General features: G+C 45.5%; 1 long non-coding RNA gene across 1 annotated transcript; it reads left to right on the forward strand.

The window, feature by feature from the left end:
* The first annotated feature begins 45,233 nt into the window (after positions 1–45,233).
* LOC147707303 (uncharacterized) lies at positions 45,234–46,247 on the forward strand. The gene is made up of 5 exons (XR_015296444.1): positions 45,234–45,290; positions 45,385–45,458; positions 45,543–45,595; positions 45,690–45,744; positions 45,835–46,247. It is a non-coding gene; the product is annotated as an uncharacterized LOC147707303 (long non-coding RNA).
* The last annotated feature ends 25,842 nt before the right edge of the window (positions 46,248–72,089 follow it).

A 72,089-nucleotide genomic window follows, 5' to 3' on the forward strand; every position in this document is an offset into this window, starting at 1 on the left:
GGCTGAGATATTACTCTCTTCCACAACGGATGATTTGTGTGTCATCAGCGTACGAGAATAAAGAGAGACCAGCCTTCTCCACAATGGTGGCCAGGGGTCTAACGTAGATATTAAAAAGTAAAGGACTCCATACGCTAAAGAACAGATTTTAGAAGAAGCTTTCGAGGAGAAAACCTGAAAAGTCGGCCATTAAGGAAGGAGGCAAGCCAGGCCAAAGCGGGACCCTCCACTCCCAAAGACCGAAGAGAGGCAAGGAGAATGGAATGCGACACGGTATCTCCCTCCTTTAATAGCAATGCAACAGGCATAAGAACACTAGTCCCAACTACATGAATGTCTTATCGTTGGATTGTGTGTGAGCACTTGTACACCCCGTTTCTGCGTGGTGGCCCCTCACCGGAGGAGTCCCGGGTGTCTGCATTGTCCACTCAGGGTGAGGATGGTGATGACCCCTTGGAGCTCTATGTGGTAAAGTCATTGTATCTTCTTGGTCGCGTCACTTTTCTACCTGTGCGGGTGTGTGTGTAGGAGGCCTGCTCCTCGTGTGATTCTCTTCCTTGGCAGTTGTCGTGTGGGGTGGACCTCCCTTGCCTTGTTCCTGGTGTATCTGCATTACCGGGTGTTTGGGGAGGTGTGTGTTGTGCTGGGGCGGCGTTGTTTCTTTCACCAGCCGATTCGGTGCTGCCCCATGTCCCCCCTTCCAGGCTATACAGATAACCGGTTGGTAGTGCCTGTCTAAGTTGTCTAGCGTGTGTTGAAATACCTCTTCATCTGTGGCTGTCCTTGGCTTCTTTATCATGTTATCATACACCCGTAGACCCTCCGGTCTGAGATTATGAAGGAGTATCTTCTTCCTGCGTTTGCTAGAGAACGCTTCTTCGCCTTCATCTTCTAGGGCCGATAGGTAGCTCAGAAAGTACCCCTTCCAGTCCGCCCACTTCATGGCAGGTTCACCAGGCTTAGGGCGGAACGGCAAAGCTTGGTCAATGAGAAGGTCTGGGCGCACATCTTGCAGGCTGGAAGTGTGTCCTCTTGGGAGGGTTGTCGGTGGGGTGCCCGACTGACGGCGATGGGTGAGGTGGTGCGACCTGTAGCTGCACCTGGTGGGGCTCACTCGGGCCGTCCTGGGCAGCTGTGTAGTAGTCCTGGGCGCTCTGGCAGTGTTGGGGCGTCTGGGCTGCATTCTCTTCAGTACGCAAATAGGTGAGAGGAAGCTGTGTGGTCCAATTGTGGAGGCACCGCGGTAATGGGATGCCTGGTACATGCTAAGGCAGGACGCCATTGCTGAGGCACACGTGCTGTGCGCAGACTTGTGAGTGCCGGTATTTTACTTTGTGACCCTTGCTGTGCTGTGGCAGGGCGGGCGTGTAGAAGGTGGCAGGCTCCTGACAGCATGGAGCCGCACTCGCGCTTTGCGCCTACCTTGAAGTAGGGATAGCGCTGCTTCAGGGCAGTTGACTTTTGAACGCCGCCCCCCCTCTGCGAATCTGGATGCCGCACCGCAGGCTGCGAAGGGTGCAGCGCTGGACACAGTGATGACGGCGGGGTCCTCCGCGGCTCGTCGCCAGTCTGTGGTGATTAAATACACGCACCCCGGAGAAAAGATGACAGGTACAGGGTATGCTGCATAAGTCCCTTTATTCGCAGAGGGAGGATAAACTGTGGCTGTCCTTGGCTTCTTTACCATGTTCTCATACACCCTCCAGTCTGAGATTGTGAAGGAGTATCCTCTTCCTGCGTTTGCTAGAGAACGCTTCTTCACCTTCATCTTCTAGGGCCGATAGGTAGTTCAAAAAGTACCCTTCCAGTCCGCCCACTTCATGGCAGGTTCACCAGGCTTAGGGTTGAACGGCACGGAGTTGGTCAATGAGAAGGTCTGGGCACACATCTTACTGGCTGGAAGTGTGTCCTCTTGGGAGGGTTGTCGGTGAGGTGCCCGGCTGACGGTGGTGGCTGAGGTGGTGGGACCTGCAGGTGCACCTGCTGGGGCTCATCCGGGCCATCCTGGGCAGCTGTGTGGAGGTCCTTGGTGCGCTGGCAGTGTTGAGGCGCCTGGGTTGCGTCCTCTTCAGTATACAAATAGGTGGGAGGAAGCTGCGTGGTCCAATTGTGGAGGCACCGCAGAAATGGGAGGCCTGGTACACGCTAAGGCAGGAGGGCAGTGCTGAGGCGCACGTGCTGTGTGCGGCCCTGTGAGTGCCGGTATTTCACTATGTGATCCTTGTTGTGCTGTGGCAGGGCGGGCGTTTAGAAGGTGGCAGGCTCCTGACAGAGTGGAGCCGCACTTGTGCTGTGCACCTACCTTGAAGTAGGGATAGCGCTGCTTCAGGGTGGGTGACTGTTGAACACCTCCCCCTCCCCACTCTGCGAATCTAGATGCCGCGCCGAAGGCTGCGAAGGGTGCAGCGCTAGACACATCAATGGCAGCGGGGTCCTCCACGGCTCGTCGCCAGCCTGTGGTGATTAAATGCACGTACCTCGGAGGAAAGATGACAGGTACAGGATATGCTGCATAAGTCCCTTTATTCGCACAGGGAGGATAAAATTCTACATACTATTCTCTGCCCCCAGGTACTGCATGGCCTCTCACGCTCCCATGAGGTACAGCGCAGATCACATGGGTACAGAGCACCAGACCGCAACACCACAGTATCCTAGGGGTTTAACAGGTTCACAGCCAATAATATCAAACAATATTTTTGCTGTCAAACATGCTTAGAACCTGAAAGAGCTATAAAGCGTACATTTCTCAGTTTTTACCCTAAATTTCATATCAAGAAGAGATTCCAGTGCAGAAGGGAACCCAGCAATGTGAGCGCATGGTAGCAGTCCTCTGCTTTGTGCCCCAGAGATGAGGTCCCCCTCAGCATTTTCTTTGGACGGGGATCCCTGGGCTCCAGGTATCTTAGTTGAGGGGGCGCACACATGCCCCCTCCCCATTATAAATTAATAATGCGGTTGCAGGGACTCTGTCTTCCCCATGGAAGTCTTTTGAGATTCCAGCAGAGCGCTATGCTCTTAGTGTTCTATTCAGTCCCGCTGGCGCTCTCGCCTCATTTTCTCAGACCCTGTAGGACTAATTTTCCTCTTAGTGGTCTGAATTTGCTCCTGGGGACCAGCTCTCGCCCCTAGAAAATATTTTCAGGGCTCTAATGTGTTTTTCCATGGGGAGCCTGTGATTTTTGTGCTCCCTCACCAGAGCAGTTCTCTGACTCCTGATGCTTTCTCCTGATTAGAGGGTATCTTCCACAGTCCTTCCACAGGCAACAAGTAGACCACCCTCCTTGATGCATTCTCCAAGTTCCACAGCCTCTTGGCTACTTGGAGGGCACCTGTGTGTCTAGGGAATCAAGGGTCAGCCCACAGAAGTCCCAGGGGAATGATCCAAGGTCCCACAGCAGGTCAGTTCTCCCACCTGTTCCTCAAGGGAAGCTAGGGTGCCAGTGGCCATGGGGAGTCCCATCTTAGTCCTAGATGACAGTTGGAGTTAAAGTCCTTCAGTCCATCTTCTCAGTAGGGTCAGGTGGCTTCTCCTTCCAGCTGGCCATTCTTTTGCCATTGTCCAAGGGTGTCAGATCATCACTCCAGCCAAGCCTTTGCCCTTCTGCACAGTATTCCGGGACATTTAACACCTTTGGTGTGGGTGTTGGCTGTTGGCTGACACTGGGGAGGGCTAAAAAGGATCCTCCAGTGCTTGCATCTGAGGATTCCTTTTTTTCTATTTTTTTTTAAGGAAAGGGCAGGGGCCTCACAGAATCCTCAGTCAGGAAAGCCACTAGGCCACACGTTACTATTAAGAGTTAGTCCCTCATGGTTTTCTCCTGGGTGGGGCGGGGAGGGGAGGGGTGGTGCAATAGCGCCCCCAGGGGAAGTGAACTAAAACATTTAAAAATAATAAATAACGAAATTGTCAGGGGGTTGGCCTTCCCAATAAACAGACAGACCCCCCCTTTGGGCCCTAATTTGTTTCCCCATTTAATATATGTGTCTTCTAGTTATGCAGCCACGGCCCACAAAGCACAAATAAAATACATGTATTGAAAAGTGTATCCACTTTAATAGTCTATTATATAATTGAATCCCCATATCCCTAGTGATGACAGGGTAATTCATGTATTGTACAACCTGCAAAAAAACTGGCATACCTTTAATTTAAATGTATTCTAATAAAGAAATAAGCATAGTACCTCATTGTTCCCTACATAATTCATCCATCTTTTCTTGCCACAAGAGGAACTGCAGAATAACAATATAATGTTAGTGTATATTCCACAAGTCCATTTGAAGATGCAAAATACCCTAGTTGCAGTGCTCAAATGACAGCCTGCTCCATATATTAGCATTCCAGTATATATGGGGCCGTATCCTAAATACAACGCATTTTCCTTGTTTGCACTGGGCGCAAACAAGTAAAATGTGCCGTGTTTGATGAAAGTGCTGCCCCAGGGCAGCTGCAAACCCGCACTGCCCTGGGGCAGCGCATTATTGTGAAAAATTTAGCGGCTGCTCTGAAGCCATTCCGTGTTTCACAGTGAAGATGGCAACTTGCCTGCACTTTAAAGGGACATTAGAGATCCGCTTGCAGGCGGGTGCCATGAGTGAATGCGCACACCTGCAAGGGGATTTCTGTGGGGTCCATGGGACCCCCTTCTACCCTCCAGAGGATTGCTATCAGGGAAAGCACTGACAGTGCGGCTCCTGGCAGCTTTTTTGCCTCTGCGTCCACGTCTTTAATACGGCGCAGAGGCAAAGAAATTCCCTCATTTGCATGGGGCCTGAAAAAGGCATTCCTTAATCCATCCACTGATCTCTGACTTGCCAGAAAAACAAGCCACAACTCCTCTTTAGGGTCTTCCAGGGTTGCCTCATCCCAGTCTGCAATGGCATTCTCACTGCCCCTTTGATAGAGATAAATCCCAAGAAGAGGATTCCCATGGGGATTAGAATGGACACCAGGTCCGCTAGACTGTGGCGGTATATCCCCAGAACCAGAAGCATCTACCCTACTATCCCACCTTACGTACACTTCCGATATGCTGGACTCCGACGAGTTGATGCATCCTCAAAGTGGCAACCTATGTCGCAGAATCGCTAAGAAAGCTGTTAGAAAAAGAGACCTGAGCCCATATGAAGGTGGAATGTCCCCGCCCTTCTCTGGGCAAAGTAGACTTAACACCAGATATAGACGCTTGCATGGCTACCTTCTAAGGCAAATATATCAGAGATCCTAAAAAGGGTATTATGTTAGGACAAATTGTTGGATGTGGGGGGCCCTATTACTAAGATCTTCACTATGGAAGAGGAAACAAAGCAGTCTGGGTCCCTCATTTCCCCTGACAGTCTCTCAGGATGGTCACAACATTCAATAATATTGTTAGGTAACGCTAACTAGCCCTGTCCATATGGCGGAGGTCTCTCTTATTAAAAGTTGATCCCAAGCTGGACGATCTTGCTTCCTCTGAAGCAGGCCCAGTTGCACAAGGAGGGCTCTTGTGCAAAGCCACATGACTTTGCCTAGTTCCTTCATGAAGGGGTCAGAGACCCCTTCATGAAGGAACTAGGCAAAGTCATGTGAACCTTTATGTCTCTGGAGAAGGCCCAAGTTTTACTGGAGCAAATTTCCCTCTTTTGTGTTTTCTCTGGGGCCAGTCGAGGTAGAGGAAGCTCTGCCAGCCACACATTCTCCACCCACCCGTACAGGGGTCAAGGCTCTCGATGTGGTCTATGGAAAGACCAGTCCAAGTATGGTGCTTTATACCCGTCCAGAGTACTTAGCCACAGGGGGCGGGGTAGAGGAGGATCTTGTGGCAACTTCACGGTAAGAGTTCTCCCTTCTTCCCAACTAAGAATGGGAGGGGGCTTGGCTCACTTCGCAGACAAATGGAAAACCCTTACATAAGAAGCATGGGTCCTACAAACCATTGTTGGTTTCCATATCGAGTTCTACGGCACCCCCTTACAGTGGCAGCTTACTCGGCCTCACGGGATGTCGCAGGATGTTCTGAAATCCCAGGAGGTGAATGAGCTGCTATCCATAAGGGCGATTACCAGCACCTTCCTTCATCCCAGGGGATTTGTGAGCTACATATTCCTAGCGGACAAGAGAGATGGGGGCACACAATTATTGATATGCGTTAATTCAATGAGTGTCTGGTTGACTGCCACTACAAAATGGAAATGTGGTATTTCCATTTCGTTGGTTATTGGAATGGTTACTACAATGTAGATGTAGAATGTACAAGGGATTCTAGGCTGGGATTCGAGGTCAGGCAGGTTTCCGGAGACCTCTAAAGCTGCCTGCTGTGTTATTCTTTGTTGTCTACTTTGACTAGTCACCATGCAAAACAACATAACATGTCCCTCGCATTTTTTGCCGGAGCCTGGTGTACCCTCGACAAAATGGAAGCAATGGTTGAAAGGTTTTTCCAGTTCTATAATAGCGGTAGATGGGTCTAAGTTTGAACCAGATAGAAAATTACAATGTATTTTTGACCATTTGCCTGTAGTTACTCAGCCTGATGAAACTGATTGGGATGTTTACAAAGAAGCAATTTCCAGACTATCTACCTATTTTAAAGATGACACCAGTGTTGTAGTTGAGAGACACAAGTTTTACACTAGGCGTCAATATGATTTTGAATCCATTGATACTTTTCTAGCAGAACTGAGAGTTTTAATTGCGACGTGTGAATTTGATGGTAACATTGATTCTTATTTAAGAGATCAATTAATTGTCAATAGTTTTAACAAGAAATTACAAGAAAGGTTCATTTGCTGTAGAAATCCTTCCTTGAATGAAACTCTTGAATTAGCCAAAGGCATCGAAAGATCGGTGGTATCACAACAAGAATTGAATAAAGCAAAATCAGATCCTGTTTCTGAACCTGTTATTACTATTGGTAGTAAACTTAAAATCACATTCAGCACAGTAAAGGACACCAAGAAACAGAGTGTTTGTTACAGATGTGGCTCATATACACATTTAGCCAATGCTAGAAATAGTCCTGCACTAGGTAAACCCTGTACGAATTGCAAGAAAAACAGTCATTTTTCTTGCATGTGTAAGATTCCTAATAAGGTTGCCACACTCGAAAATATTGAAGATTTTACAGATACCAATATTTGCACTGTTAAAAGTCCCAACAAAATTGTGCTTTCAATTGACTCTCATGTAAATGATGGTGGTCCTTTGTGTAATGTCACAATCAGTGATTTGGAAATGCAGGTGACTGTTGATTCTGGTCCCCCTGTTACCTTTGAGACTGATGAGCTATTTTACAAACATTGGAGCTCTCTCCAATTATCTCCACCAGATATTCATACCATTTCCTTTGGTGGTCACAACATAGACATTTTGTTTTTTTTCCTTAGTAATATTACATTTGAAGACAGACTGACTTTCACCAAAGTATATGTGGCGAAAAAAGGCTTCAACATACTAGGGTGGAAAGACCAAGGCATATTCGGAATGTTATTAAGACCTCGTACTTGTCATATTTCTTTAGTAGGTATACCTGAAATTAACCCTTCTTTACAACAATTACTTTTTAAATTTGATGCTTTGGTTAACGACAAATTAGGTCTGGTGCAAGGTTTTGAGCACAAAATCATTTTAAAATGAAGAATGCAGTACCGCTCATCCACAAAGTTAGGAATGTCCCTTTGTGCATCAGAGATCAATTGAAGCAACATCTGGAGAACTTATGCTCTCATAAGGTTATTGAGCTGATTGATTCATCAGAGTGGATTTCTCCGATCGTCGTCGCAAAGAAGAAAGGCACAAACGACATCAGACTTTGTATTGATTTAAGATCCTTGAACAAAAACATTTTAGTTGATTGCTTCCCCCTACTCAAGATTCAAGAGATGTTAGCTCAATTGGGAAGCGCCAAGGAGTTCTCCTGTCTTGACTTAAAATCTGCTTACCATCAAGTGGAGCTTACCGAAGATTTGCGCTCCCTCACTGCTTTCAACACCCCTTTTGGTGCTTTTAGATTTTTAGGAATGCCATTCGGCCAGGCATCCGCCGCTTCTGTTTTTCAGAAGTTAATGTACAAATTATTTGGGGATTGTAAAAATGTTCTCGCATATCAGGATGACATACTCATTATTTCTAAAAATACTGAAGAGCATCTAGAAATTTTGTTTAATGTTACAGATATTACTATCAAATGGTTTTACTGTTATAAAAGAAAAGTGTGAATTTCTAGTTAGCAACATTGACTATTTAGGTAATCACATTTCTGAATCTGGCATTAAACCTAAATCTGACCTTGTCAAGGCAATTGCTGACAGTTTTCCTCCTGAGACTAAAGATCAATTAATATCTTTTCTTGGGTTATGTGAATACTATTCTCGGTTCATTGACAATTGTGCCCTCCAAATGGAATCTTTAAGGAACCTCCTTAGGAAGGGTGAACAATTTGTTTGGGATGAGACTGAATCTGCAGCTTTTAGTAATTTAAAAAATCTCATTGTCAAAGCACCTGCCTTACACCCTTTCAGAGACAATGTCCAATCCATAGTTACAGTAGATGCCAGTGGAGTTGGTTTGGGTGCTGTTCTCACACAGCTAGTGGAGGGTGTAGAATGTATGGTGGGTTTTTCATCTAGATCTCTTTCCCAAATGGAGGGTCTTACAGCACCATTGAAAGGGAGGCGTTGACCTGTGTTTGGGCTTCCAAACATTTTGAAACATTTATTTGGGGCAGAAAATGTGTTTTAGTCACGGATCATAAGCCTCTTGTTTTTCTTTTATCAAGGAATTATCATGATAAGGTTAGTTCCAAAATGGTAATATTACTTTCAAGAATGTTTGAATTCAATTTTGTAATCCAGCACATTCCAGGAGGAAAAAACACTTGTGCTGATTTTATGTCTAGGTGTCCTCTACCTGAAGAGCAACTCAATACTTTTAATGATGATCTTAAACGTGTTTTTTGGTTTGGTTGTTTTGGAAGGAGCCATTGGCAACTCTGAATGGCTAGATTGTTCTAAAAGTGATCAATTACACAATTTAATTAAGGATTGCATCATCAAGGGTTTTCCTGAAGAATGGAAATTGAGTGATGGTCAATTTTATAAGGTGAAAGATGATTTTACAATTGAAAATTACTTTATTATGAGAGGTAGTTTGTTGATTCCTCCGGGAGCTCCCAAGTTAAGATGAATCAATTTTGCTCACCAAGGCCACCTTGGCATGACTGGTACAAAAAAACGTTTGCGACTGTATTATTGGTGGCTAGGGATGGATGTTGAGGTGGAGAGCTTTGTAGAACGGTGTTCTAGTTGTTCCATGGCTGATAAATCTTTTAAGGTTCTCAATACTCCCCTTCATCCTGTTGATTTTCCCAATGGTCTTGGGAAAAGTGGGGATAGACTTCATTGGTCCAATGTTCAATCTCTAGGTTAATATGAGATTTGCCTTAGTTACAGCGGATTACTTTTCAAATTGGGTGGAATGCAAATTTTTGTCTGAACCTTCTACCGCAGCTGTGATAAACATGCTAAGTGATTTGTTTTGACGTGAAGGGGTTTCCAAAGTTCTTGTCTCAGATAAGGGGGTCCAATTTAAGTCTCACACAATGCAAACATTTTTAACAAATATGGGTATCAAGCACGTCTGTCACTTTGTATGGTCCTCATGGAAATGGCATTTTGCAAAGGGTGAACAGGATGTTAAAAGAAACCATTCAGTTAGCCTCTGTTCTGGGAGAATCTGTTCATGAAGCTGTTCAAGAGAGATTATGGAGTTATCATAATACGCCTCACTCTGTGACTGGGGTTCCGCCTTTTGTTCTTTGGAAAGGACGTTTTGGTTCTTCCAAACTTAGGGGGTCATTAGGATGGCGGACGGACTTTGTCCGTCCGCCATCCTGTTGTAGGAAGGGACCATCCGCCATAAAGGCGGAGGTCCCGTGCTTCGAATTAGGATGCACCCACCACAGTGGCGGTTGCATCCCGCATTTTTAACATTGCGACGGGCGGTCCTGAAAGCACCGCCCGCCGCAATGCTAAAAATTCACGTTGTGCATTCCAAAGCACAACATGACAGGCACCGCGCTGTGCCTGCCATGCTGTACGTTAAAACGCAGGGGGTACCATAGGTACCCCCCATGTGCACCGCCCCCCTTCACCCTGAAATTCCTTTCCACGGCGGCAATGCCGCTGTGGAAAGGCATAGGACCGCAGGCATCTTGATATGGTTGGCTGTGTCTCACAGACACCGCCACCATATGTAAGCACTTTTTCCGCCTGTTGCGAAGGCGACCGGCGGAAAAGCGGCGGACGGTCTTGCCGTCCGCCGCGGACCCCCCAGCCATCCTAATGTGGCCGGGGGTCATTTCCGAGTAGGATGGCGGACGGATTTCCCCTGCCTGGCCGGCGGTGGCTACCGCCAGCTCAGCAGGGGCAATCCGTCCCCCATCCTAATCAGCTCCTTAGTCCCAATTGGGTTTTGGAGCAGACAAAGTGTTCTAATAAGATTCCTGATTCTAAACATGTACGTGATACTGTTGAAAAAGCTCAAGTAAAAATGAAACAACTTTATGATTCAAACAAAAAGTGAGATATTCTACTCTCTGTTGGAGATCTTATCAAGGTTAAAAGACCAGCCGGAAGCAAAAGGTTTTATTCTAAATTTTTCCCCACGACATGCATTGTTAACGTTTCTAAACATGCAGTTTTAGTAGAGAATGGCAAATGGTGGAGTAAAAGAAATGTGGTTTTGGTGATAAACAATCTATATGATAATTCTGTTCATGAAACCACTTCTAGTTTTTCTGAGCTGTCTATATCGAATAATTTGTTTGCTAGCCAATCAAATGAAATGTCAGCTCATCATACTGGTTGTGGTGATGCCACGCTTTCTCAGGTTCTTCAAAATGAGAATTCTTCCTTTTCTGAGCATGCACAATCTGAGAAAGCAAGAGAAGCATTCGTGCACCCTACTATTTAAAAGATTATATTCTTCAATAATGTATTTTCTGTCATTTAACCAAATTTACTTTTGGTATTATATGGTTTATTTTTTAATTGTTTGATGTTATGTTTAGTTATAGGTCTTTTACTATTTGTTGTTGTGTTAAAGGGGAAGATGTGTTGTATTTCCATTTCCGTGGTTATTGGAATGGTTACTAGAATGTAGATGTAGAATGTACCAGGGATTCTAGGCTGGGATTCGAGGTCTGGCAGTTTCCCGGAGACCTCTGAAGTTATCTGCTGTGTCAGGGCTGTGCTGTGTGCTAATCGTAATAAAGAAGACTTCTACATCTGAACTTTCTTCGTGTTCATTGATAAAGAACCCCTGTCACAGGAAGGTATTCACCTTCTGTGAGACATCTTCTGCCCTTGATATTGGATGGGCAGGCTAGATCTAAAAGACACGTATCTCAGTCCCAATCTTTCCTATGCACAGGCGATTCCTTAAATTTATCTTGGCAGGACATGCTCATGAGTTTACTTCCCTGTGGTCCCCTCAAGAACTACACATTAACTGTCTCGAACTCCTGGCGGGTTCATTCACAGGACGCTGTTGGACCAATGAGACGACATAATGCTGCATGTTGCAGAAGATGGACAATGTGTCTGCTGTTCGTTATATCAATCATCTAGGCGAGACACGCTCAAGGGCTTTGGCGGAACCGGCCAAGAGCTATTGGCACTTTTGCCTATATCAGAGCATCTCATTACTTGCAGAACACCTCCCCGGCGAGGCGAATGTAATGGCAGACTGGATTCCAGATATCTTCAGGATGCAAGCCTATGGAAACCTCATCCTCGAATTTTCAAAGTCATCAATGAGAGATGGGGTCCTTTTACGGTGGACATGTTTACCTCTCAGCGGGATCGCCAGTCGGAGAAATTCTTCAGCTGGAGACCAGTCACATGGCGGTGGCGATGGATGCGTTTCGCCAGGACTGGAAGCAGGAGAGGGGCTATGCATTTCCCCCGTTCTCGATGACCACCCACCTATTGGCACAGGTGTGGTGCCAAGTGATGATCTTGTGGTATTAACCCTGATCTGGAGATCACCAGTCTGGTATCCAATTCTTATGGACCTTTCTTGAGGTTCTCCAGTCCTTCTTCCCCTAGTCCCACATCGTCTCGTGGATCCCCAAGGGAACCCTCATCCTCTGGGATTGGCAGGTCAGTTGTCTCTTATGGCATGGCAGATTACCAGAAATGGTGGAAAGCCCCAGGACCTTCACAGGGAGCTTAATGCGTCTTATCAAAGACATGGGCAGATGGCACCACCAAGAGATATCACTCACTTTGGTTGAAATGGCTGGGTTGGTGTCTCCAGAGAGACCTGGATCCCATGAGATCAGGAGTCAATTCTGTTCAAAACTCGTATCCATAGGTATGGCTTATAGATATGTGAACACTTTTCATTCAGCTATATCTGCTGGACACCCCCTATTGATGGCCACCAGGTTGGAGAACATCCCTTAGTCTGTAAACTGATGAGAGGCATTTGCCTCTCCCTTCCGCCAGAACCAAGTTATTCAGTTCTTTGGGATGTGAATGTTGTCCTCAACCTTTTCATCTCTTGGAAAATTAATAAATACCATTCCAGGAAGGAACTTTTGGGGAAGTTGGCTATGTTGCTGTGACGTGTTTCCTGTACTACAGTTTCAGACGTAAACGCACTAGACATTACAGGTAGAGTGTTTACCCTGGAAGGTGTTAACTTTCAAGTGTTTAGATGCACGAAGTATAACTCATGGCTATTCTCTTACCCAGAATGTGTTAATTCAACCACAGTGGTGTGTTTTGAGGTGAATTAAGGTATACAAGGCCATGACAAAAGAGTTCAGGCCTGCTGGTGAACGACAACTTCTCATTGCCTTGTGAAAGCCATTCCATGCAGTCTCCTTCCCTACCATCACTAGATTGGTTTGATGCATGATGCAGGGGGCTGGAAATGATATTTCCAAATTTTTCACTCATTCTTCTCAAGGGGCCATGGCGCTGAAACCCTTCTCCCTAGGGGATAAATTAGAGGATTGGTTGAAAGAGCCAGACTGGTCCTCAGATTCTACCTTAAAAAAGGGTTTTATTTTGATCAGTTATAGATATGGCCTCCCTTGTGGTCAGGAAGCTTTGAACAAAAATAATCCTTGCCTCCGGTCCTGACATAGAATTACAAATTTCCTAGCTATCTTAATGGAAAGTTTAAATTCTATTAAGGATTTGAAGGCGAGGATTATCCCACCCAGGAGTCAGTCCAACTCCCACTTGGTATGGGGGGCATATAAACCTTTTTTGTTTCCACAACATATAGTGTAAGTATACATTTTTTGGCTGAATTTTGTTACCGGTTGTCTCTAATATGCTATTATCAAAAATATTGAGGATCTAAACTGGTACTGGTTAATTCTTTTGTGTCACATGCAGTGGGATGTCTCAGAGATCAGTTTCATTTCTGGATATTTTATATTTTCCAGGGAGCGAGTCAGGCAAGCAGGAATAACTGCTGAGGAAGACTGGACCTTGCTCTTGTGAAGAAAGAGGGAGCATGCACACATTGAAAGGACTATGAAGGAACTTTTTTGGGGTTGATTGGACTATGTTCTGGTATATCTCTTTCCCTAAGTTAGTTTTTTTTGTGATGGTATTGTAAAATGGCTGCTGTGAATAATAAAGCAAAGAAATCCTCACCTCCAAGTCCTTAATAGAACTTACACTTTCCATTAAAAGAGCTAGGAAAATATTCTCTTATAACTAGTCTAAGCAATGTCCTTCACCATTACACAGGTAGATGTTTCTACTGGAACAAATGTTCATCAACAGCATTGTGATAATGATTTGATTGTAATAAAGCAGTTACAAAAGGTGTTCTTCATTCTAGGTGCAGCACATCGAAGCATAGTAGGCACTACGAAGATGGGTATTCAGACATTTCCTAATAACTAGATAATTTGTGAGCGAGTGGAGGTCAATAGGAAATGAATATCGTAAAGAGCTTGGAAGCAGTGCTGGACATGCTATTTACCGCTTTAGTGGATTTATGCACACTGAACCGGTCTGTCAGGCCCACATACACTTGATATTTTGCTGTCAAAGAGAGCTCAGCGGTCATCGCATAGTGCTGATGTGGATTGAGGTGTCATACATATGGAAAATGTGCTCTGTGGCAAGTCATGAATTGCATTTACATCTAGAGAGTTGGCAGCCATCATGGATAACTGGTTATAATTTGCCTTATGTTTGACAGCACTTTTATAGGTGACTGTCTCACTATGTTGCTGGAACCAGGACTTGCTACTTTAAGCCTCAGTTTAAATGACTCGTGCTAAAATGAAATCCTCTTTATCTACTGTACTTTCTTTCATTGCAGGTGCAAAGCTACAACAGTGTTTGCTAATTAAAACTGATTGAGGATTGTTTTACTGTCGCTTGATTGTTTATGTGTATATGTTCCATGAAGAGTAATGATCCTCTGCACTTGAACATAGAACACACTGACCGAAATGTATTGTCATACAATGAGATATCTTTTGAAGGTCATGCAGCGTAGACTCCCTTTGTGAGATGGCTGGAAATAAAGCCAAAACTGTCTTCTCAAAGAATATTCGATCCAGATTGGTTCTCTTCATGGGAACTGTGGGGAAATTATGTTGACTTGAGATCTGTACTTTTAATGTTGCCTTGCCAAACCAGTGAGCTTCAGATACTATTTCCACTCTCTTAGGAAGAGACACTTTCTCTGGTCCTGCAATCAATTTTCTCACTCACCTAACTGAATCTTCATTTGATTCTGCTTTTTAGAGGCTTGCTTGCTGACATTTTCTGCTCGACTTCTCCCCAAGGTACCAACTCTTAGTTATATATATATATTAGATAACTTCCCTTAATGAAAAGCTGAGCTTGCTCGATTTGCTTCATGACAACTTTAAGCCATTTGTCTTTGAATTTGCAAATTTGCATTGATACTGAACCTATGCAAGTAGACAGTGTAAGGAGCCTTATATCAAAAGAGAAAAAAGACGCACACTGAAATTGTGTTTGTGTTGTGGAAGAGCTGGTCATTTTGTGAAAGATTAGTCACCCAGACCTTCATCATCTACAGCAACGCACTCTACGGCTGTACCACCAAGCAACTAATCAACCGCCTCCAGACAATCCAGAACACCGCAGCAAGGCTCATCCTCAACCTCCCTAGAAGAACCAGCACTTCATCCCACCTCAGAACCCTCCACTGGCCCCCTTTTCGTTCTCTGCTATCATGCAGCGATCTAATTCCGCCACCCAGCCAATCGTTAGGGGTCATGTGGCGGAGCCCCAGGACATTGTGATAGCTCTTTTCACTAATACGTACCACAGTGCCACCCATTGTTATTCTATTTCAGTCAAATCTGTGGCCTCCCAAATGTTGAGGATCCCCAACCCTGGTGTCAGGTCACTCTATTTCCCTAGCGTGTCTTTCATTTTATGGGTTGCCTTGTCCCAGAGGGGGTGTATCATGGGGCATGTCCAGAGAACATGATAGAACGTACTAACCTGACCACAGCCTCTAAAGCACAGTGTTTGTCCTACGGCCCAGTTTACTACGGCCCAGTTTAGCAAGAAGTGTACCTGAAAGGTAAGAGCGGTGGAGGATTTTCAATTGAATAAGATGGAGTTTCCCTGGGGGACATTAATGCTATCTGGAAGGGGTCGGGTAAATTGTTACAGAGCTTGCAATACGTGCTAGATACCACCTTTTTAAAAATCGGTTCGGAGAGGAGGAGGTCTTCCAGAGGAGAGGAATCTCGTATAGAGGACAAGTCTGGGATGGTAGTCTGAAGGGCATATCGGATTTGCAGATACCAAAAAACCTCGCTTGGAGCAAGATCGTGTTTTGTTTGCAGTTCTTTAAATGTGAGGAGTTTCCCTCAATGTACCAAATCGCCAATAGTTGTGATACCGATTATGTCCCATTTATCAAAGCCAGTATGGTGGCAGAGTAGCCCCAGTTTCTGCATGGACCAGAGAGGCGAAGATTATCTGCCCAGCCTAGACGTTTGGTGGGTTGATGCCAGACGGCCACCGTCAATGACATGGGTCCAAGATATCGGTCCCTCCGAGCCTTACTATACAGGGTGCCTAGATAGCCTTCCCTCCCCATCTGATACCTCTCCAGATGAAAGGCTGGATTTGATGGGGAGCCATGAATCCAGTGGTTTGTGGCCCCCAGTTGTGAGGCCCAATAGTATAGGCGAAGGTCAGGGAGAGCGATGCCCTCATCATACCACCCCTTTGTCAGCTTGCGGAGAGCAATTCAAGGTGCCCTGCCATCCCATAATAGAGTCCGGACCTCTCCCTCTATGGCCGCAAATTATGAGTCAGCTATGGGGAAAGGACAGTTCTGGAGGGCATACAAAAATCTAGTTAATGCGAGCATTTTAAATAAGGCTGCTCTTCCCAGGAGGGATAGGGGCAGTGACCTCCAATACTGCACATCATCCTGCAACTTTCGAAGGGGGCCAAGAAGATTACAATCATAGTAATAGAAATCCCCAAATATTTAAAACCGTTTGTGACCACGGCAAAGTCATATCCACATGGCAGCCGAGGCGGGGGCCATGAAGAACATATAGTACCGACTTTGACCAATTGATAGTATATCGTGCATATTTACCAAAGTTAGTGATGACATGTAATAGGCTATTAAATAAAGCCCGAGGAGATGCCATATAAATTTAAGATATCATCCGCGTACAATGATATTTTATCCTCTACATCCTCACTCCATCGCAGGCCACGTATGGAAGTATCTGTATGAATCCAGTGTGCAAGCGGCTCCAAAGTCAATGCGAACAAGAGGGGGGACAGGGGGCATCCCTGTCTTGTCCCCCTCTGCAGTGCAAACACCGTGAAGTGCAGTTGTTGACTCTGACCTGGGCCAATAGAGCGGTATACAATAGAGTGATCCATTGTCGGAATTGAGGACCGAATCCGAACCTGGTCAGGACCTTGAATAGGTAGGGCCACTCAATCGAGTCAAACGCCATTGCGGTGTTGCGTGTTTATCTAGGTTCCTGATCGATACTGTGACCTTATGCCCCTATTCGGCTATAAATCCATTTATTCCCTATATTGGCATAACCGTTCAAGTGCGATTTTCTGAAAAGTCATCTCTGGCCTCACACGAACAGAGCCACATTCCAGCATGACTCTCTGCCACTTCCTTTGCGACCAATTAGTGCAATGACAGAGCAGTAGTCACTATCTGATATTCCTAGATAACACTCCGAGTTCTTCAACAAGATAAAAACTCAGCAAACCTGGAAATCCCCGCTTGCTGTGTTTTGATTAGTAATGGAACTCTAATGAGCAACTGATAACTATCACTTCCTAGTGACATCTTTAATTGACGTCTTATGTCCAGCAAACTTGCGTCAAACCCGGCACCTGTCAGGTATAAATATTACCAACGTTGCCTTAAGCAATCCCCGGTTAGGAGCTGTTGTGAGCTGCGAGCTACTGATGCTGGCTGCCTGCATGACCCTGTGTTGGTAAATCTAGCACTCTGTCGCTGCAGCCTGCTATCCTGTGGTGGTGAAGCTGCTGATACCATTATCGCCGCCAAAGCGCGACCTATGGTGCAGTACGCTTAAGGAGCTGAACAGCCGTCCCTCTGCGAAGACATCCAGCAGATTCCAGCTGCCCGCGGACGCTGTCCCCCCTCCTTCCTCGACGCGCTGAAGAGAAGCCGCTGCCTTTCTCGTGCAGAGAAATCCAGTCCCGGCGCTTCCGGTTTACCCTCGCGGGTGACTGGGATATCGAGAGAGACCCCTGAAGGAGATACCAATCCTCCATCATTCTATTCAGAGGTATGGTGTTGACTAAACCCTTAGACGAGAATTCTTGAAACAAACCTTGGCAAAACCAACTTAACTTAAGCTACTTACTTACTCCCCTTTTCACGTGTTAGGCTTAGGTCAGGCACACTGGGGTAGGCTTAGTTAGAAGCACCAGTTGAGTATGTTAGCCTAATGTATATATGACTGTATATATGTTTTATTACTTTTAACCATTGTATGGCTAAGAAACCATATCAATGCTTTTACAGTTCTATTTCGCAATACTTATCTTACTGTACGTACTTTTTATAATAACAATTATTACAATTGTGGCAATACATTTCTCTTGTACGAGAAGAAAGACTGTTCAATAAATGTTAACCCTTTATTGACAAACGCCCGTCTCTCTATTCTCTACATCTCGTGAAAGTAAACTGCACTAGACTGACTGAGTGAAATACATGTCTATTGTTTCACACGACCCTAGAGATCGACTCTTGATCTGAGGAGCAAAGTTGTCATGTTGCACGGTTGTTGGAAAACTGATTCCCTTCTTGTCTGTGCCAAGGAAGCTGATCACTTCCTATGCAGAGAAGAAAGTTTCCAGTGACCTCTGAGCTAGTTGGTAACACAACCCAATTAAGTTTAGCATAGTCAGTGGAGGCCTGGAATATCCGCAGTTCCACGTCGATACTACTGTTTATGTTATTCCAATGCGCAGGGCCTAGTGGGAAACTAGGAACTACACTACATGGCGCCCAACGTGGGGTAAGGCGATAAACTAACGCAAGACAGTAGAGTAACTCAGTCGTGCATATTTCACACAGACCCCTTTCTCCCGTAAATACTCAAATAGACGTCTGGAGTGGGTGAAAGGTTAAAATCCGCCCGACCTTAGTAGGAAGAGATTCCTATGTAAAGCTCTGGTTTATTCAACGTTGAAGGATACAGTGTTCCAAAATATTGTGCACCTAATCTTTGTCTCCTTGGAGACCTACTCTGCAAACCTTGCATTTTTACAATGCCAGAAAACAACGGAACCTCTGGGGCCGCAGTAGATGCGACTCAGCAAGGTCCCGAATACACAGACCCGGATGCTATAATCATCCCGGTCAACTTAAGAAGATCTATAACGTTAAAACTTATAGAAAACGGACTGACACCTCAAGGTGGTACAGTAATTTTCGTGATAGAGGCTCACGAGTATCGGCAGACAGAGGTATTCTATTCATGGATAAACTTTCCAGCGGCAAACGCTAGAACACAAGAGTTTCACTATTACAAAATAGAGAAACCTCCGGAAGAGTACGCTCCTTTCGAGGAGATTGAAATTCCACTTAAATTTCAAGAGCACCTGCTCTGGTTTAATGGCGCCCTAAAACACAATGATCACATAACTAGGCTCGGTCCTCTAGGTAGACCAGGAGCCACGTGGCCGGTTCTAGCCAGCTACACACCACATCCTGACATTGTAAAAATGTCTAGAGAAGAGCTGTTAGTACAGCTAAACACATTAATAAAAATACATAGGCAATTAGTCCAATATGTAATGCGGACTGCAACAGTCCAGCCAGCTGTTAATTCACACCAGCTGACCCCTCATCAGGGGAACACAAATAAAATTACACCACAGAACATACAGTCAGGTCTTGGTAAAACACCCGTAAAACGGGAACAAATTCCTTTCTGGTTAGCACAGAAAATCACTCAAATAGAGGCAGTATTTCCTGATACTACCCCTATTGAGAAACACAGAATCTTGACCATCTGCCTTCCTATGGGAATCGCACCACACGTGGAGGACTGTGACACTTGGGGTACAGTCTTTGCTTCCATTTATACAAAAACACACGGTGTTCCATCTATGGCGGTAATACCAGAAGTCCTAAAACAGATTCAAAATGAATTCGGTCCAGAGCCCGCTTTAAATCTAGGTATGAAATTACTGAAAGACTTCAAGCAGGTCTCGGCTATATTATTAGCCAACATTAGAGGAGAAGCAGCATCTGTGGCGATTCGCCAGAAGTTGAGGGAAACAGATATAAAAGATCCTGTTGAGCTTGCAAAAATCATAGAAAAGTGCTATGAAGAATTAGGTAGAGACAGCTTGGGTGGGAAACCAGTAAAGCCCCAACTGCTCGAAAATCCTGAAAAGTTATTTATTAAAAATAATTTAAACACTCCTAAAAAGAGCTGGGATGGAAATAAACAATCCACTCCCAAGGAAAAAGTTTTCCAGACCAGAGGAAGGTCTCCTCGACGGAGGGAAAGAACTCCGACTCGAGAACGCCAGTCTCCCCAACGGGAGCCCTCTGAGAAAAGATATAACCTTAGAAATAGGGATAATCTGAAAAAACCCGATAGATATCAAAGTATTGATACACGTCCCTCTCGATCTCTTCCACAGAATTCGGAAAGAAGAGGACGGTCAGACCCAGGAGAGCACACCAAGTCCAAAGACAAGGAACCTGCTCAGAGTAAAAAATCTCAATTTCCTAAAAAGAAGGTAGCCAGTATTAGAGTAATCAACCATGCCGAAAATACTGAGAACACAGTTGAAAAACGGGGAGTGGGCATTGACAATGTTGGACAGTGCAGCAGAAATCAGTATAGCGCGCAAGAACTTGATGAGTCATCTGGAGACAGTGGACACGAATGAGTACATTCAGGTTGAAACTGCCGACGCCAGACTTAGCGAGCCCCATAAAATATACGAAATAACATTGCGTATGGAGGGTGATAAGACTAGGAAAATTAAGGGTCTATTTTGGGATAAGCTCTCAAAAGGCTATGATATTCTGTTAGCTGAAAAAGATTGGCCCCCAGAGTTTGTCAGGGAGTGCCCTCGTGGCGAAGAAGTGATTATGCCTGCCTTCTCGAATCACATACCGATTCACAAAAAATATACATATGCAAGGAAATGGGCAGTGGCCCAGGCACCTGCATTGTATAAAAATCATGTAGGATGGGATGAGGACTCTCCTCCTCACAAAATCCAACTAAAAAGTGAACCAACTGCCCAACAGCAGTATCCCATAAAGCAAGAAGCTAAAAAACAGGTCAGGGAGATCTTAGATCAACTTGAATACCAGGGGGTGATTGAAACATGCACCTCTCAAATGAACAATCCTTTGTTTCCTGTCTCCAAGCCAGACAATTCATATCGTCTAGTTTTGGACTACAGACATCTTAATACTTGTTGTAAAACATTTGCAGTACAAAACTTGCATAGTGCAGCCCTAATGAATAATATAGTTAGGAAAAAATATAAAACGACATTAGACATATCTAATGGTTTCTTTTGTCAAAACATTGCACCAGAAAGCAGATATTTGACCGCTTTCTCCGCATTTGGGTCGCAGAAAAAATTCTGTCGACTCCCACAGGGGTTCAAGAACAGCCCAGGACTATTCTCAGCTAGGGTAACAGAGTTACTACAAATCTATGATGATGAAGCATTATCTTACGTAGATGATATTTATCTCACAGACGACGACTTGGATACTCACTTGAAGAGAGTGAACACCATTATACTTGGGTTCGCAGCAGAGGGTTACAAATTCAACTTTAAAAAGTCCCGAATTGCCCATCTGACAGTACTATTTTTAGGGTACGAATTATCAAGTGAAGGGAAAAGCCTAGCGGACAACTTCTTAGAGAAGTGCGCTGTACTCCAAGCTCCAAAAACGCTGAAGAATTTACAATCCATTCTAGGTTTTCTGAATTTCGGAAGAACTTACATTCTAAATTACGCAGAGAGGGTTAAACCTCTCTACGAACTAATAAAACCTGATTTTAAACAAATCAATTGGACTCAAAAACACACAGAAATTTTGAGATCACTGCAAACAGACATGTTAGCAAAAACAAAATTAGACACACGTGACAACACACGTGATCTTGTAATCCGAGTCATCCCAGGAAGATGCGGATTCACATACCTAACCTCTAATGAGGGAGAAAAGGTACCAATTTCAATTAAATCACACTTGTACACACAAGCAGAAAAAACATTCAGTCACACAGAAAGAACTGTGAACGCAGTGCAAATCGCATTAGCAAATGAACGAGAACTAGCACACGGCAAAAGGATTAACATCCTCACAGCGGAATCCGCCTTCGAAGCGCTATTCAGCCCAGTAAACCTGCCTACAGTGTCACTGGATCCGAAATGGATACAGTGCATAGATTCTCTAGGAGCGGAAGACGTGAAATACTATTTCGCCCCGCAATACGAAGAACTGAATGATTTAGAGTATGAAGAAGAATATTCTCTGCCAATCGAAATTCTGCCTCTCCCACTATATGCCTGTATAATCTATACAGATAGCTCTGTACAGCATTTCAACGTAGAGAGAAAATCCTACGACGCAGCATGTGCGATCATTAAATGTCGTTGGCTGTGCGGTAAAATCAGACCGAAAGTAACAAAAACTGAATCTGTAAGAAAGTGTTCGATTCAGAGAACTGAAATCAGATCTTTAAAGATGGCGCTTGAAAATGCAGAACGCGAATTCCCGACACTTATAGTGTGCGATTCTCATTTTTGCGTCAACTCTTACAACAATAAACTGCAGAGTTGGATCGAAAACGACTACAAAGATGACACAGGTGCCACAATAAAGCATAAATTGCTCTGGAACGAGGTAGCTCTTTTAAGTAAAGAACTACAAAAGACTCACGTGATTCACGCACAGAGTCTTCAACGTGATGGCGTTCACGTTGCAGGGAATTCATTGGCTAATACAGCCACCGCGGAAGCAACTAACCCGGCTTCCGTAGCCACAAAAAAGCGTACAGATAAGTACATAGACGGGGAAACCATGCTGGCAGTAAAAACGACCGTAAAAGGCAACTGTGCAGCACTACCCGTAAACTATCCACTCAATTATGCATACATAATCGATGCAAACTCCGTTCCTTTTGCTCGAATCCCTGGAGTGGGGGACAGAGTAATTCCAAACACGAACAGGAGAATATTTTTAATAGCAGACGCACACATGGGTTTGGGTCTGAGACACCAAACAATTAAGGTTTCTCTGACTAAATTACAATCAGTTTACTGGTGGCCGGGAATGAGTGTAGAACACCAAATATATGCAAACAACTGTGAAAACTGCAATAGGGATCGCAGTAGTGAACCATGCTACCGGCTACCAATCAGAAAGAGCGTAACGCTGCCTGCACCCCAACCTGCGTCCTATTAATCAGTTAAGGCTAAACACACTTAAATAATGAGGCCTCCAGCGCTCGGCTGACGCTAGAACGGTATAAAAGATTTGCGAGTCCATATCGGCATATACGCAATTACCACGTTCCATTCTGACCAGGGTCCTGCTTTCAGCTCTCGAGCCTATAAGGAGGCCATGGCTAGCATGGGAATTGGGTTGCGGTATTCTTGTCCGTCGCACCCCGAAGGGAATAGTGTGGTAGAAAGAAAAAACCGGGACATAAAGCAATCTATAACAGCGAAGGTATTAGGTTCAGGCGCTGGGTGGGTCAAACATTTAATAAGTGTCCAGACTAGTCTTAACAACATGCCAAGAAATTCTCTAAAAGGTTTCAGCCCATACAAACTATTGTTCGGAATTAGAATGCGAGTTCAGGACCTCGATAGTCAGATGTCAGTGGTACAAGAAGAAACAACGCACTTTGATGTAAAGGATCGTTTGGCTGTTTTACAGGAACTGAATGAAACAAGAAAATCATTAAGCAACATAAAGTTAAAGCAACAGCCAAGTACCACTGACGAGGCACCACCCGCAACAGCCCCAGCAAGGCCTGTCTGGATTCCAAAGATTGGGGATCTAGTCAGAGAAAAGATCGCGGTTAAGAAGGAATTTGGGCCTTCTTACAGAAAAGCAGTACCTGTCTTGGCAGTCACCGGAACAAGATCAGTTGTGCTACCGCCCCTTGCTGGTAAAAAGGAGAACAGAGTCGTGTCTATCGATCTGGTAAAACCACAAGCATGTGGCCTATAATCAACAGTAGGCCCAGTGGACTCCCAAGAAACAACAGAATACCCAAACTTGCAACAATCCAAGAGGTTCAAACTGAAAGACTAATCACATTCGATCAGCCTGCAGTGCACAATGAAGGACTATGCAATAATGCCATGGAACTCTTGCCTCTTGAAACACAGATTGAAACAGTTCGTCAAGAAACAACACCAGTCTACAATGATGTGGCATCAGAAAGTGCTACCGAGAGACAGATTGAAAGAACAATCCCATCAATTGACAGAACTGCCTCTGGTTATTTCATCAACTTCGACAACTTCTCTGAAGATCTAAATGACCCCGAAGTGATGCCAGAAACAAAAAAGTCTTTTAAAGAAAAAGCAACAGAACTCTTTCATCAACTGAAGGAAATCTACCTTGTTTCCCCTTGGCTAGAGTTCTGGTTCGGTCTAGGTGTATTTTTCCTCCTGCTTTGGCTCATCATGGTACTGTGTTTGGGAAAATTCATTGAAGGAAAATATATTACAATGGACACAGCAAGTCAGAACATCAACCTAGTCCTGAAACCACACAGATCATCCCACGTGAAGAAAAGAGAACTGTCAACAGTAAATGTCACAGCAATTCCAATACCTGGTGGGGTAGTATGGGAAAAAACAGACTATGAGATCTATGGTCCGGTCGAAATCCTGAAGTATCCTCATCAACTAAAGGTTTCCTTAAGTGACTTTGTGACACCGAGTACATTCTCTGATGATTGGGACTTTAACAGTATTAATGACATGATGTCTGATTTAGTAATGTCAGCTAGATTCACAGATCATGATTATTTACAAGGTTCATCTAGTTATGAGCAATTATTCTGTTACACCCACTATGGGGATCATTACTTGCATAAATCTGCACAGCCTAGAAATGTTTTTATGTATAATCAATGGGAACATTGTTCTACACCACCTAAAAGCAGTTCTAAAGCATTTTTTGAGAAATTCAAATACTTCTCAGGGTTTAACACCAGTGATGCAGAAACGTTTTATTACAAACTGTTAGATAAAACAGGAATGAAAACAATGCTGACAAATTCTAAATTGATATATTCAGAAGCATTTTATGACAAAATGATGACATTTGGTTTTGATTATTGGAAAAATAATATTGAAACGAAAACAATTTGGGGTACAAAAGATTGGCAGGTGCAAGGCATTGAAGCACTATTTAGAACCTGCATGATACCAGAACAAATGTTGTTTTTAAATGACACAGTACACCAAACATCTTGTCTTGGCCTAGCTAAGATCAAAGACCTTAGAACACCGTCTATACCGAAGCCAATACCTAAAAATGCAACCACAGATATTGAGTTAGACATGTCACAAATTTTACATTTCAACAGAACACATCCTGATTGGAAAAAGTGGTTAATCTGGCCTACAGACACAAATAGCTGTCAAGATAGATTCCTGAATAAAACACAGGGTTTAAAAATGACCAGATTAGACTCAAGATACTCCCAGAGACAGCATCCAGGGATTATAACAACATACAGTGTAGGGAAGCTCTGCCTTGAATGGCTAACTACATCCACACTGGCTGAAATTAAGCAACACTTGTCTTTATTAAAAGATGGTGCTGATTTGCGCGATTTCATTCTTGGACCACGCAAACAGCGTCAAAAGCGTTTCATAGCGACCAGTATCTATGCTGCTTACAACGAGGCTTGGAAAGTAAAGCAAATTGAAACTGCTGAAAAAATACGAGAAATTGATCGTATTAATTTGGAAAAATCACTTTCTGTGGTAGACAATGGGTTAACGACTCTGTCTTCCAGAATATATTCGTTGGACAATATTGTATCCTCTGCCTTTGATGTGATAGACAGAGATTTGCTAATGTTACAACATGGCCAGTCTCAATTACGCTCTATTATAGAATTAGGCTGGACGCTGCAAAATCTTCGTTCAGGCTATGTGCCTTGGCGTTTAATCAACACAACGTCATTATTTTCTAGTTTTAACCTTACTGATAAACAGATCAGTTTGGCACAGAAAGGAGCAGACTATACAATCCTGAGCATCGAAAAACTCGAGAGATTACCATTGACAATGTCAGAGTCCTGTCATTGAATGGATAATACACGGAACTATCACAATTCCGATAACAACTTTCCGATTTAAAAAGTGCCTTGAGTACATACCTGCTGGCCAGTATGAACAATTGGGTAAAGGATATGTAAAATCCGAATGGAAATTACCATACACTCATTCTTGCTATAGTGACAGCGACAAAAATGTATTTCTTAGTGGTGATAACTGTAAACATTCACTAAGCGGTATACTTTTGTGTCAGGGTATTAATTTACACTGAGCATGTGATGGAAATTCTAACAACCTTTCATGCCACCAGCTAGTCACACCTGCAACTCAGATAGACCCCTTCTTTATGCAACTCGCAAATGGGAGTTACATTCTTAGAACGGATCACAGATGTTGTGGCCTGACGCCAGGGAAAAGTTATCTAGTACAAGTTACGTCCATGGTCAAATGCTGTATGCAAGCATTGTTCCCGAGTGGGCCTCCAGACATAGTGACTCCCATCTGGCCTCGTCTGAATCTCTATTCTATACGAATTGATACATTAAGCAAAATGAAATCTGTACTTTTACAGACAACAGTGCCTATAACGTCATCTAAAGAGACGTATGATCTTCTAGTCGCAAGGACGGCTACTGAGGTTCATGACCTTTTATCAACAAATTGCCCCGTGCATTTCGTAGAAATGTTCAGCCAACTCCTTAACATGTCTAGTGCAACAAGCATCCCAGGCATATTTAAGACAGTCTTTTCGGGACTGCTAACACCCTTCCAGGCAATTTTGGGAATCTTTCCTAATTTTGTGCACTCCATTTTTGGCGGCATACCATTATTTTTGGGACTCGTCGCAGGGATTTTATTTTTGACCCTCCTGCTACGTTATGGCAAGCCTCGGCTCAGACATAGCTCCCATGGGAATGGAAGAGACAATCCTAGCAATGCGCTACCGGGACAGGATAACTAACGTCCTTGGATTGGCCAGGCTGAGAGATCTAAACATGACCTGGTTCCTTTCATTCAGACCAATATGGCAAAATTGCATTTTACCTGTGCTACGGTGTATGCTTTGCGGCGATGAATGCGTGTTGGACATCTGTCTTTCACTTCCATCAGCAGTACCAATGGACGTCGATACTTTGCTCAGTCCAATAACGGCTCACGCATTGTGTTGTCCCCAGCGGCTACCAATCCTGATGACGGCATTTGTGGAGACCCCTGTACTACAGCCAAGTGGTAACAGTGGAGCGAGCGACAAAAGCAGCATCACCCAGGTACAGCCATTTGTGAGCATTGCTGGTCCTGAATACGATGACAGCAATCATTCTCACACCTGCCAAGTTACAGCGCTATCTAATTTGGTTGAACTATCACCTGAATTTGTAGACCAATTCTTTGAGAGCCTGTCTGATACGATGTTCTCACCCACAGAGAAACAATAACTTTTAGAAGCTTTCCGACACACAGCGTTCCCATGAACTCTGAATTCGGCCTTCAGTTTTGATCAACAATAACTGCCAAGAGCTTTGGAAATCTATTTTTTGAATTGGACAATTTTTTCTAACATTGACCTTTTTTTGGCACGAACAATTCTTTGCTTAACGTAAAAACTATTCTTAGAGAACAGAAGCTTCACACTTCTATTTCTAAACACATCTAGAGACATAACAACATTACACCAGCCTCTAGCACACATGTTATTACAATGCATTTTTATGTGATGATTTATCTCGCATTTCTTCTGTCAGAGATACTTCATGTGTAATTCTTTTTGCATAATCGTTCATTGATTTCATATGCAATAATTCTTGAATGATTAATATGCTTTAAAAAACGTACAGTACCTAAATTCCATGTATTACAAGTACGCCTATTTCAAATGCATTTATGTATTTTGGCGTGGGCAATGTTACACATGCATCTAATTGCTTAGTTTTAATAATTTTGATGGACATTAACCCGTGGAGTGGGTGTTGCGTGTTTATCTAGGTTCCTGATCGATACTGTGACCTTATGCCCCTATTCGGCTATAAATCCACTTATTCCCTATATTGGCATAACCGTTCAAGTGCGATTTTCTGAAAAGTCATCTCTGGCCTCACACGAACAGAGCCACATTCCAGCATGACTCTCTGCCACTTCCTTTGCGACCAATTAGTGCAATGACAGAGCAGTAGTCACTATCTGATATTCCTAGATAACACTCCGAGTTCTTCAACAAGATAAAAACTCAGCAAACCTGGAAATCCCCGCTTGCTGTGTTTTGATTAGTAATGGAACTCTAATGAGCAACTGATAACTATCACTTCCTAGTGACATCTTTAATTGACGTCTTATGTCCAGCAAACTTGCGTCAAACCCGGCACCTGTCAGGTATAAATATTACCAACGTTGCCTTAAGCAATCCCCAGTTAGGAGCTGTTGTGAGCTGCGAGCTACTGATGCTGGCTGCCTGCATGACCCTGTGTTGGTAAATCTAGCACTCTGTCGCTGCAGCCTGCTATCCTGTGGTGGTGAAGCTGCTGATACCATTATCGCCGCCAAAGCGCGACCTATGGTGCAGTACGCTTAAGGAGCTGAACAGCCGTCCCTCTGCGAAGACATCCAGCAGATTCCAGCTGCCCGCGGACGCTGTCCCCCCTCCTTCCTCGACGCGCTGAAGAGAAGCCGCTGCCTTTCTCGTGCAGAGAAATCCAGTCCCGGCGCTTCCGGTTTACCCTCGCGGGTGACTGGGATATCGAGAGAGACCCCTGAAGGAGATACCAATCCTCCATCATTCTATTCAGAGGTATGGTGTTGACTAAACCCTTAACGGAGAATTCTTGAAACAAACCTTGGCAAAACCAACTTAACTTAAGCTACTTACTTACTCCCCTTTTCACGTGTTAGGCTTAGGTCAGGCACACTGGGGTAGGCTTAGTTAGAAGCACCAGTTGAGTATGTTAGCCTAATGTATATATGACTGTATATATGTTTTATTACTTTTAACCATTGTATGGCTAAGAAACCATATCAATGCTTTTACAGTTCTATTTCGCAATACTTAGCTTACTGTACGTACTTTTTATAATAACAATTATTACAATTGTGGCAATACATTTCTCTTGTACGAGAAGAAAGACTGTTCAATAAATGTTAACCCTTTATTGACAAACGCCCGTCTCTCTATTCTCTACATCTCGTGAAAGTAAACTGCACTAGACTGACTGAGTGAAATACATGTCTATTGTTTCACACGACCCTAGAGATCGACTCTTGATCTGAGGAGCAAAGTTGTCATGTTGCACGGTTGTTGGAAAACTGAATCCCTTCTTGTCTGTGCCAAGGAAGCTGATCACTTCCTATGCAGAGAAGAAAGTTTCCAGTGACCTCTGAGCTAGTTGGTAACACAACCCAATTAAGTTTAGCATAGTCAGTGGAGGCCTGGAATATCCGCAGTTCCACGTCGATACTACTGTTTATGTTATTCCAATGCGCAGGGCCTAGTGGGAAACTAGGAACTACACTACAGCGGCATCGAGTGATAGTATTACCGCATCTTCTTGCAAGTATGGATGCCTGCCCGGGACGTTATGGACTCAGCGAATATTGAGGGCCATGTTGCGGCTTGGTATAAATCCGGACTGGTCCTCATGGACCAAGGAGAGGAGAACCGTCAGCAAGCGTGAAGCGAAGAGTTTGGCCAGGACCTTGGCCTCCGAACTAATTAAAGAAATGGGCCAGTATGGACTACAAGTTGTCGCTGGCTTACCGGGTTTGTGAATAACGACGATCAACGCCCGTCTTTGGTCCCAGGGAGAGCAACCCGCTCCAAGCTTTCATCATACATGTTTTTTGAATGTGGATCTATTTTGGGGGCCATGCCCTTGAGGAATTCAATTGGGATTCCGTTGGGCCCCATGGCTTTCCTGGATTTAATAGCAAATATTGCTTTTCTGATTTCTTCTGAGGTAATATCAGCATCTAAGGCCTCTCTGTCTGAGATTACGGGGAGGGTAATTTCTTCCAGTAATTGACGGTAGTCGTAGGCGGAGGCAACCATTTTTGAAGAATATATTAGCTCAAGATGGTCGGCAAATTAATCTGCCATCTCCTGTGGATCTGTAACTAGCCGCCCATCATCAAGCAGGAGCTCCGGGACCCACTTGGCCACCTGATCCCGACGTTCGAGCCATGCCAGCATCTTACCGGCTCGCTAGCCCAGTTCATACACCCAATGGCGTGTATGGAGAAGTCTAGCTTGGACTTTTTCCCGGGCAAGAGTTCTGTATTCAAGCTGCTTATTATGGAGTGCAAGGGCAGTGTGGTCAGAGGGGGAGGAAGTGTGTGCAGCTTCGAGCTGTAGTAGTTCACCTTCTAAATGAAGGTCAGTGAGACCCAGTGCTTGGGTGAACTCGGCCAAGTATGTGGTTTGTCTGGGGACATCTGTCTAGCGCCTCATCCATCACCATATTGAAGTCACTGCCCATCACAAGAGTACCCTGGGGGAGATCTAACAAAATCTTACCAAGGTCCTGTAGTGTAGCCTTCCCCAATGCGGGCGGTAGATAGACTGAGACTACATTGAGCGGCCTGCCCTCCCACACCCCTTCAAGCACCGCAAATCTACCCAACGGGTCACTCCACGTCTTGGTAGGTTTCAGGGCGAGGCTCTTACGTATAAGTTCACCTGTTCCTCTATATCCTGATGTGAAACCCTCATGGACTAGAAGCGTGTATCCCCATCTATTGAGGGCCTTGCAGTTGTTTCCGACTAAGTGTGTTTCCTGGCGTAAGATAAGATCTGGAAGTTGTTGCTTAAGATATTGCAAGACTATCCCCCTTTTAATATTGCTGACCAACCCATTAACATTCCATGTCATAATAGAAAACTTGGAAGATGTGGCGTCTGTCATGGTTGGTGGTAGTAGAAAACGGGGTATAAATGAGGCGCGTAATAGCACGGTATATGACACCTTGAACTGAGAGGGTTAGCGTGGCTTGCATCGGCAGACATCTGTGTTCCCGTCCCCAGCTATTGTGTATCCATGCTGCATGTATATAACTAAATCTGGCACCTTCAGACACTTGTATCTCCGACTACTCTGTTGTAAAATAACCATAACATTGAACAACCCCACTATCCCTCCTCCCCACCCCGTCTCTGAGCCTGAACCTTAACTGTAAATTCTGGAAAGAAGGTGATAGTCGCATTGTCAACCTTTATCGGAGGGCCTGTTCTCACTGCTTGGAGGATGATGTCTCTATCCCGAAAGTTAAAGACCCCCGCGATTATAGGTCTGGGGAGGGGGGGGGGCAGGTTTTGGGCACCCGCCTGGGACTCTATGGGCTCACTCGATGGAGAAATTAATGAAATGAAATGAAATTAGATTTGTAAAGCGCATGGCTGCCCGCAAGCGTCTCAGCGCTATAGAACAAAAAATACCAAAGACAGTGCCAGCGGCTAGGGGTCTAGGGGGAACAGGAAGGTTTTGAGGAGCTTTCGGAACTTCGGGTGGCTCGGCTCCTTCCGAATTCTGAGTGGGAGAGCATTCTACAAGGTCGCTGAGTTCACTGAGAAGCGGCGACCCCCAGTCCGCATCCGCCTAACTCTCTGAACAATTGCCAGATTGGCATGGTTGGAGCGGAGCGATCTAGTGGCCTTGTATGGGCGAACAAAATGCTCTAAGATAGGGGGGCCCTTCCCCTGTAGGGACTTATGAGCAATGCATAGGGCTTTAAATTTGACCCTTTCACGAATTGGTAGCCAGTGAAGGGCTTTGAGTGCTGGTTTAGCTGACGATCTGCGTGAGGTGCCAGTCAGAAGTCTTGCTGCCGAGTTCTGGACTCGTTGAAGAATGTTAATTGTAGGTTAAGGGGCTGCCAGGAGGAGAGCGTTGCTATAATCCAGTCTAGATAAAATTAGACCCTGGATAAGTAGCCTCCTAGAGATTTCTGGCAGTAGGGGGAGTTTTTTTTCGAGCAGAACGGAGTAACCCTATGAAAATGCCAGCTGTCTTTTTTGCCTGGGTCTTAAATGTTAAGTCCTGCTCCAGCCATACTCCCAGACTTTTTAGTTCATTCTTTGGGGTCGGTGCAGGTCCCAGACAGGTAGGCCAGATGGACTTTGGTAGAGATGTTATATGGTGGCCTAACAACATGAGCTCTGTTTTAGTCCCATTCAATTTGAGACATGAGACATTCATCCAGGAGTGGATTTCTGAGAGGCAGGTGTGAAGGTTTTTTGCGCAGTGTTTTTCTTGGGAGAGCGCGATGACCAATTGGGTGTCGTCAGCGTACGTGACTATTTTAATCCCAAATGGACTCACCACATCTTCGAGGGGGGCCATATAAACGTTAAATAAGGTAGGGCTCAGTGATGAGCCCTGAGGGACCCCACACTCGAGAGGGGTTGTCTTGGAGCGTGTTGATCCCTCCCACACCTGGAATGTCCGATTCTCCAAGAAAGATGTGAGCCACTGCCACGCTATACCTGACACTCCCAGATTGCTCAAACGATGGATTAAGATCTTATGGTCCACCGTGTCGAACGCAGCGCTCAGATCCAGGAGGATCACCAACGTTGATTCCCCTGAATCCAGAATGCACCTTGCCTCCTCTACGACTGCTCTGGGCGAAAGCCTGTCTGGGAATTACGGACCAGTTTATTCATTTCTAAGAAAGAAGAAAGCTGCTGGTTGGCTATTTTTTCCGCTATTTTGCTGACACACGGCAGCAACGAAATTGGTCGGAAATTACCCAACTCTACGGGGTCAAGCTCCGGTTTCTTCAGGAGTGCTTTAACCGTGGCGCGCTTCCAGCTGGGCGGAACGATTCCCTGGATGAAGGAGGCATTGATAAGGTCTGTAATTATTGGGGCAGTGATGGCAGCTACCTGATTCAGAACATGCATGGGGGCAGGGTCATTGGGAGAGCCACTCTTTATGGTGTGTGAAATTTTTAGGAGGTCCTCCCTTAAGATCGGGACAAACGAGTCGAGGCGAGGGCCTATGTTGGGGGACAAAGGGTAAGCCCAGTCAGAGGCTTGACCACTCTGCGGTAGAGTTTTAAGTATAGTTTGAATTTTATTTTCAAAGAAAGCGGCCAATTGGTTGCACCTAGCTTCAGATGCCACTTGTACCGTCGAAGGAGTTGGTGTTTTGAGGAGATCTTTGACGATTTTAAATGTCTCTCTAGATGGATTAGAGGAAGTTCTGATTTTCTCCTCATAGTAAGTGGCTTGAGCCAGTTTCCGAGATGATTTATAAGTCCTCATGGCTTCTCTATACTCTAATTTATCATGGGAAGCCCAATTTTTAAATAACTAGAGAGGCGCTTCTGTTGGAGTTTGTTGAGCACCAAGTTCTCCACATAGAGATCTACAGCCGGCCCTTCTGATTTTTCTGGGGCCCCCAGAATACGAATGTTGTTCCGCCTCGCCCTCCCTTCATAGTTGTCCAGGAGCTCTTCCATCTTCCTCTGTCGGTCCTGAAGCTGGGACACCCGGCCCTGCAGAGTGGAGGTGTCAGATACCAGAGCATTCTTGGTGACTTCTACATCTTTTACTCTTGAGTCCATTTTCTTCAGGTCTGCACGCAGGAGAGTGACATCTACATTTACCGAGTCAAAGCGAGATTCCAACGAAGTGCGCACCCCAGCGATGGCCTTCATGACATCCTCTAGAGTGAGGGTTTTGGATGATGAACAGGGCTGCGGGGTCTTGGGGTCCTCACCTGGCATAGTTTCAGTCTCCTCCCGCTGCCGAGACCAGGGAAACTAGGCAAGCGGTTTCTGCGTCTGAGACTTAAACCTTCTATTCGTAGCCATGGTTGTAGAGGGGACCCAAGGGAGTCCAGAAAACTCGGAGGTTAGTGGGATCCACCTGTAATATCTGCCGCAGCACGAGGGAAAAGCAAGCCCACGTCGGCATGTCGGAGTTCCAGGTAAGTCAGCTGGGAGGGGGGGATGTGCGGTGATTTATCCGGTAATCTAGCAGGAGACCCCTGTCCACTCCAACGCCTCCGGGGATGGCACTGTCTCTGGCGCGGTTTTGGTATGGAGCGGGCCCCTAAGTTACAGAGTGAGGCGAGAGCATATAACACCACTCCGTGGTTGGGGGAAGCCAAACAAGTGGGGTTGCCCCCCTCCCCCGGTGCACTGAGGAATGTCCTCCGCTTATTGCTTCTGTTTCGGTATGGCAGCGGCACCCAGCTCTGCTGCCGTGGATCAGCAGGTAGGGTCTTGTGGATGCATTCACGCCGTGTCCCCCCCGAGGTCAGCGTCAGCCAGATTGCAGAGATATCAATAGGGCCCACCACCCTGCCTGCACTCACAGGTAAATGAGATGGCCCCTTCCTCCTCCGTCAGTACCGCAATCCAAGCCCCACCTACACAACACACAGCTCTCCAAAATGGCCTCAGGTGAGTCTCTTATGGTCAGGGAGATGTGGACACAGGTCCCTTTGTGACATCTTCTGTGTGCAGGGCAGCCGTCCGAGAGGTGAGCCGAGTAGACCTGGAGCTAGGGCCTAAATTTGGCAGAGGGCTGCACCTCTTCAGGCAGGCAGTTACTGGCAGCAAGGTGGACAGTGCGTCACTAGGAGAGATGAGGACGTTATGCAGTTTGTGCCCGTGGGGGCCGATATAATGTTTCCCCTCTTCCGGTGTATATGGGCGTTGCAGCAGGAGGGCCTCTAAGCCGGGGAACGCGCGTCATGGGGCAGCTCCTCTCCACCGTGCCCACGCAGCCCGCCCCAGTTGCTCTCACCTCTGGCTCTGGTGGTGATGGATCGGCGTCTGCTCAGCGCCAAAGCAGCGAGGCCTCGTACTCGCACAGCGGCCGTGGGCTGGTGCCCCTTTGTTACCAGCGAGAAGGCAGCAATTTTCTCCGCCAAGCAGAAGCCAATCGCCATCTTGGGAGGCTCCCGGTTGCTCCGCCGGAGGTCGTTTCTGCCGTAAATCAGCCGGGGATTCTCATCGTCATCCAGCTTTTATCTTCCAGATCGGTTCAGATAGCGGTTCCCCTGGAACAGGGGGAATCTGTTGCGCTTTAAGCGGATATTTGCCGGATGTTCCAGGCGAGGGCTGCAGAGCTGTTTCACGGAGCGACCGTTCCTGGCAGCCGCTAGCCACGCCTCTTAAGTCATGAACTTGATTTGGCTTTTTTTAATTTAAATATTGTAATTTGCATTCAATATTATTAAAGGTAGTTAAGGGATTAGGTTCTACAAGCATATATTATCACAGGGCACAAGAGTTAGATTTTACATTAACATTTCATATTATATGATGTAGACGATCCAATTATATTCACAAGCACACATAGCTGCAGAGTGTTACCCAACTCTAAAAGGTATTTCATGCACAGTGTTTTAAATAGTGTGAGATAGTTCAGTTAAGAAGACTATATAATAAATGTTGAATGTTAATTCTTTTCAGGACTTGAGTACAATAGACAATTCCAAAGCAGGCTCAAGAGAGGGTGCTACTCAGCGATATGTGTCTTTCACAATCCCTCTTTCCCCCTTTGTTCTCTGGATACCTTCTTAGCCACAGAGTAAAAAAAGGACGAGATGGAGCAGCATCAACGTCCAAATATCCCCGCAGAGAAACTGTGAGTCTGACAACCTCTTGGCTTACTAAGCTGTTGGATTTTATTGTTGAATTACCCCAGAGCCAAAGTTGCCTAGGAGTTTTAGTGGTTGTGGACCATTTATTGGGTATTTCACGTTTGCGTGGTTTACCTTACTACTAAGAGTTAACACAGACTTTTTCACAACATGTTCAGCATTTTATTCCCCAGGTCCTGATTACTAATAGAGGGTCTAAGTGTATTTAAAAGCTCTGGTCTTATCTCTGTAAGGAATTAGCCATGGAGGTTCACTAGCTACCATGATCAGAAATATGAACAGATAAAAAGAGTGAATCAATGTGTTGAACAGTGCTTGAGATACCAAACGTTAGTCCAAGAAGAGGACTGGGTCCAGAGATTGTGGTTATCCCTGTAAACTTAGAACAAAGAGCAGTCATCTATTGGCATGTCGTCTTTTTATGTATAGCAATAATTCCTGTATACTTGCTATCACTCAGTTGGTATCTACCGCCAAACCTTCTGTGCAAGAACATGTAACTGAATTAACTGGTATTTAAAAATCTGCTAAAACTAATTTGGGTAAAAGCTAAAGAGGATCACATGTTTTGTGCTGATTGTAAAATGATTCCTGCACCTCAGCATGTTTATGTGCAACAAAATTGCTTAACAAAAATCCTACCAGATGATGTAGGTCCAATTGTGATAGAGCATATTGTGAATCCAGTTGCTCTTAGATAGATTGATGCTGCATCAGTCTTTGAAAGTCCACTGATTTTTTCTTGTTTGTTTATTAAAACTTTGCTCTTTGAAGATACGTCTTGCTTCGCATCCTAGGCGAATGGAAGTGAATTCGGAAAATAATGATGAGGTTCACAGTATTTTAGATTACAAAATGATAAGAGATGGTTGGTGTATTTAGTGGATTGGAATGGTGTTGATCCTGAGGAGCAAACATGCAAGCCTACTTCTTAAAAAAAATTGATGTAAGACATCCTGATAAAGGAGTCCCTTTGCCAAGATGGTGGCTTTTGGGATGGTGGACTAACAGCAAGCGGGTCTGGAGGTGCATCTTACTATGCGCATGGAGGCAGTGTGTTTGGCCCAAGTGCACTGGGTGTCTTGCAGTGAAGAAGAGATCAGTAGTTTCTGCAGAGTGCTGGTGCAGTATGGACTGCTTGGCATCACAATTAATGTAAAATGTGTTTACCAGAAGACCAGAGCTTGGCAGTGCACAAGATGTGAACTACAATTCCCAGCAGGCCTAACTCCTTCATGTACCTGAGAGTAAGCAGCCATCTTTGATTACTGTTATAACTTGCCTAATGTTTGATGGCATCTTTGTTAGGCGGTTGTGCTACAGTGTTTCTACAACCAAGACTTGCTACTGAATTCCAGTTTCCTTTTCATGAGACCAGTTGCCTGTGGAGTTTTGTATGGAGAGATGAGTAGAACACAGCAAAGTATTCTAAATTTGTATTGTTAATAAAATTGAACTTTGAACTGAAACCAATATAGAACTATTGAAACTGAGGTTTAAATCACTGAGGATTACAGTGAACACTTTAAGGCGTATTGTGTCGAAGAAATAAAACCTCCTATGACACCTGAAACTCAGGAGGAAGAAGAACAAGAAGAACTGGGTGTGTTTCAGTGGTCAAAGACACTGATTATGCAGAAACTCAGTGGCATGAGTTGAAGACTGTTACCCGTCAAGGCTTTCGCCTCCGGATGACATTGAAAGAAACAATCTTGTCATAAAAAAGGCTGGAGACAAGTATGGAGATAGCTTGAGGAGGAAAAATCGCAGTCATTGTTCCTGCTGGAAACTATGATACCATCCAAGGAAAGGAATCAATTCCTAGTGTCCTGGACCAAGGAATGGAGTAAGGAACCCGCCACATGACTCCAAGGGCTAAATAAAAATGCAAATACCCCTCAAAAGACCCGGCCTACATCATGAAAGCAGTGCCTGCTGGTTCTATCATCACCTATAAAGCAAGGAAGAGGGCCAACATCTGGGCCACCTCCTGACAAGGAGAGTAAAAAGATGGAAATAGTGGGCAGAACATTTGAAAGAAGCCCAGCCAGTCAATGGTATACTGCATTTTCAAACGCCCTCCTAAAAGCCATGCTTTCCAGAACTGAGAAGAGATGGCGGACCTTATGAAGCACCTGCCAGAGCAATACAAACAGAGAGCTGTAAACCTTGCTGAAGAGGGCAAGAATATTGCAAATACATGCCTTAAATCAGCATTAGATGCTATGGACACACCAAGCCAGCAAATGATGACAGGTATTACACTACTGTCTTTCATGGCTAAGAATCTGAGGGTTCAAATCAGAGGTATAAGCCAATTTCATAAACACCCCTTTTAACGCAATGGAGAACAGTTATTCGGGAGCACTGTTGGAGACACACTGAATCAACTTAAAATGAACAATGAATGCTAAGTCCATGGTGGCTCTCTTTACAGTGTACTAAAAAGGAGTACACTGTGCAGAGAGTTCAGAGAATCCCCACATGGTACACAGAGGTAAAAGCAAATAATTCTAATGCTCTTTTTGTGGTAGTGTGGGTGAGCAGTTAGGCTTACCAAAGGGAATTGCTAAGCTTTTGTTGTACTCACAGGGGCAATAAATGAGACACACTTAAGAATAAATCCAAGATCAATTTGTAAAAAAGAAAGTACATTTGTATGTATTTTTAAGACCAAGAACACAGTTTTAAGGTAAGTACTTTCGTAAGAACGATTTTTCAAAGTTTGAAAAATATATCACTTTTGTGAGCAATTACGCACCATAGTGATCAATGGGGAAAAAGAGGAAAAATGCATATAAAATCAGGCAATGCTTACACAAAGTTCACCTTCTCATTTTAGGTCACTGTTGGGACCAGGTTCAAAGTTCCAGCAGGAGAAGTTCTGGAGTGTCCTGGATCGGGTGCGATCAGAGTTCTGAGGGTCTTTTCAAACTGGTGCGCAAAGACAAAGGGGACACATGAAAATGCACTGCACAGGTGGACTTACAGGTAAGTCCGGTGGGTCTTCAGGGAGAGACAAAGTCGCACGGACTTTGGGACGATTGAAAGAGCTGTGTAGTCGCTAATGGGGCCGGTGGGGCCGGGAGCAATGCAAACATTTCAGCAGGGCGTTGTGTGTCTTTAGGGTCCTCGCAGTCAGGAGCAGGCAACTTGAAGAGGCGATCCCGGGACAGCTGGGTTACTCAGGAAGTGGGTGTCAGGTGTCTCGACCTCCCTGGATGGGTGCTAGTTTCTGGTGCTTTGGGAGTTCTTCTTGGTTTTTACCACTGGGGTTCCTGTCCCCTGGGTATTGGTATGCCGTGGCTCCGGTAGATCCTGGTGCCTCCAAACTTGGTGTAGAAGCAGATCTGACCCTCTGGAGCTATTGTACCTCTTCTTGCTTCTGTGCTTCGGTGAGGTTGTCCGAGAGGAGCAAGTCGACAAACCAGACTTCACGGAATCAGTGCCTGGGGTGTGCAGGGGAGTGATACCTTCACTCCAAGGGAGCGATACCTTCACTCCAAGGGAGATTCTCAGCAATTTCTCGAAGGCTGGGGGTGCTCCGGGGCTCTTGGAGTCCTTTCAGGGTTCAGGATGACACAGCAGCAGCGAATGTCGAGTACTTCTTGCAGTTGAAAGGTTTTGGTGCCTTTTCTTTCCACAGCAGGGCTTCTGTGCTCACGTAGCAGGTCTTCTTTAGTCCTGATCTTTTTTGATCCGATGAGGTTCAGGTCTCGGGGAGCCACCTAAATGCTGAATTTAGGGGCGAAACTAGGATGAGGATAGGATAGGATAAGTTGTAGCCAATGGGCTACTTACTGTTAATGTGTCTGCACCCTCTAGTGACCTCTTCCTGTGGGAAGAGGCACTACCCTAGATCTAATTGGAAGTTTTCTCACTATCTCAAGATGGTGGAATTTCAGAAGAGGGGTTCACCTCGGCTGCAGAAGGGGGGCCCTCCTCCTCATCTAACTAATGTTCCCGCCTTTCGTCCTGCCAAAAGTCTAGCAGGAAGGGGAGCTTGGCCTTCCCCACTATCTGGAGGTTCCTGAGTTGGATTTCAAAGGTGGGATTGCCTTTGAAGCTTCCGGCCCGGGTAGGCCATCATGTCCTCGAACAGGTGTGAAACCCCCTGCCCAGAGTAGGTATGGTTTCTGTCCGCTGAGAGCTCTGCCCCCCCCCCACCCCTTGAGGTCAGAAACATGTCAGGTGGTGGTAGGCTGTGGAAAACCAGCCAATGACCCCACAAGTGTTTGGTTAGGTTTCAGGGGACCTTCTAAAAGTGTCTCCTTTGCAAATTTATTAATAAATCCATCACTGGCATCAGTAAGAATTTATTAAGATGAAATGTTTTATACCAAACATCTTAGAAATTAGTGAAGCTTTCATTGAGCTAGGAAACTCGTGTTGACAAGTGTCCAGCTCATGTACTCCTTACGGCTTCCCTGTGCAATTACAACATCACAGATTGGCCTGTACATTGTAGGGGCATATCTGCTCATGCTGATATTCCCACACATAGGATATAGTGCACCGTGCCTTAGGGCTAACGGCCTGCAGTAGGGGTGACTTAGCTATATCTTATGCAGGTGTATGGGTAGCATAAAAAACACAGGGCTGTGTGCCTTGTCGACTCTTCGGATTTTCTTGCACCAACTTGATGTGCGCACCCCCTGTTCTTGTTATACTGTGCCCTGTGTTGTAATTATTTACCGGACTTTCTTCCCAAAGTTAAATTCTTAGCAATTAATATATGGTCAATAATCGATTTGGAGCCTTCCCCCACTTACGTTGGAATTTGCATGACATTATGGTGCCAATCCTTTCAAGGAAGAACACAGGGAAGGAGACACCCTCACTGGGGAGGCACAACTCCAGCTAACAAGTGACTTTCCAAAACACACAGCCTCTTACAATCAACACCACTGGGAGGCAGAATAAAGAACTTTGTTCAGAAGTGGAGGATGATAATATCAGACAGATGGCTACTAAACGTCATAGAGTTTGGATATTGCATAGAATTGGTCAAGACACCTCCATCAAGGGAACCAAAAAAGCAGGTCCATTCAAGGGAAGATACATCACGTCCACTCAAGGAGACAGAGGAGTTACTGCAAATATGAGCAATAGAAAGGTGCCCAGAGCAGAGATCAAGAAAGAAAATTACTCAACATATTTCCTTATCTCAAAGGTAGAGGGGTCTCTACCCCCAACTCTAGACCTCTGATTCATAAACAAATGTATAAATACACAAAGATTCAAGATGACAATCTTACAGGAAGTCATCCCACAATTGAAAAAATGGGTTTACATGGCAACTATAGATCTATAGGACATACTCGCACATTCCTAAGAAAGCAAAACACAAAAAATACTTAAGATTTGATGTGAAAAAAATTCACTACAGATAAACATAAGAGCATCCCTCTGCCAAAGTAGAGAAAAAGTGCGCTCCAAGACTAGACACCACATCTGTGAGGTGGGAACAAGGAAAATAAATCCTTTTTTAATACAACCTTCACCCACTCTAGTAGTAGCATGCTTCATCATCGGAAAATTATTGTGGCATGCACTCTAAATCTTTGGTACCACAAGCCAGGCACTAGCGGTCCAAAGTAGGAACATGGATGGTAGGGACTCTTAAAGATGGTTTGACTACAGGACCAACTCCCTCCACCCCAAGGGATCTGAAAATACCCACTGCCAGGGTACCATTGGACCGGAAAGTATTGACTGCCTTTGCATGCCTAAAATTTAGAGAGTATCCCACAATAATCTTTGATTACAGAAACGTCACTGGGAGAGTATTAGCAAAAAACAAACCAACTATGATGAATGCCCTGGACCTTCTCCGACCATCAGTGTAGGGCATAAACATGTTGTCACTATAAGGGTCATAGGACTATTGCATCCTTGTTGCCCCTTCTATAGTTTATTTTAATGATTTCCCATACACCCCACTAATAAAGGGATACCTTGGAAGTGGATGAGGAATTTTTATTTACACGTAGCTTCCCCCGGACACACCAATACATGAAGAACCCCCTGGAAAATGGTTGACCCACCCTGACTTCTAGGGGTCAGGGTGAACCCGATAATGACAAATGTCAATACTAGAGTGGGTAGGGTTGAATATAAAAAGGATTCATTTCCATTTTTCTCACCTCTCACAGAGATTGTATCTAGTCATGGAGCACATCCTTTCTCTCATTAGGCAGAGGGATACTCTTATGTTTATCTGTAATTTGATTGCAGGGGAAAAGTCCCCCCCTCCCCCTCTCTTCCCTTGGTGCACATAAAGACCTCCCTTCTCTTCTGGTAGGTTGGTCCTCTGACCTCCCTTACCACTTAGTAAAGAACAAAACTCACTACCAGTTCAAAATGCTAGCCTTCGGAATAAGATTCGCTCCAGGAGTCTTCACAAAGTATCTAGCAGCAGTGGCAGCAGACTTAAGACGATAAGGCATACATGTCTATCCTTTCCTGGACAAATGGTTAGTTAGAGCAAACTCCCACAACAAATGCAAGGAGCAAATACAGCAGGTACCGAGGACACTGTTCACAGTGGGTTTCTCTGTAAAGATGGAGAAGTCATCTGCAACACCAGAACAAGAAAAATTATTACCCAGAGCAAGAATCAACTAAATCCTAGGGAAAGTATATCCTAGTGAGAAAGGGGAAGTACAGTGACTATTGTTGGAAATTCACCTTTTCCAGAAGGGGCTGTAGAATGCTGGCTTTCTATAAGGTGTACCAAAATGAGGTACACCATCCAGAAAGTCGAGGCAACCCTTGTTGGTTTACAGGGCTTAAATTAATAATAGCAAATGCTCTATTTGTGGTAGTGTGGGTAAGCAGTTTAGGCGTATCAGAGGACAGTGTTAAGCATATGTTGTAGACAATAATTGAGCCACACACTGGAGAATAAACTGAAGAGCGATTTAGAAAAATAACAGATTTTTATATAATTTTAGACACAAAGATAATCAGAATCAGGTAAGTGCTTTAGTCGTTATGGATTTTTACAGGTAAAACAGTAGAGAATCAAGCTGTCAGATTTAAGGCATGTGTTATCCTATGGGAGAAATATTCACTGCATAAGTACATTTGCAAACGATTCTCAGGTTTACTGTCCTGAACTTAAGGTGCTTAGGGGCCAAGGTCCAAAGAATCACCAGCAAGTCAGATTTACCTGGTCTGGTGTGTCCGGGTGCAGAGTTGCTGCTCTGGACAATAGCCTTGACCCCTACCCATTAAAGTCAATGGCGAAACCTATAACAAGAAAAAGGCTGCAATTGGGGACTTGGGGACAAATCTGCCAAAAACCCTAAGGGGGGGCTCGACTTTTGAGGGTCTCTGGAGCAAGGGGGCACCGTTGGTTGGCTCGGACTCGAGCTGTGGGACTCGGGTGCAGAGGTGTTTTTGTCCATGGGTCGCTTTCGTCGGAGTCTCACTTCTTAGGGTCGACCTGGTGACTGAGGCAAACAGGACAGCAGGGCCACTGTTGGTGCTGAAGTCATTCGTGATGATGTCTCTCGTCGGTAGGTCGGTCTTGGCAGGGTTGGTGTTAGACTGGACACTTAGCAAGCCTTGGCTGCTGCAAGGGCTCTGGTACCCAGGGTATTGATGCTAGGGGGTTCCTGAAGTGTCTAGCAGCTCGAAACTCACTGGAGAAACAGGGCTGACCTCTGGGAGCTACAAAGTCCTTCTCTTGGGGTGTTGCTTACTCAGTGGACCCGGTGGTCAGCAAAATGTTGTACCGGGAAGATGCAGTTGGTGCCTGCAGACTGCAAGGAAGTGGCTCTTCCACTTCAAGGGAGATGCTGACTGGTTGGCGAAGTGACAGCTGCCATCCAAGGCTTTAGGTGGATGCACAGCTGCAGGATGAATCTGGTCATTGCAATTGTCAGGACAGCAGCAGGCAGGGAGGGTTTGGTGCCAATTCTTTGGCTGGTCCACAGTTCTTAAAAGTTTTGGCGCTTCTTGGTCCTTCTTCTGTTCCTAGTAGATGGATCTGAGTTCCTGGTATCAGGGAACCACCTAAATACTGCACTTAGGGGTGTTAACGGGAGTGTAAGGTGGTAGCCGATGGGCTACTTACCCCGGGTTGCGCCTACACCCTCTTAATGACCACTTCCTGTGGAGAGTGGGCATAAAACTGACCCAGAGTTCCTAGTTCCCCTAAAAACAAGATGGTGCACCCCTTCTTTTGTTGTTCACTCCAGGTAGCCCACCTTAGGTGTGTGACTAGCCTGATAGTGAACCTGCCTATAACAAGCTAATTTTCCTGCATGGGCCTCAGGGCAGGTATGACATCTCTCATGTCTGGGGGAAGCTGGAGTCTCATATCAAAGGCGGTATGGCTGGTTGCACCTCCAGGAACGCGATCGGCTCCTCTAGATATGCCCTCTGTTCTGCCGATAACGCCGGTAGTGGCAACAGGAGCAGGTAGGAGTCTAGTTCCGCAGGCACCACCCTAAGGGCTGCCCTTTACAGTGTAGTATAATGGGATGTGAACTCGCGATGTATGTTCTTTTTGCACATCAGCAGGTGACCTGCCTCCAATCGCAGCGCAAGAACCGGAGTCTGCGAATGCTCTTGTCTGATCAATCTTGCAAATTCTCTAATTGTAAATCACGCAATGTGGTATATGGAATCATCTGTCCCTGTAAATTGGCATATATCGGCAAAACTAATCAAGAGGTGCGCCTACGAATACAACAACACAAATCCAGAATTCGTAATAGTGTGGCCGCAGCCCCTCTGGTTAACCACTGGAAAGAAAAACAACATAAAGAGTCAGATGTCATTTGGACAGTCATCGCCAAAGTGGAAAGTGACACCAGAAGTGGGAATCTCGATGCAAAACTTACAAAAATGGAAGCTATGCTAATAGTTAAATTCAACACAGCATTTCACGGGCTCAACGAGATGTCCGAAATGTTTAAGTTGTAATCACGATGAGGCACTGTTGACACCAAAAAGTTCCCCAAAGACCAGAACCCTGACCACATCGGATTGACACTCCTGTAAAAAAAAACCACTTTCGATGCATTTCCAATCACACGCAATCCTGGAAGCATATCTCTCCTTGAGATCAAAATATTTAATTCCAGCCCACCATGCCAACATGCTACACTTCTTCAAATAACCGCTCATTCCTTCCATTGTGCTACTCGCAGTCCACTAATTGCCACAGAAACAATTTTGATACGATAAAAGCTATGCTCTATCCATGCCACTCGACTAAGTTAGACTGGAAATAAACTCAGACGAACCGCACTATACATAACGGGCCCGTATTGGCTCGTATCCAGTGTAATTGAATTATACAGGACAAACAAACAGAGACCCACTCTGCCGCAAAGCCGTAGCGGGAATTCCCAAACATTTGACCCCCTGCCAAATGAGCTTGGCTCTTTCAAAAAACGGACCAAACAGGTCACATCTGTTGTTTTTTCATTAATGGTCACATGCAGCCGATCAATACTCAAAAAAACACAATTTCCGACAAGATCGTGGCAACGCCCGATTCATGCTACTGGACCTTGTACTATTGGAGCATTTCGAATATCAAAAACAATTTATACGAACCACAATACATACAAATGGGCACCTTGTTATTTCGTAAATTTTCAATTCGGAAACACATGAAAAATAACACAGAGTGGTATTCGGTCGACAACTGGTAGCGAGAAACTACAATTCCCAAGCATGACCTCTCGCTAAACAAACCCAGCTCTGTTAAAAGACGGACCATCCAAAATAGTAGGCATCGGCCCACACTCCCAGGATCCTTTGCGGACCCGGAAGACTCGGACGATTGACAAAACGGAACGCTGCCCGGTATCGACGATCCTGCCGGTAAGTTTGCCACGCGCTGGCGGAACTCTTTTTCAAAACCCGAGCACATGCAGGCCACGTTGTCTGACTGCAGCTTTCCATCTTGGTCTTTTAGATTAACTCCAATGTACCACGGACCATTGTTTGATCCCATACCAGCTGCTTGAATATACAGCGCCTGGCACCGAGGTGAGAATACACTCAGGGTCAAGCTATATGCATTTGTTGTCAAACCCAGAGCCATCATTTACAAAACTCCGTTTTCACACACAGCCGGAGCTTGACCGCCCAAAGTCGTCAGAGAGCCTGGCCCCCACCAGATTTATGTAAGCATGAAAAGAGGTTGGAACCTGATTGTAATGCAAAATGGTCTTTGTTTTGGTAGACATTGATGGGAGTCATTTATTTTCTCCATAACAGATGGTTGGGTGTCCAGATTACTCGCAGTTTTTTCTGGTTTCTAAGTGACTGAGAGGTAAGAGACACAAGCTAGTAGTAGGGGCGGTAGGCACTAGTTTTAATACCAAAACAGCATACCAATAAGTTTCCCCCTTTCTTTTCACAGACCTTGGTCCTGATGAGAACTCATTCACTCATATGAGTTCGAAACGCGTAGACTTATCAAGCCTTTAACAAACCAAAAAATGGATGATATTTATTTTTGAATAGCTTTGTAAATATATGACTACGTTCTAGGCTTCATTGTAAATCCATAGTGATTACATTGTAGATATAATTTGTATGTTCTCTCTTTGTATTGTTTGTAGATATGTAAATAGTGTGGTTTGTGAGCAGTATGACTGAGTGTTTTGTATTATATGTTGTCTATAAAGTCTAAAAAAGATTTCTATTGAAAAAGTCTTGTTGTGTTTATATGATGATGATTTGTTAGTTGTACATAAGGTCTAAAATTATGCTTTGAAAATTCTCAAAAAACGGTTCATATTCTAATAATAAAATATAACCCCCCTTTTTTTCAAAATAAAATAGAAGTAAAACGACACTTGTTGGTCTCAGGAACATTTGTTTAACAGTCAGGTGTTCTAACTATAAATAAACGAGCAAAAGGATTGGCAGCACATGCAATCTCAGTTGTTGTTTAAATGCTTGTGGCAAGCAGTGCTGTTGGGAGCCCAAACCCAGTAGTTTTGTTGTTTAGGTGATCAATCTTGCAAGCAACCTACCTGCTCTATCTACCTCAGCGTGAGTTCGTGCTGCATGTGCGGCATAATTTATGCGTCATGGACGTTCCATGACCCTGACATAGTCATGCTTCAGGTCATCTAGCGCATGTTGGGTACTGATTGCATTCGCTACCATCATCTCTAAGTGCATACGGGCATCCTCTATACGCTTTGCCTCTTGTTCTAGTTGTCGGCGCATGCTACAGCTGAGCCCCATGCACTGACCCTGGGCTACTGCTTTGCACGCATCCCACACAATACCAGCATCTGGAACTGAGCCTGTGTTTGTCTCATAGTAATTTTCAATAATGGCAGCCACTGAGGCCCTGATAGGGAGGGTCTTCCAGCACCGCGGGCTGTAACCTGCACAAGCGGGCATCCTGCGCACTACCCTCGTCGAACATCTGTACTATGTGGTCCGAGTGTGTGCGGCCCAAGTATGCTGCCGGAGCACACTCAGTGATGAGTGTAACGCTTCCCAATAACTGGTCGAAACGTACATGCAGCCTGTGTGGGTGAGAGCAATGCGAGTATACATGCTCCAGTGGATGCAATGTCCTCCATACGTCCGCTAGTCCCCAGTGGTTCAACCATACCCCTAAAATTGGCGTTAGAAGCTGCGGTGGTGAGCTGTAAAGGTGGGAAGGACCTGTCTACGTTGGTGTCTAGTACTACTTTGTAATCTCCTCCCAGCAGCCAGGGGATGTCACACCAACGGGATAGTATATTAGAAAGCCCCTTCCCAGAATGTTGCCTGATTGGTGTTGGGGGCATAGATGGACCCCAGAACTATCTGCCTCCCATTTACCTTACCTTGGACTAGCACATAACACCCATGTACATCTATTTCTCTCTCTTCGGGTGTGTATTGGCTACCCGGGCAAATCCACATGGGGGCGACTCTGGCATATGAGGAATAGCCTAATACATGGCTCCTCCACCTATGCTGAAGTTTGCAAACTCCGGCTGGGCTAGATGCGTTTCCAGCGACAGTGCTAAGTGGGTGGCATGGTGCTTTATGTAGGCATATGTTTTGTACCTGCCTGCTGGCGAACGCATTCCTCTAACGTTCCAGGGCATCATGGTGGTGGGTGGCATGCCATGTTAAGAGAGAGTTTAAGCAGGCGTGGAGGGCGTGACATGGGAGGATCACACCATGAGTGGCGCATGTGTGTTACGGGTGGAAGACGTGTCTTCAGTGTCTTCTGCCGTACAACAACAGTTCCGCAGGCGCACCAGGAAGAAAGGCAATAACGAATATCGAGTTCTCACATCTCTCTCTTCACTGCCAGAAAAGTACCCTGTTGTCTCGGCACGCCAAAGGCATTGTCCGGGAAGAAGAGGGCTGTTCTATTGTCCACTCTGATTGACAGTACTGTGTCCCGGTCCTTGAAATTGAGAAGTCGGAACAAGAAGGACCCCGGACCAGCACCCAGTGGTGTTCGGCCCGAGGGAACTCTATGGCCTTTTCCACTGTGAAAAAGGGGGAGTGTGCATCCACCGGTACCAGAGCCATTGCTCTGTGTATGCCACCGTGTTGCGGCCTCTCCACTCCCTCCGGTAGGCCGATGAGAAGGATATTATTACTAGCACTATCAAACAAGGGCTTGGGTCCTGTCTCTACCTGGCCTGGACCACTCTAATATCAAAAACAAGCAAGTGACCAGATAGGATCTTACAAAATGACTCCGCTGCACCTAGACACTCAGTTCTAAGTACATGTGATTAATTTCAATTAAACCCTTTATTACCTTTTATAAGGGCAAACATTTCATCATGACATAGAGAAGTGCACCGAATATTTCAGAGTGACCTCAATACATACAAAAAACGTAAATTACATACAAATCACGAAACTATAAAAGTGAAAAAAAACACATAAATATCAAAGTATTTACAACAAAACACCATTCATATTCTCATTGTCCTCCTAAGAATTGGAGGGAACCAGTTTGTGTGTACAGAACAAAAATCAGGCGGACTTTACTCAGTTCGAAGATCCTGCCTGTATACTAGGCTGAAGATAACTACATAAGCTAGTGGGTCATATCACTACTGGGGATTGATTTCTTCTGCTATTTCCCATGTGTAGTCCAAACAAAGCTAATTGGCTTTAGCCATTGTGCCAATGTGTTTCAAACCCTGCAATGTTCTCGGGTTCTCCGCAGGGTGTGGACTGTAGATGTCTGATTTTCAAGATGCCTCCCATACATTGAGTTGAAATAGATGGGCCAGCCAGATTGTGAAGTTAATCAAGCTTAATACGATAATTTTATGCCGAATCTACTGGGCTGAGTCTGAATGAAGTCTTGGTGAAGCTGTAGAGATTCACCGAACCGAATCCTAGTGTTTTGTTAATACATTCCAACGTTAATAGCCGCTCTGTAGGTCAGCGTGTCTTCAGTAAAGTGGCAATTCTCTCGGATATTATTACAGCAGGGGCGGCCCTCAGAGTCTTCCATTCTGCGCTCCATGGCTTGCACCTGCTCAGCAAGATCACGTACCTTGGCTGATGTGGCTTTGAGAGCTTCCTCTAGTTCTGTCTCCATTTCAGTGACCTTCCCTGACAGCTTGCGATGGTCTGCATGCAGCAATGTAAAGTCAGACGAGATCTAAGCGATACACTCCTATAGGGATGAGAGGGTCTATGATAGCGAAGTCCCAATCTGCTCCACCCCCTTGAGTACTGTATCTATTTTGGACTCCAATGTTGAGTGCCCGGTGTGATTTGGCCCCTCTTGGCCTGGGCCAGGCTGCTTGGCGACCTCGGTTGGCAGCATGATTGGCTCGCCCGCTCCAGTATGCTGCCTGCTCATCTTGCTGCTCGTCTACTGAGTCTGACCCTGTGCGAGCTGAGGCCTATTAAATCAGTTGGGATCACTGTTGCCGACCCTCCGAAGCCGGGGAATCAGAGTTGTGGCTTCACCTATGACAGCTTCCGATTACCGGTGCCAGACCTGTGCAGGCCAGCCGGGTCCGTAAGGCCCAGTGCTTCTTGAGCTGCATCGAGTGACAGGGCTTGCAGGATTAACTAACAGGGGCCACGGTAAGTATGTGCACCTCGTGTTCTAACCGTCGATCAGCCTCTGCGTTGCATCTGTGAACTCTGTGCGCTTTGGGATGTAGCCCTCATGTCATCTGCAACCGGGCCCGGGCACAGCCTCACTCCCAGGCCCAACCAAGTGCCAACACCATGCAAGCAAGGCGGCTGTAGGCCCTCACCTCTCAGGCCACGTTCTGGATACACCATTTACTACAATACACTTCCTTGAGCTATCGACTGGTGTGCGTGCTGCTGCTGCTACGCCTGCCAGGTCACGCCGCATGATGGCGTTTGATGGGTGCGCCCACAGGGTGTGTGTTCGGGCAGGCCGACCCCCAGCCGGCAGCCAAGTCCCTCCTCAGGCACTGAGCTCAGCACTCCAACTGGCATCCAGGCGTGGGCCCACCGAATCAGGGACGCGGATCCCGCTGCTCCCATGGCCTCACCTGGGCACAGCACAGTCCTTGTGACTGATTGGGTGCCTGTACATTTCAAACAGTTGAGGCGTAAGGTCAGGCACCCACCGGCTGCTCCCGGAGCTCACCCGCCTCTGCTGACACCTTGAGGGGCAACTGTCTGGCGTTCCCTACTTTTGTCCTGACCTCTGGCACCGCTCATCTACCCGCCCCTTTCCTGTAGTGCCAGTCGGTGTGTCTTTGGTGAGGCTGTAGCATCTCATGAGCCAAGCAGCAGCTCATCTCCAGGCTCCCAGGCCCTTATTTAGGCATAGAAATCCAGCCCTTATTTAGGCATAGTCCATGCTACCCAAATACAGGCATGGCTACTTACATCCGTTCATCTACGTTTCAACGAGTCCCTGGAAAACCAGGCTCTTAAGCCTTTATGACTTTCCCTTGCTTGGATGTTGATTTCTCCAAGAACTCATTTATTGTGTATGAACATCTATTCCTTAGGGGTTCTTTCATGACGTTCTAATGCCCGACTTTTACGTCAATACTGGCATTCCTAAACACCTTCAAGGTATAAATATGCCTTCACTTGCTATGGCAAGGCACAGTGCGGTTCGGCTACCTACTTGCACGACGCTGCTCGCCACAGCAAGTCCCGTCGGAAGTCAACTCCCCAACTGACGCACTGACCAGACGCTGTCATCCTCCTCACTGAGAATCCAGCTCCAGTGTTTCTGACTCCCCTTGCGGGGTGTTAGAGATTGAGTCCCGGGAAAGAGATACCAACTTCTCTCACTGTAAAGGTATGGAGCTGATTAGAACCTAGAGAAACCTTTGGCAGTTCTTGGCACAACTAAAGTAAACTAAACTATAGCTAAAACAGCACCTACTTCTTCCCTCGTACTAGACTTAGGTTAGGTACCCTGGGGTAGGATTATTTTAGAAGCATCAGTTGAGTATTTTAGCCTGTGTTATTTATGTATGTATGTTTATATATGTCATAGCTACAGCCTATGCTATTACAGTATTATTTTATATTACTGTTAACGCTGTACACATTATATTTCGCATTCCGTCCTACGATTGTAGCAGTTCATATCTCTTGCATGAGAAAGAAGACTGGTCAATAGACCCTTTTTATTGAAACTCCCGTCTTCCTATTTCTATGCAACAATTCTGTAGAAACGAAGCATGCACGATTGACTGAGTGAAATGGTTATCTATTGTTTCCACAACTCTGAAGATATTGTTCTGACTGTAAGGGAAACAAAGTTGTCATGTTTATGCGGTTGTCAGAAACTAATCCCTTCTTGTTTCCTCGAGAAAGTTTCTAGTGACCTCTGAGTTAGCTGGCACACACAAGTAATTAAGTTTAATGTACTCGATAGAGACATACTGACCTCAGTCCTATGTCAAAAATATAGTGTATATTATTCCAATTCGCAAAGCCTATCGGGGATATTGGAACTACACTACACCTAGGGCGCCGTGACCAGAGCGCAGCAGCGGATGGTAGGGGGGGAAGGGTCCAAATGACGGGGGAAGCCGGAATCTTGTGCTTCCCCTCCACCCCTCACCTTCCGAACCAAATCCACAGTGGCCTTCCATCCGCAACCTGCACTCTGCTTCCCTCAGTCGTCATAGTGCCGTAGTCTTGACGGGGGTCCCAGGCCAATTTCGCCGAGGTCACCGCCCACCTCCCCAAGATTGCCTCGGGTCACACTGCACACCACTCCGGTCTTTGCAGCCCGCAAGACCCCAGCCTCAATGCCGCTTGTACTCGGCTGCCCAGGAAGTATCCGCTGTTGCCTGCTATACCGTGGGGGCACTCACACAGCCAGATGAAGATTGGATTCGGATGATTGTGGCGAATTAATGGGCCCCAGGCACCATCTTGCTGGCAAGCCACACCCCACCACTTGCTTGCCTTGAAAGTAAGTCCTGCATGTTGCAGAACCTCAGGACCTTTCCAAGGGGGATCACGTGATCCTGCCAGGTGGAGCCGCAGACAGCAATATCATGAAGATATGCTGCACTAAAGGACTCCAACCCAGCAAGGACTTTGTTCACCAACCTTTGAAAGGTGACAGGGGCATTCTTTAGCCACGGTGAACTTGTAATGCACATCTAGGGTCGAGAATGCTGATTTCTTTTTTGCTCCAGGGGTTAGACCAATCTGCCAGTACCCTGATGTCAAATTTTGTAGCACCCAACATATCGATTAATTCATCAGCTATTGGGATAGGGTGTGCACCTTAGTGATAGCATTGAGACCTCTGTAGTCCACATAAAACCTCAGCTCTGATTTACCAACCCTTACCTTGTTGTAAGGGAAAGAGTACTGGCACTGACCCATGGTGATTAGGGACCAAGTGCACTTTCAGTCAAAAAGCATCAGTGCTAGGACAAAAAGTGGGGATGACCATTTCAAAAGGAGGCACTTTCCTACAGTGGCAAGCTCTGAAAGTAAGGACTGTGGGGAAATTGTTAGTGCAGATGGCTTCATGCATCCCGTTGATTACATATGCAAGATTACACATGTGACCAGTTCAGGAATGGCTACATAACCAATAGTCACAAGCAAGAGGGAGTTGGGAAGATCTAGAGGTTGCCACGCAGAAGCTAGGGGGAGAGATGGTGTGGTGGAACAGATCACATGTAACACAAGGAAGGAAATTTGCACAACCAGCTCCAACAGGAACCATTACAACAGATGCCTCTCATATGGGCTGGGTAGGTCACATGAGTTTGCTCAAGGTCTGAGGATTCTTAAAGGAACAAGATGCAGCACAGCATAATAATAATAATAATAATAATAATACAGAGTTTTATAAAGCGCGTACAGTTACCTCAGAAGAGGTGTCCCGGCGCTAAGTGTGCAGTGCAAGCAAACGCAGGATGAGGCAGAGGGAAGGACGCTCATTACTCAAAGAGCCACGTTTTCAGTAGCTTCCTGAAAGTGGCTTCGGAGGGTGCCAACTGTATAACCAGCGGTAGAGTGTTCCATAGCTTCGTCACGCTGGCTGAGAAGGTCCTGCCCCCCATCCGGGCACGCCTAACTCGAGGGACACAAAGTTGGAGCAAGGAGTTTGAGCGAAGATGTCTCGCCTGTACATATCTGGGGAGGCGAGCCTTAAGGTAGTAGGGACAGGTTCCATGTAAGGCTCTAAATGCCAGGGTTAGGGCCTTAAATTAAATTCCGCTAGCTACCGGAAGCCAGTGTAGTCTATACAAATGCGGAAAGACACGTTGCTTGAATGGAATACGCTTTACCAGTCTTGCAGCCGCATTTTGAACGGTTTGTAGCCGTTGGATCAGATATTTCGGAAGGCCCAAGTATAAACCGTTAGCATAATCCAGCCTTGAGGTGACCATAGCATGGATTACCGTTTTACGGCATCCCTCTGGCAAAAGCCGGAGAAATTTCCGTAAGTTTCTCAATTTACTTAAACATCCTCCGACCACCTGTTGAATGTGGGGCAGAAAGGATAAGCTATCATCCAACTGTACTCCCAGGTTTTTAGCCTTAGTACTGGGGGTAGGCGCCGTGCCCATCTCTGTAGGCCACCAGAGTTCTGCAGAAAAGCACCTCGGTTTTTTCGGCGTTCAACTTCAACTTGTTAGTGTTCATCCAGCTAGCCACGTCACAAAGACATCCCTTGAAGTTAGCAAATGCTGCCTCTGATGCCTCCGAGTAGGGCAAAACTAACTGGGTGTCATCGCATACGAAATTGTTGTGACACCCCAGTTAGAAATTAAAGTAAAAAGTGGGGCTAAGTAAATGTTAAAAAGCAGCGGGCTGAGTGCCCAGCCTTGTGGTACTCCACAGTCCAGGCGCCTAGCTTTGGACACAAAGGTCCCCAATGCTACCTTCTGGGACCTATTAGACAAATAAGAATGAAGCCAGCCGAGCGCCTGGTCTTGTAGTCCTACCTCTGCCAATCGATGCAGAAGCCTTCCGTGGTCAACCGTGTCAAAGGCGGCCGATAGATCCAGGAGCACCAGCATAGCAGATGCCCCTGAATCCAACGACCACCTAACTGACTCGGCCACCTCAATCAGGGCGGTCTCAGTACTGAAACCTGCCCTGAAGCCCGATTGGGTTTCATGCAGAATTTTATTGTCCTCCACAAACCTATTTAGATGTCGTTGGATCAGTTTCTCCAACATTTTGCCAGGAGCCGCCAATTGTGAGATTGGTCGCAGATTGCTAAGATCCTCCGGATCTCCATTCGCTTTCTTTTTCAGAGGAAGCAGTGTGGCATGTTTCTAACAATCCGGAAACACTCCAGAGAAAATCGATGTATTCCACACATGCTGGAGAACGGGCGCAATTGACTCTGCCATCAGACTCCAGAGCTTAGGTGGACAGGGGTCATCAGGAGACCCGGATTTACACCTTTTTATTTCTTGCAGGGCCTCAGGTAGCGAGATCGCCTGGAATTGACATAGGAACACCAGAGGGCAACTAGCCTCGGCCATATCCTCTTTTTCCGTGGATCTTGGTAGGGAGAATGAATTGTAAACTTTCTTAATTTTGTTATCAAAAAATTTCGAGATGCTATCACAGAGTGCTACCGAAGGGATAACCTCTGTCTCGATACATCTAGGTTTAAAAAAGGACTGTACTATTTTAAAAACTTCTTTACTTGAATGATCTGCTTGCTGAATGGAGGTGGCAAAAAAATGTTTTTTAGCCTTTCTTATTGATTTGTGAAGTTCACTAATGGCTGCCCGGTAGCGGGCAATTGCCAATTCACAATAATTTGCCCTCCACAGCCGTTCCAATCTTTTACAGGCTGATTTTTCTGCTTTTAGTTCCTCTGAGAACCAGGGGGCCGAGGGAGATTCCCTCCGTGACATTGCTCGTTTAACTGGAGCAACATCCTCCACCATGTCACTAATCCATTTATTCACAGCATTGGCATCAATATTTGTGTTGGCGGTTAGGGGCAGGGGGTTCCGGGCTAAGGCTGGACCGATAATTTCTTATCAATTTCTTAGAACTAAAGACTCTGGGCCTCATTTTTGAAAAGTATTGCATCGCTGTGGGAAAACAGTAATGCAACACTTTTCATAACGGCATCCTTGCGACACCACGGATGCACCGTATGTACTGTACAGCACTCCATATTGCAAGGATTGACCAGATACGTCAGTAATCCTGACGTATCTGTAGGAGCAGAAATGGCGCATTGCTGGAATGTGTCTGAAAACAGGCGCTAGTCCAGCAATGTGTCATTTTATATGTGTCAAGCCCCATGTAAAAAACTGAGTCACCCCTTACGCCTGCTTCAAGCAGGTGTAAGGATTTGACGCACTGATGCCATAGAAGTGTTGCAGTGAAATCGCATAGATTTCACTGCGTCACTTCTACGAGGCTTTCCTGCGCCAGAACGCCCACCCTGCATACATTATACCTGTTGCAGGTATATCATAGCACAGGGATTTGCGAAGTGACGCATGTGCCTAGATATGTCACCTCATAAATATGGCGCAGCATGGCACATTTTTTACACCGACGCAGCGTCATAAAAAGTGATGCAACTTCAGCGTAAGGGCCTCATGAATAACGCCCTGTGTTCCTAGTCTTAAAATTCTTTCAAAAAGAGCTATTAGGAAAGACAATATTGATCCAAACAGACAATACAATTACAATATTTTATATCAATTAGCAAGCCCTATCAAAGTTAGACATTGAAATCTGAAACTGGCCAATATAGAGACAATTAAATATAACAGCACTTCATCTACCAGGGAAATACAATGTAGAAGCGGACAAACTGAGCAGACAATCATCATGCTCTCAGAAATGGGAACTCAATCAGAAGGTACTCAAAAAGATCTTCTGGAGTTGGGGAACACCAAAGATAGACCTATTTGCAACCTCAAGGAACACACACATGCCTAAACTTTTCGTCCAGATAACCATACCACCAATACTTAGGGAATGCTCTGTCGATAGACTGGTCAGGGATATTTGCTTACTGTTTGCCCACGATACCACTGTTACAGAGTGATCAACAAATGCAATAGGAGCAAAATGACTCTAATACTAATTGCCCCTACGTTTGCGAGGCAATAATGACTTACTGAGCTAATGTAAATAGCACAGGGGAACATTCTGAAACTACCAACACAACAGGACCTGTTGTCAATGAAAGACGAAAGGGTGCTACACCCAAAACCGGAGTCTTTGAGTCTGGCAGCTTGGCTCCTGAAGATTTAGCATTTGGTCATCTAAAGCTACCAGAGAACATAATGGCTGTTCTAAGCGAAGCAAGAACGTCAACAACAAGGAAGTGCTACTGCTCTAAATGGAAGAGATATTCTTTCTTGTGTCTTAAAAAGGGCTTATTAAGGAATAACACAAAGAATGCAACAGTGCTAAAATATCTTACACACCTTTTAGACTTAAAATGAACTTTTACATCTTTAAAAGTACATCTAGTTGCAATCGTGGCATACACAAGAGGTCACATAGGAAGAAGCTTCTTCACAGCTGCGTTTCTTAGAAGGGGCAATGAGAATTGCACCACCAAAAAAAGTACCTGCACCCACATGGAATCTAAAGGTGGTAGTCACTCAATTAATGAAGGCATCCTTTGAGCCTTTACACAAGGCCACATTAAAGATGCTCCCGCTAAAGACAGCAATCCTGGTGGCCATACATCTCTACGCAGGGTGAGTAAAATACAAGCATTCACAATTCAAGGAGAGATCAGTTCTTACCTAAGTTAGTTTCACACTTCCACATAAATCAAATAATACAAATTCCAAGTTTCTTTCAACAGCGGAGAGAGTGCTACATATGCTGGTGACAAAGACAAGCAAGAAGACAAAGCAACTATTTGTTGGGTTTGCAGACAATATGGTAAAACCTGTAACCAAGGGCACGATCACTAGATGGATCACACAAACTACTCAACTGTACCACATAGGTGTTGGGGAGAAACTAAACTCAACCCCAAAGGCACACTCAACAAGGAAAAAAGGAGCAACAATTGCCTTTCTATGAAATACACCTTTACAGGATATATATATAGCAGCTATGTGGTCATCTGTACACGTTCCCAACACACTACTGCATAGACATTCAAATGAACAAGGCAGGTCATGTGGTACAAAAAGTGTTAAAATGTCTGTTTACAAATCTAAGCTCATCTTGAACCCAACCACGACAAGGCTAACAAAACTGCTACAAAATCTATTCACAGCATCTGAATCCAGATAAGATTCACGCTGCTAAATGAATAGTTTCTGACCTGCAGGTGTAGTTTTACAGCTTGAAGAATTTTCTGGATTCACAAGCGACCCACTCACCTCCACCAAGAAGATGAAAGGAGAAAACAGACAAAGACAGAAAAAAATCTTAAGATGGTGATCAACAGTGGACGTCAAAGGAAGCAACACATGGGGATTTTGTCGAAGCCAAACAACAACAAAAAACAAACAATAAAAAATAGAAGAGTGACTACAAAAAAGTGGAGCATTCTGGACCCAACCACTAGATGGCGGAATAATGCACAGCATGTGAATCCAGAATATTCTTCAAACTGCAAAACTACACCTACAGGTAAGAAACTATTCATCATCAAAATCCTTTATTCAGTATTTCCCAACCATAAAAGTACAAGACAAATAAACATATAAATATACAATTCAGAAAGTTAAAAGTGCAGAATTAAAAAAATTAAATCATATAAAAAACTTCACGTCCAATATTATCACATATAACAGGTTCAGCACAGTTGCAGCGAATAACAAGTGGACAATTAAATACGGAGCGCTATGCTCTCCAAAGTTTAGGGAATAATATTTCAGGTGAGCGCTTCAGATCTAATGCACCAACTCCAGTGTAAATATTTGAACAGAATTGCCTGGCTGGGCTCGGTGCGCAGCAGCCAAAGAGCATCCAGGTGCTGTCAGTATCCCAACTACTTGAATATAGAGGTGATCCAAGATTTTCAGGGCACACATATGACGGACAAAAGATAGTGTGCAAGGGTTTCTTCTGCCTGCTGGCATGATGGGCATGTGGTGCTCACAGCACCACCAGGATTCCATTTCGCTTGGAGCGAATGTAAATGGCAAAATACCATATTGAAATTTAAGATATATGCTCTTAGCAGCCATCAGAGTTATATGTTCTAAAAAAAGCTCAAAGGCCATATCAATCTTAAAAGCCAAAGATTTATCAGCAAGAGACCCCTCAGGGACATGCAATAGTTCTTCAGCCTCCATATACTCCCAAAAAGCTTTCTTTAAGCATACCTTTGGAAAGGTGCTCTAGGGTAGGGCAGGAGGACCAAAATTTGCATAGGCCAATCTTGTGTAGCATGTTCTTAATAACACCATTTGATGTTACCAGCCTTGTCCTGGGTAGCAACGTTCTGAAAGCAATGGTAGTAATTCCCAAGTGCTACTGAATACTTAAGCTTGTGCCAAAATAGGAGTGGTCTGAGTTAAGCTTTATAACAGAGTGGCTTAAGTTCCAGGTAACGTCTGAGTAGAATCAGTGGGGTACTTTTTGGGCCTCCGTGGGGCTAGATTAACATTGCCCTACACTGCCGCCCCATACAATGCACTGCCTTCGGCCTTTGCTCCACTTTTTTAAGCGGGGTATATCTGTTTCGCTCATGAGGCCTGATACATTTTAAGAATGGCTCCTGTATGCTGGGTAGGTTTCACACTACTCTCAACCTGAGACACCCACAACATTGATTTAGTGAGGTTGATCCCCAAGTAAGTAAACTCGCTGACCCTTTTTAATGGCCGACCTTTCAAAAATATGGAACTTCTAAAAGACTTGTGCAGGCTGATGGCCATAACCTTTGTCTTTGTGTGGTTAATCACCAGCCCTAGCTTGCCACTAAAAGCATCAAACGTGGCTGCTAAACATTGAAGGCCACTCAGAGATTTTGATATCAGAAAGCTATCAACAGCAAATAACACGAGGGGAATCTTGCAACCAGCTAGTTGGGATGCATCATTCAAATTGTTTTCAAGATAAGATGCCCCATCATTTCAATACAAAGAGAGTATTGTCGGGGCAAGGACATATCCCCGGCGCACTTCCTTTTGGATAGGTATCTGATCTGTGAGTTCACAGCCCCTTTTTCATCTGACATGGGTATTTGTTTCTTCATATAGATGAACCAAAACCTCCAAGAGATCATGTGGTACTCCATTGTTTTTAAGCACCACTCTCCCCCCAAGAGCTTTCCACGTGGGCCAAAGTCGAATGAATACTTTAAGTTAACATAGACCAAGTAAAAATGGGGTTTTTGGGGGAAAACTGGCTTCCAGTATATCAATAAAAATCTAAAAACCTGATCAATTATGCTAACCCTTTTTTCAAAAGTCTGCAATTAGGAGAAAGAGGGATTGATGCGCCTCAATCCAACCTTCCAAGGTCCCTAGGATTTGTCTTGTATAAACCTCTGAAGCATCATCAATAAGGCTGGCCCGCCTGGAGTTTAGACACAAATCCTGCACTCCCTTCTTATGGATATGCATGATTTTAACTGCTTTCCAACTACAGGTGAAGCTGGCCCCTCGAAGAATGCTATTAAACAGTCTGTTAAAATATACTGCCCAGCCATCAATGTCTGTTAAGAAAATGTCACCTGGGATGACACCTGGCCCTGGTGCCTTGCCCTTTGCTATGGCTTTGATTGCAGAAGCTATCTCACTAACCTCCAATTTGTAAAGCCATGAATGTACTAGGTCTTTCGTGCTAAAGTTAGATGGCCTTTCGTTATTTAGACCCTGTTAGTAGAGATTCAGAAAAATAAGAATGCCGTATCTCAGGAGAGATACAGTTGAGCAGGCAATTGGCAGGTTGGTTTCTTACCATGGGCCAGAAACGTCCAAAAAGATCTGCTATCCTTTTGGACAGCAGCTTCATAGAGATTCTCCCATATCTAAGAGTCCCAATCCCTGCGTGCTTTAATCTGAATTTGTTTATGCTCTTGGCGTTTTGCACAAATCAAGTTACTGTCGCCAGAAGTCAAGGTAAGATGTAGCTCATCCTTCTCATCGCTGCATGCTTTATTATACTAGGTGGAGAAGTGTGGCTCAATGGTTAGAACGGCAGACCCTGATGCAGAGGTCTAGCCCGGGACCAGGGTTCAATTCCCCGCCTCGGCGGGTCTTGGGCTCAAAATTCCACAGACCTGATAATTCTCGCCTCGGTGCCTATTCCAATCATGGAGTCCCGCTCTGCAACTCTGGGCAATAGCTTGCTTAATCTCCACAACGGCCCCCACAACGCTAAGGATGCCTGGCCTCCACCTTGGGGGTGCCCAGGAGTGGACGCCTCACAGGGAAAGCCAGGATGGGTTCCACAGTGGTATTCGTACAAGCGCCTTGAGACCCTTGCGGGTGAGTAGTGCGCTATACAAGTATCAATTTACATTTAGGTGTGCTCTACCTTTGATGTGGCCCGGCCAGACAAGAGCGACACACAAAACACTCACTGAGCAGCTTGAAAAGGCCTTCTTTGATCTTCACGGCCTTGGCATGCCGTAGTCGTCACTGAGCTGGGCTCGGGACATAACTTCGAATTCAAGTACAGCTTACTCTTTCCCTTAGTCAAAATGGCTCTGGGCTATGCATTTATTGCTACTTTCTCCAATTTTAATCTTCACCTGTCATTTGATGGGGCCATTTTTGTGCTTAATGAGGACGAGACATTTATCCTGAGGGTACGTAGGTCTCTTAAGGTACAGTGGAGAGCATTATGATCACTTTACTCCCTATCTATTACCTTAAAATCGATCAGACTGCCCCACAGCTGCAGCAAAATCAGGCAGCAATCAATTCTGCTTGCGGAACATGGGCGGTTAAAGGTATGAGCAGCAGACAGATCCCCAGGTGCACGGCCATTGCAGGCCCTCAGGACATATGATAAAGTAAAAGACATGTACTTGTCTAATACTTGACTGGATTAGTATTAAGTATAGGGATTCCCCAGACCTCATCCTCCTCACTGACAGGAGAGCCACACTTCAAGTCCACCAGTTCATACCTTGCATTAAAATCACCACCAATAATCAAACAATCCTGCAGTTTAAGGGGAGGCCCTATGAAGGTTCAAATCTCGACTTGTCTGAGCCTCTCCCCCTCCTCCAGGGACCCGATTGTAAACATTGTATATATTAGGAGTGTGAAAGCCTACCCTGGATATTGATATGCCCAGAATGTCATTAGAGATAAACAGCCACTGTGATATATTAACATGTAGGGCCAGTTTGACCCAAAGGAGGAGGCCGCAAGATGGCTGACCCCTTTGTGCTGGAATGGCAGGCAAATAACATGTAACATATCCTGATCAATGCAACGGCAGGCAAGTGAAACTTCTTGTAGGAGCCTTTGGTCAAACCCATCAATAAAGTCCCCTTCAGCTTCGGTCACTATCCTGTCGCCGCCCAACAACAAAAAACAACAAGCATTGGCATAGCCAATCGGTCTCGCTTTTAGGACCTTATAAGTATTAAGTTATGCAGCACAATATCCTTGGTGCAACAACATCAACTGTCGCATGGCTAAACAAATATAAGGTCCCAAAGGCGAGACATATTGGTTATTCCAATGCTTGTTTCAAGAAGTGCTCTGGGATCTCCGCACATGAGCAGGAAGTGCTTATGATTTTACAGGAGATTTCGATGAGAGAGAAGTTGTTGTGTCAAATTTATGAAGGATTTGCAAGCGTAATTGCTTAATAATCTGGAGAATATTGTTACCCATTTAAATGTACACCATTATCATACAAACTCGCACAATATTTCAAAGGGTTCATAGTAACATGTGTTGGCAATGCATAAGTAACGGATCAGGCTTTTGCAAATTTAGGATTAAAGAATTGACTTTATATTCGGACTACACAGCAACATACCAATAGTGTATGTGGGGCAAGCGAAAGGCAAAAGGAGAGGTTTACAACTGTAGGTCACATATTAAATCACATATACAAATAAACACACACACGCACACGCACACATCCCTAGAGCATACCGAGCACACTTTTATTTTTAGAGCACTGGGGGGATTAATAATCCATGAACAATTGTACTTGGAAATGGCCTGAAAATTACCGGTGCCTCCTATAGATTATGTTTTTTTAAAATTCCTAAATTACATGATATTACTGCTGAATTATGACTCAAATGTCCTATCATTGAGACTGAATAATATACTGAAGTCATTCCAAATATCTTCTCCATCAACAGAATAGTACCACTATCTTCCTGTTTAATACCAGTGCTGTAATTAAAAGGACAATTTAAACTAATCATAATAAATCTTGAAAACGCAGGCAACATGGGCACAGCAGTCAAAGGTGCCGGAGCCCCGACGTCTGAGTGGACTAATGAACAGTGCTTGTTTCCGTGTTTTAGTATCCAGAGAGAAGATGGAGGCCCGTTTCCCCTGCATGCTCTCAGGTCCAGAGCTCCCTTGCTACACCGATGAAATGCAACTGTAGTAATTCTGTACTGAAACTAATCTCAAGCGTCCATGTGTCAAAAACGTAACAGTGCGCAGAAAACCTGGAACTGCAGGTCAAGCCAGGCAAATGACCCATAAAACAATCACACACCAGCCGGTCCTGCCTTACACTGTTCAATCATTACAAAGCCAGAATAACAGAACAGCCTCAACATGACAACCCTGGTCGGTGCTGAGGAACTTGGGAGGGAGGGCGAGGGGGGGGTGGCTATATGCAGACCAAGAAAATATTTGAGTGTGGAAAAGGCCGCTTTATTTGGAACAGGTGCGCATCACAAATTATATAAAACTTTGGCAAAGCCTTCCAAAACGAAACCTCACTAAATAATTAAATAATCCTGACCCCGCCCCCTCCCCTCCCCTAAAATTTAATAGCCTCTCCCCCACCCATATACACACCATTTCAAACATTACAAAAACATTATAAAACATTACAAAACATTACATCATCAATATAAACATTACGTCATCATATCAACCCCAATAACTTATAAATACCAGGCCCTCCATTAACCAATCACATGCCTGCCCCTTCACCTCTGTCAAACCCCTAAAACGTATAACTGGTCAACCAATGACCAACTTATTCTTTCCCTGTCGATAACACCAACCTGACCATTAATCACCAAATCTGACACAAACTGCCCCGAAACAACTAGACCCCGCACTGCACCTGCTCCAAGCGACAAAGTACAACAGAAAAAAACCCCTGCACCACTGCTCCAAACAAAACTGCCAGATGTAAAAAAAGAAAAAGAACCAAAAAGAAAAAGAGATGGGGGACAAAAAGGGGTTAACACCCAAATGAGGAAAAGCTAAAAACAATTAGTGAGGAAGGGAGGGACAAAAATTTGCATCTAACCTCCCAGCCACCAGGTCACCAAACTTAAAATGGTGGCTGGGAGGCAGAGACAAGGGGGTTTATTAGTTGGGCTGCAAAAACCTACCAAAAAGCACCCCAACATGAATTCTGGAATGTTCTGCCAAAAGAATCCCATCCCCCTCCCGCAGCCCTCCCAAATCGCCCGGGGGGGGGACCTCCCTGCGGTCGGCTGCCCCCCCCCCCCAGCCCCCTTGGGAGGGAGGGCGAGGGGGGTGGATATATGCAGATCAAGAAAATATTTGAGTGTGGAAAGGGCTGCTTTATTTGGAACAGGTGTGCATCACAAATTATATAAAACTTTGGCGAAGCCTTCCAAAACGAAACCTCACTAAATAATTAAATAATCCTGACCCCGCCCCCCACCCCCTCCCCTAAAATTTCATAGCCCCTCCCCCACCCATATACACAACATTTTAAACATTACAACAACATTATAAAACATTATAAAACATTACATCATCAATATAAACATTACGTCATCATATCAACCCCAATAACTTATAAATACCAGGTCCTCCATTAACCAATCACATGCCTGCCCCTTACCCTCTGTCAAACCCCCAAAACGTATAAACGGTCAACCAATGACCAACTTATTCTTTCCCTGTCGATAACACCAACCTGACCATTAATCACCAAAATCTGACACAAACTGCCCTGAAACAACTAGACCCCGCCACCCAGGAAAGAGGGGGGGAGCAACACTACCCCCCCCCCTTTTTGCCCCCCCCCAGTAGGAAAAAATGAAGGGATCCGAAAAGTACTCAATGCCGGACTGTCAAAGACCTAGCCAATACTTCCCTCAATTCCAACAAATAAAGGTCCATGCCTGCTCTAGATAAGCGAAACCCCATCATCTCTAAAGAATTCAGTCGATTCAAACTGTATCTCTCTATAAGACACTCTCCCAGCTGATGACAGAATCTGAAAACCTCAGCATTCACCTTCTTCCTGGCCCTATCAATCGCTATAGGATTCACTGCTCCTCTCCAGATCCGACGTGGAATCAATTCCGTCCAAAAACATGGCAACCAGCCCAACACTCCTTAATGAAAGCTAAGTCACTCTTAATTGCCCGCAACAAAAACACTCCTTTAGTTACACAATGATCATTCTCCCCCAAGTGGATGACTAAAATATCCGGACAGAAACCCCCAGCCATTCCTGTATTAAGGCATGGAACTAGTTCCCTCCAAAGCATCCCACCCTTTCCTTTCCAAACAATGTTGAACATTTTGCCATTAAAAAACCCCAACATTTCTCCAAATTAACTTTGAGCCGCCTGAACCCGTGCCCACTTGACGAACGAATGCCCCAAATTGTCACCACTTCAGAACAGGGCCCAGCAACTGATCCTGTAAAAGAAAAAAACAATGAATACTCAAGAAAAGGAGGATGACGCATGCGCCACCGCCGCATTGCTCCGCCCATAGCGCTGAAAGCAGTTAGACGACCAGCGCCCCAACCTCATAATGTCCCCTTGAGACCAGAGTGTGTTCCGTATTGATCCCCATCCAAACCAATATACTGCAAAACCTTACGCAAAACCATGCGCAACTAATATGCAGTCACAGGTGCTTTATTAATATGCTGAATCCAGGGACGGCGAGAGGGAGCCCCGGGGACGCGGTGGACAAGGTAAGTGTTTTTAAAAGCTTTCTATCCTTTTATTTAAGTATTTAGGGAGGGCGGGAGGGAGGCGGGTGGCGGCAGGCTACGCACCATCTGCGGAGCGCGCGTAGTGCTGCCTGGCTACGCCCGCTACGCAAAATGCGTAGGAGATGGCACTCCGTGCACTCCGTGCACGGAGCGTAGCTGGCCGCCCACCCTTAGTCACAACAAGTGACAGGGCCACGTCAACCGAGGAATATGATACCGAAACAGCCTCTTCCTTAATGAAATCATTTACGGAAGACCCCTCCGGCCTAATGTTGAATAGGTCTGAACTGCCCTTGCTCTTTTACTTTAATGTCATACTTAGCCATCTCTGCAGTTGCGCCCGCGGTCACAACAAGTGACAGGGCCACGTCAACCGAGGAATATGATACTGAAGCAGCCTCTTTTTAAGGCACCACTCTAATGGGTGAAGTTATCAAATCATGGATCGGCCAGTCATGAAAAGGGCCTGCCATCCGTCCTTCATGCACTTCTTTGCTCAATTTCTCTCTCCCCACTGCACTGTGTTCAGATGCAGACTTCAAGTTGTCAGCCCAACGCCTCTGCCTTGGCCTAAAATAGCTCAAACGAAAACCAAATTGAAAACCCTCCAAAAGTTTTTTTTTTTTTACACCGTCACCCCCGTAATCCTGGAGGGCCCATTGTAACTGTGGCAGCTTAACCGGTGAATGAGCCTTTAGGCCCAGAACCTTGCGCTCCTCTACCTCCCCGACCCCCTTGAAACTGCTGAGCTGATCCTGAAACCCTGTACCGGTCTGACTCCCTTGTTGTCCACCTGGCGGTTTGGTGCCCCAACATTAAAACAGAGGTTGTCGCCTACCGCAGCTTGAGCATTCATGCCTATATCTACAGTATTCCCTAACGCACGACCCCTTAGTAAAGTCCCAGCAGGTACCATTTCTTGACTGTGTATTTGAACTACTTCCCACCCCGCCACGGGGGAGCTTAGCTTGAGAGGGCCGATAGATCAAAAGCAAAATGCTAGCTGTAAAAATAGTCTTTCCCCCTGAGGCTGCTCCCAATGTATGCTGCCAGAGATCAGTATGCAACTCCCCCCATTTTGCCTCTGGATCCCATGCCATCTGAGCCCTAACTTCTTCATCATATTGAGCCCAAGTATAACCCCCCTCCTCCCGTAAGCTGCGCCTTCCTGATCGCATCCACATATTTAAATATATAAACGCTGCGCTCTGGGAATTTTTCACAGTAAACACTTGCATATCGCCTTCCAATGTTCTATAGTCAAGGGAACCTTAGGGCGCTTCGCTAATTCGTACTCCTCCTCCTTAGAAACTGCTTTGGACCGTACCTCACGGGGAAGGAGCTTCAAACTTTACACATATTCACCCTTCTAAATGCGCTCCTTTGTTGCCAACATTAAATGAGCTCCCAAACATTTAGTGACCCCCATATACGGAAGTTTTTTTTTTAATTTTCCACTCTTTACTGGCAAGAGGCTCCTTAACACTCCCCACAGCCTCAGTGGTTGTACCACTTTCCACCTTACTGCCTGCTGCCTCAGCCATCATCCGTGCCAACACTTGAATCTTTAACGTACTTTCCTTTGAGCAATCTCCCTTCAACCACCCGCCAAGCCCCTCCATCGCTGTCCCCACAGACACCATTCTAGGTCTGGCCTGTGTAACTGGGCTCTCACCTGGCTCCAAAGAAGGCGCCCTCACAGACTCTGCTCGTGGCGCCGACACATCCAACCTATTCCATCTTCGAGGAGCCCTGACTGATGGGCCGCGCTCTCGAATCTCCCTTGATGGCCGTGCTACTGTGGAAACCTGCAAAACACTATGAGACACATAAGAGGGCTCCCCCCTCTCACCAGCTCGCAATTCACCCTCTTCAGGACTATCCTCATCATAGTCCAACAGTATCGGCTCCACTTCTGGCCTGAAAGGCAACACCTCGGGTCTTACCCAACCCGTCATCAGCAATATTAGATTTAAAATGAGTAGAAAGTCCTCCTGGAGGGGGAGCAGACTGTACACGCCTGTACCTCCCCATGCGTTGACTCTGCAGCTCCATAGCCGACGGTAAGGTAGACCCCCTAAACCTGCTATTCGTTGGGGCCAGCGAGGACGCGCAAGACCTTCGTTCGCTGACCGCGACGGGCTCCCTCGGTGGTACGGAAAGCGCCGCGCTAGGCTCCCTCCTCACTTCACCTCGGCGAAATTGTGCTGAACTACGCCCTACCGAGTCCGGACCGCCGCACCGATCCACCCCTTGAAAAGAAAAAGTTTGGACTGGTGTGCTGGGATCCCCAGGTAAAACACCTGACACAGGCCCTGGCCGCTGCAAAACAACTGAACCAACCGCCCCCCTTTTTAACCTATCCAAAGACAAAAACCGACCTGTACTCCTCAAAGGCACCCCTCTCACAGGAGAATCGCCTAACACATCCTCCTCAGCGCTCCAAACCAATTCTGCTGCTGCCATCGCCTTAGAAGAACCTGCACCAACAAAAATCTGAGACACACCCTGCTCCACACCCCCCGCTGAACTGCACCCTGATCCATACACACAATCCCAAAATGCTCCCAACCAGGCTGTTGGACCCTAAAACCTCCTGCCCGCCACAAAAAACTACCATACTGAGGAAAGGTAGAAGGTACAAAATTACCCACACCAACGTCCAATCCATGAAAACCAGCCTCCGTGGGCAGAGCTACCACCGACCCCTCAGCCCCCGACTGCGCAACCCCCACATCAAAAGCAACCCCAGTACTGGCACCCCCAACGCCAACTTGAGCCCATTCCCCTTCACCTCTAGAACTCCCAACACTTGACAGGGGCTCACCTAGAACAGAGGCTGGAGTAGAGAAAAGTAAAGGACTGCCCAAAAAACCCCTCTCCCCAAACTGCTCAGCCACAGGACTTTCCAACTCAAAATGTGAGCATGCCACCCTACAAATGCCCCACTCTCCCCTAAACCACCTGAATTAACAGCCCGTGTAACTGTAGAGAGATGAGAACAAAGAGCCCCCTATTTGCCCACCAGGCGACACCCATGTCCCCACACTCTCCGCTTCTGACCACAAGGCTCCACACCCCTCCTCTGCAGATGCCTCACGCGGAGTATCGCGCAACATGCCTACAACCTCCCCGCCCTCCGCCGCACCAAATAAACAAACTATGCAATTACCACAAACAATAATTCGCAGATAACCTCCCAGCCACCAGGTCACCAAACTTAAAATGGTTGCTGGGAGGCAGAGACAAGGGGGTTTATTAGTTGGGCTGCAAAAACCTACCAAAAAGCAGCCCAACATGAATTCTGGAATGTTCTGCCAAAAGAATCCCACCCCCTTCCCGCAGCCCTCCCAAATCGCCTGGGGGGGGACCTCCCTGCGGTCGGCTGCCCCCCCCAATCCTCCCATGGCGGCGGGCTGACGCCGGTCGCGGGAGCTCCGGGATCAGCAAAGCATTTACCACCGATATGTGGCGTTTCTAACGGCGAAATACAGCAGAATGCCCGGTAAGGATGCAGCGCTTTTTTAGTCCAGGTCTGAATGCCCCATTTCTGAAAATGTTCTTGCTCTCTTCTCGGTGGATGTCCTGTCTGTAAGTCGGCGGGCCGGTGTTTCCTCATCTCCACCGCGGTAGCCGGAGGGCGCCGGCAGCTGAGGCTGAGGCTCGTATGGGTCTGGAGGCGGAGCCTACAGTGTACTGTGGCTTCGGAGGTCATCGGACTAGGATATGGGTCCAGATCCAGGCCGCAGCAGCGAGAGTCGGCTTTCGGGGGTCCGCAGGCCACGGTGTTCCATAGAGAGCGGTCTACGCGGCAAGTGCTAGGTTAATACAACGCTATTCCGCCCCCTGTTTGGACCTGGTAAGATGGTCGCCGGTTGGGAGTGACTGGGATTACATGGATTCTGATTCCACTATTCCTGATTGAACATCGACCTCGGGTGCTCGGGCTAGGGGGTTAGTGGCAGTCAAGGGCTCCTGGGATAAGGCTGACGACCCAGGAAAGGTGAGTTTGGGGGAGAGTTGTGGGGGGAGTGCCCTTATTGGGTCTCCAAAGGGGGTTAGTTCTCTCTGTAAAAAATCTGTACCAGTTGCGGTCCCAGTTGCGGTCCCAATTGGAGCCTAAAACTAAAAGTGGTTCGGACTCTACAGAGTGTTTAGGAGGAGTGGTACCTACGACCCCACGCAAAAGAAAGGCCACTAAATCAGGGGACATTAAGAAGCTAAGAAGATCTAAAGTCACCCGCCCCCACTAAAAACTACCCCATCACTCAAAACGTATTTCAAGATAATGGAGCAGGCAGTGAGTTCTAAGGAGCCAGTCCCAGCCACACTGCAGAGTCCCCCTTCAATCCTTCTCGAGAATCGTTTTTCTCCTCTCATGAAGATTCCAGAATTTGAGAAAAGCACTGGTGTTGCTGTCGGGGATAGCCAATTGAACCAATTAAAACCTTCTTCCTGCGGTACTTTTCCTGTGACAAATCAGACCTGTGGCTTTTCTACCAATACTGCTACTATCGACACAGCCATCATCTCCACCCCTCTTTCACCTGCCCTATCAGCTCCACAAGTACCAGTTCCTATTGCAGTTAATGTTTCTGATTTACCAGTTACAAAGTTTACAAAGGTAGCTCATGAAGGACTTGGAATGCAGGCTTCGGGGTGGAAAGAACAGATTGTAGTCAGCTGCAGCTGGGGTCCTTGCTTCAGTCTCTAAGTGGGACTTGCTCTCTAAGTTTGAAATATCAGAGGCAAATCAGAAGGGGATCCATGAGAAGTGCGAAGCCCTAGATTCAAAATTGGACAATATCTGTGCATGAACTGGGACCCTCGAACTGGAAGTTAAATCCGTTTCAGAATCCATGCAGGGGAATATGAAGGACATAGAGGTTTTAAAAGCCCAGACTAGATTGCTGCAGACGGATATGGAGAGGCTTGAAATGCAAGCACTGAGAAATAATCTGAGGATCCTTAAAATACCAGAGGGGGCAGAGAAGGGTGATATTAAGGCATTTGTGTGTAAATTGTTAAGGGAGGAAGTGCTGAAAGACAGAGAAGACATCGATCTCGAGTTAGAGATTCAGAGAGTGCACAGGGATCCCTTTAAGCTGCACTCCGATAGGAAAGCCCCTAGGAAAATTCTAGTCAACTTCCAGACATATATGGTTAAAGAACTGATCTTGGGGAGAGCCTTAACTGAGACGGCACTGCATTATGATGCTGGGCTTTACCAAATTCGCTCCGATCTTGGGAGAAGAACAGCGCAAAGACAGTGGGAGCAGGTCTCTAGAATGCCAGAATTGAGGAGTCTGGGGCACAGGTTCAAATGAAATTTCCCACATTACTGAAAATAATGTGGAAAAATAACATGCACAACTTTAGTTCCACCAAAGATGTAGATGCCCTCTTGGTTCAGATGAGGGGGTAGTTATACTATTTAAGGGTCTGGCATGCTCCCTCTAAAGCATGGATTCAATATTGAATATGGGGCAAAGATGTAATCTAACAGAATATAAACACAACAGAAAGGTCACATATGAATAATATGGGGTCACGGTTAGTGGGCATTAGTGAGCATTAGTTAGTTTTTTGTTTTTTTTGAATGAGTAAGGTGTTTTTGCTGCAAATAGGCGGTTCTTCTTTCGTCAAGGGATGAAAGGGGGGTTCCTCATGGGAGGGAGAGGGTGGTGGGAGCAAGGGGTGAAAAATAGAAAAATGTGTCCTCATACGAGTAAAAGTAGAACATGCTAGCTCAAGTTGGGAAGTTATTTGGCTTGAATATGAGTAGGTCACCTGGAACGTGAATGGTTTAAGGAATAGTCGGAAGCTGTCCCGGGTTTGTGAGTTTTTAAAGAACAGTGAGCTCATATCTGCTTGTTACAGGAAACTCATTTAGAGGCCGATGAATGTAAACAGGGTTTTAGCAAACTCAGTTGGGTTCAAGAGGTGCTATGCTCTAAACAAAGGGGCTGCACTAGAGGGGTAGCACTGATCATGAGGGGCAATATAGGGATTAAGGTGGAGAAACTAGATACTGATCAGTCAGGGAGGTGGCTGGTGGCTACTCTGTCAATTTGTGGTTCCCCGATAGTTTGTGCTATCTATTATGGGCCCAAAGAAGACAATTCGGGGCCCCTTTTAAACTTGGAGGCCAGCTTGCTAAATTCATCTGCTCCAGTCATAATTGGAGACGATTTTAATCTGGTGCTTGATAAGCCGTTAGACCGGACTTCTAAAGTAAAATATAAAATTCCACCTAGAACACTTTCGACGCTTAAAAATGTCATCAAGGAGTTCAATCTGTTGGACATCTGGAGGGTTAAGAATGGTAATGTCAGGGAATTTACCCTCTATAGCAAACAATATAAACAACATTCAAGAATTGATTACTTCTTGGTGGATCAGAGTATGCTCTCAGATCTCGAGTCTATAGTTCCTATCCCGGCGTCCATATCAGATCGTTCTGCTGTACTTGATTTTAAGCATAAAGAGCGCCAGAGGAGATGGACTCTGGATAGGACCTTGCTATTAAATGAGGGGGTGAGGGCCGAGCTTGAAGTAAAAACAGAAGAATTCTTCAGGATTAATATAGATTCTACTAGTGATCAGATAGTCTGGGAGACCTTTAAAGCCTATATGAGGGGACTCTTAAGCTCCGTAATGATTAACAAAAAAAAATCTATTAAAGAGGCTGAAGCAGATAGACTCAAGAGGATTAAGGAAAAGGAGACCGAGTTACAGCAGGCAGCCCTGACCTCTCGGAATTTCATGTTGCAGTTGGAAAGGGAGTTGGCGATTCTGCAGGCAGACTTTCAGGCCAATATCGATAATATCTTGAAGGATAGATGGGATGCCAGCAAATTACAACATTTCGCATATGGTGAAAAATGCGGCTCCCTGCTGGCATGGAAATGAAGGGCAGATAGGGTCAGAAACCATATTAAGACCTTGGCACAAAGAGGATCAGGTGCCTGTTACGTGATGACGATAACATCAGGGAGGAGGAAAGATGATTTATGCCTAATTTGTATGAGGAAGATATCGACTTAAGACCGGATAAAGTTAGGGAATGGTTAAATTCCAGGGATCTCCCTTAGCTGTCCGAAGCCGATAGGCTGTACCTGTGCACCAGTA

Source organism: Lissotriton vulgaris, chromosome 6 (assembly GCF_964263255.1).
Source record: "Lissotriton vulgaris chromosome 6, aLisVul1.2, whole genome shotgun sequence".
Taxonomy (NCBI): Eukaryota; Metazoa; Chordata; class Amphibia; order Caudata; family Salamandridae; genus Lissotriton; species Lissotriton vulgaris.